Source organism: Leopardus geoffroyi, chromosome D1 (assembly GCF_018350155.1).
Source record: "Leopardus geoffroyi isolate Oge1 chromosome D1, O.geoffroyi_Oge1_pat1.0, whole genome shotgun sequence".
Classification (NCBI taxonomy): domain Eukaryota; kingdom Metazoa; phylum Chordata; class Mammalia; order Carnivora; family Felidae; genus Leopardus; species Leopardus geoffroyi.
Window position 1 is genome coordinate 103,044,874 of NC_059329.1, and position 71,488 is coordinate 103,116,361.

Consider the following 71,488-nt stretch of genomic DNA (forward strand, 5'->3'; position numbering starts at 1 on the left):
AATAGAATTGCGTCAGTCGACAGACTTGTCTCCTTCTTGATCTCAGGAGAAGCACCTTCAATATATTACCATCAAGAACCACGTTGGCTGTAGTCAGTTTGTTTTTGGGGTTGGTAGATATATTTGACCAGATTAAGGAAATGTCTTTTTATTTCCAGCTTGCTAGAATTTAAAATTTAAATGTAGATTTAAAAAGAATCACAAATAGGTATTAAATTATGTCAAGAATATTTTTCTACATTTACTGAGACGATCATACAGTTTTTCTTTCTATATTCGTAAAACGTGGTAACTTACATTGATTAACATTTAAACATTAAATGAGTCTTGTTTGTATGCCCAGAATAAATATGAGAATTAATCCAGGAATACAACTTTGAGATGTATAACCCTTCTGAGATATCACTGGATTTAATATGTCAACATTTTTCTTATGGCTTTTGCGTTTATTATCATGAGGGATTGACTTATACTTTTCTTATGTGTTGCATTATTATGGATTCTGCTTAGCTGGCTTCATAAAAGACTTGGGAAATGATCCCATTCATTATTACCTTAAATGTTTGGAGATTTCACTTGTGAAACCCTCCTGGGCCAGGAATTGTCTTTGTGGGAAGGTTTTTCATAAGAATTCAATTTCTCTCTTTTAAACATTTTTTTAATTTTTAAAGTAATCTCTGGACCCAACATGGGGCTTGAACTCACAACCCCAAGATCAGAAGTCTCATGCTCTACTGACTGAGCCAGACAGGCGCCCCCATATGCATTTAATTTCTTGATGAGATATAGGATTATATATGTTCTTTCTCTTCTTGTGTAAGTTCTTTTTTTTCTTTTTTTTTTTTTTAACGTTTATTTATTTTTGAGACAGAGAGAGACAGAGCATGAACAGGGGAGGGGCAGAGAGAGAGGGAGACACATAATCAGAAGCAGGCTCCAGGCTCTGAGCCATCAGCCCAGAGCCCGACGCGGGGCTCGAACTCACGGACCGCGAGATGGTGACCTGGGCTGAAGTCGGACGTCTAACCGACTGAGCCACCCAGGCGCCCCTTGTGTAAGTTCTTTTAACTTTGGTAGCTATCAGAGACGCTGAAGCAAAGTACACATGGGCTTCATTCCCTACGTGTACAGGTGGAAGGAACCCTAGATGTGGGTGAGGAATCCCAGATGTGACTAATAGACTCAGGTTGTTGTTTTGATGGTGCTTGGCAGGAAGATATAATGGGTGGGTTTTAAAAACACCCCCATTTATCGGCAGTGGCATGAGCTTGTATCAATTTGGCTATACTCAGAAAATGAGATATTCTTTTGGACATTGTCAGGTTTGGGTCTCCATTAGGATTACTTCAGCAAGTACGGCTCCAGTGGAGATTGGGGTAGAAGCCTGCATGGCATAAAATAGAGGAATCTGTGGCCACAGATGAGCCAAAATATTCTGGATATAGAGAGGGCAAAAGAAATCAAGGATGTAGGAAGGATGAAGGATTCAACCCTTTAAGAATTTGTGGGTAACCAGAGGAGACCGGCTCACTACTCAGTCTGGGCAGTTTCCAGGGAGGGGCAGAGGACGTGGTAATGGGACGGGAGGGCAAGGGATGTATGCAAAGAGGGATGGCAGTGACGGACTGGAGAGTCTAAACCGGGTAAGGAGGAAAGTGAGGCCATGGGGAGGTTGAGAGACCTTGTAAGTGTGGTGGGGTCAGTGGGCTTTAGGTCTTAGGGGGTTTCCAGAGCTGGGATACTGGAGTGTAGACTGAAAAGATGGGAAGTGTTGGCTGGAGGGTGGGAGTCTTAAAATTGAGGTTATGGAGGGGTTGTTATTGATGGTGCCAATGTCTATGGCATAATTATAGCAATGACCAGCTGGGAGAGATAGGCGGTAAGGAGGAGGTCAGGAGCTTAAGGGTTGGGGCATTAGGAGGATCAGTAATGACACTGTTCTCAACCTTGGCTACATATTGTAATCACCTAGAGAATTAAAAAAAAATTGATGCCTCAGTTCTCTGTAGACCAAATTAAATAGAATCTCTGTGGGTTAGATTTTAATATAGGTTTTTTTTTTTTTTTGAGCTCCCTAGGTGATTCCAATGTGCAGCAAGGATTGAGAACCTCTGAGTTGTAAGGGGATCAGAATCACCAAAAGAATGACCTTGGGCCAGAAGCTACAACTTTCCTAAAACAAGGGGTAGGACCCACTGGTATAGACGGTTTTCACAGGAGGGCTGGTGGGCAGCATAGGGACAATGTGAGAGTACATTTTCTTTAATTTTTAATTTTTTAATTTATTTTGAGAGAGAGAGAGAAAGAGTCAGCAGAGTAAGGGCAGAGAGAGAGAGAGAGAGAGGGAGAGAGAGTGAATCCCAAGCAGGCTCCAGTGTCAGCACAGAGCTGGATTCGGGGCCCAAACTCACAAACTGTGAGATCATGGCCTGAGCCGAAATCATGGGTCAGACCTTCATCCAACTGAGCCACCCAGGCACCCCAAGAGTACATTTTTTAAAAGTGTGGTGGTGGGGGAGGGAAAATGGGTTGGAGGGGCCAATGGTGGGGGGGGGAAAGGGGTATTCTTTTGCTTAAAACCCACCATGGGTCCCCATCTCATCAGAATGAAAGTATAGGCTCCTCCCATGGTCTGCAGGGACTGACTTGGTCTCTTCTCACCACCTTCTCCCCCTCCCCGCCCCCGCCCCCCCCTCCCCCCCCACCCCGCGCGTTTCCTTGGATCTCCCTCTTGCCCATTCTTCTGTAGCCACCCTGTTTCCTTGTCTGACTTCCATCCCAGGTTTCTGCTCACATGCCCTCTTATTAGAGAGACTTTGCTGGGATTTTATTTAAATACAATGCTTGACCCCCGCCCACCCTTCCCCCTCTTGCTTCATAGCACTTCTTTGGGCTGCAATGGCACATGCTTACTTATTTTCTTTGTCTGCCATCTCTACAAGAATGTAAGCTCCAGGAGGACAGGAACTGTTGTCTGTTTTGTTCACTGATGTGCTCCCAGGGCCTAAAGGGGCACTGGAACAGAATGCATGCTCATTGCATGTGCGAGGAACGAATGAATATATAGAGCAAATGAAAAAAAAGGCAAAGCAAGTTGCATTGCCAGATGTCCAACATGATCCTGTGTGTGTGTGTGTATATGTGTGTGCATAAACTACATATACTGAAAGGTCTGTCAGGGTATGTGCTAGATGTTAACAATCATTCCTGCAGGGCAGGGGAATGGGTGGGACTTCCACTTTATACCTGAATTTGTTCAGCTGTCCTGTATGTCCTCTGCCACCCCCCCACCACTCCCTTCATTTCCAACAACAAATAGAAAGGAAGACAAAAAGACCACCTGACTTCAGTGAGGGGGGAAGCAGGCAGCAACTGAAAACTTGGAGCAAATTTAGGCAAAGTCTGGTCCGGATCCACACGAATCTCTGAAATGAAGGCCGCACCACATCTGAATAGAAACAAAGATGAGGAGATCGGGCTCCGAAGGAAAAGGTAAATCTGTACATTTATTTTGCGAATTTCCCTCAGGTTCAAATCTGTGACGAGAAGGTATAAAATATCTATCATCCCTGGAGAAAGGTATAGATAAGAGATGCCGATTCTGCAGAAAAAAGCAAAGACCTAGAGATGATAGAAATAGCAATTTCTGAATTGGATTCCTTTAAGATCTTACACTGTAAATTTGGGTGCATAATTTTTCCATTTTCTTCATTTTTATTTTTTTTTTAAGTTTATTTATTTTGGGAGAGAGAGAGAGACGCAGAGAGAGGGAGACACAGAATCTGAAGCAGGATCTGTACTGTCAGCGCAGAGCCCGACCCGGGACTCGAACTCACAAACTGTGAGATCATGACCTGAGCCGAGATCAAGAGTTGGATGCTTAACCGACTGAACCACCCAGGTGCCCCACTTTGCCGTTTTCTGATTGAAGGTGAAATTAATCCGAGAAAGAGTATCTACCTGGAGAAGGAGCTCTGTGTAGTGAAATAGTTAATGAGAACTACAGGACCCTGGGATTACAGAGGCAGGTTGTTTTAGACAAACAGGTAGGTTGTTCAGCTGAGAGAATGGGACATAGTGTACAAAGTCTGGAGAAATTTTAAATGGGTATGTGGGTCCACGCTAGTCTTGGCATTCAAGTTTGGTTATTTGTACAGAGGATTAATTTACCTTTGAATGGACGGTTGTCTTCCTTTGGTATCTGTTAGTGGACAGAGAGTTAACTTGTTTCTAAAACAGTACAAGGCTTTTTTGGTTTCATCGAGGAGAGTGAATGGGTCTATTTTCTTTCAAGGTTTCACATTTTTCTGCATTTCGTCTGTGCAGAGATAAGAACTGGAGGGCCAGCAGGGCACAATAGGCTATTCTTGTAATTCAGATGTGACTGGGCACCGTGAGTACCTCTGTTCTTGACCCTACACCCACCGTGAAGTGGGAATGTTCTTATCTTTTCCCAGAAAGCACAGCAGAATGAATAATGACAATTTTACTGAAAGTCTTGGGGAGACCAAAAAGCTCTACGAATCTTGGGGAGATAGTTTCAGTGTATGACAAAACCTAATAAAAATTCCCATTAGTCATAAATGTTTTCCTTCCAAAGGGGAAAGATTTCACATTTCCTTCATATCTCTTCTGTTTTTTTTTTTCTATGTTTATCCATTTATTTTGAGAGCGAGAGATAGAATGTGAATGGGGGAGGGGCAGAGAGAGAGATAGGAAAATTTTGCTGCTGAATTGCAATTCATTCATTCATTCATTCATTCATTCATTCAATGTTTCTTGAGCACCCCCTATGGGCCAGGCAGTGTTCTAGGCCCTGGGGAAATAGAGACAAACAAGATTGAGAAGATTCCTGTTCTCACCGCTCTCACATTATGAGGAAGGGGGCAGACATAAACAAGAACGTATCAGATGTGATAAAGTCTGTGAAGAAAGCTGGCCAAGAATGGCGGACAGGGCTGTGTTGGGGTGACGGATGGAGACGGCCTTTATGATCAGGTGACATTTGTTGATTTAACCCTCTAAGTTCACAAAATACGTTTCAAGTTTACTTTTTATGGCTTCCTCTCAGAGTCTGATTTGGGGGTTGGTGTTCTAACACCACCGGTGTGAGATGGTACAGCTCCCATCGCAGAGGTAAGTGTGGATATAGACCAGGGATTGGCAAGCTTCCCTAAAGGGCCAGAGAGCACATGTTTTTGGCTTTGCAGGCCATTTACAGCTTTACTATTGTGCTTGTAGCACAGAAGCTGCCATAGCAATAGGTAAATGAGTGGAGGGGCTGGGATGTGATAGAACCTTATTGACAAAAGCAGGTGGCAGGCCGTAGCTGGCCCACCCACTGTAGTGGACTGACCTCTGATCTGGACTGTGCTTTGCCTTAGTTTACTGCCCCCCCCCAACCCCCACCCTTGGCGGGGGCAGCAGCTTCAAAGGGGGAAAGCCCCTAGCCTTAATTGTTCTTTGTTAGAAAAAAATACAAATTAAGGTAGACTAAAAGAAACTTAAATACAGAGAACAAACTGAGGGTGGCTAGAGGGCAGGTGGGTGGGGGAATGGGCTAAATGGGTGATGGGCATTAAGAAGGGCACTTGTGGGGCGCCTGGGTGGCGCAGTCGGTTAAGCGTCCAACTTCAGCCAGGTCACGATCTCGCGGTCCGGGAGTTCGAGCCCCGCGTCAGGCTCGGCTGACGAGCCTGGAGCCTGTTTCCGATTCTGTGTCTCCCTCTCTCTGCCCCTCCCCCGTTCATGCTCTGTCTCTCTCTGTCTCAAAAAAAAATAAATGTTGAAAAAAAAAAAATTAAAAAAAAAGAAAAAAAAAAAAGGGCACTTGTGGGGATGAGCACTGGGTGTTACATGTAAGTGATGAATTAATCACTGGGTTCCACTCCTGAAGTCAAGACGACACTGTACGTTAATGAACTTGAATTTAAATAAAAAAAAAAGTGGTAAAAAGAAAGATGCTTTCTCCACAAAAAAAGATAGACTAATTCAGAAAGTTTATACCATATACAAGAAAAATTTAAAAATAAAAAATAAAATAAAAAATAAAAAAAAAAAAGTCTTTTTTTAAGTTCACGTTTTTTAAAAAAAATTTAAAGCCAAGTTAGTTAACATATAGTGTAATAATGATTTCAGGAGTAGAATTTAGTGATTCATCACTTTCAAATAACACCCAGGGCTCATCCCAACAAGTTTCTCCCTTAATGCCCCTTGCCCCTTTAGCCCATCCCCCCACTCAACCCCCCACCAGCAACCCTCAGTTTGTTCTCTGTATTTAAGAGTCTGTTATGGTTTGAGGGGAAAAAAAGAGTCTTACCTTTACCTTCAAAAACACTCTAAAAGTAATCAGTAATCACTTTTTTTTTTTTTTTTAAGAATAACGACTCAATGTATATCTTTCAGATTTTTCTCTATGCGTGTATATACGTAAGTATATACATACAGGCAGCCAAATAGAGGTTTCCTTTTGTTTTTCTTTCCCCCCCTTCCCTTCCCTCTTTTCCCCTCCTTTTCCCCTCCCTTCCCCTCCCCTCTCCTCCCCTGCAACCCTCTCCCTCTCCAGCCCTCCTTTCTCTCTAGCACTTGGGGGATTGATCTGAAATACCGTTCTGCAATTTGTTTCTTCCACCCTGTGTTACATCACGGTATGCCTCTTCGGATTTGAGAGGCAGCGTTCCACAGTTGGTGGAGTGGTGGTGGGGGGGGGGGGGGGGTTTCTACGTCTCCACCCCACCGGGTGGCTGCCGGCTGCACCGGACCCTTGTGATGAGAGCAAGTCTCAGGCCAGATGCCACAGCTGCACGGCCTCTTCTTGGTGAGCAGGGACAGACAGCTTGCCCGGAGTGTAGAAGGGGTCTCTGGCTTGAGAGGCTTTTTCCCAAGCAGGCACCTCTTGCAACAGGATTGGCAGACTCCTCCCCGCGACGCAGAGAGAGGGGCCCCAGGGGCTCTGGCGGCTCCTCTCCCCACGGATGGTTGGGCTTGCTTTTCATTTTTTTCCTAACACCTTATTCGTAGGAAGGTCAGGAGGCCTCCCACATGATCCACACAAATCACAGAAACCCTCCCCCTTCTCACTGAGAAAAATCAAATGATAGTATAAAGAATATGATTACAATGTAATAATAAAGAGAGTAATACAATGAACACCCATATATCCTTCACTCAGACTCACCATCACATTTTCCCACGGTTGCTTTGCCCATTTTTTCTTTCTAAAAAAAAGATATATACGCACTCACACACGCATATATAAATTAGAAACATATATGAATATATACATTTAAAATTCCTGTTTTACTTTGAATTGTGGTTTCGAAATTCACTATAACTCTGATTTCTCCACTCAAAGCTATTTCTTTTCTTTTTAAAAATATTTTGACTCTGTCTGATGCTTTCTTTTTAGCTTTTGATTTTTCTTTTTAAATGTTTATTTTTGAGACAGAGACGGTGCGAGCACGAGCTGGGGAGGGGCAGAGAGAGAGGGAGACGCAGAATCCGAAGTAGGCTCCAGACTCTGAGCTGTCAGCGCAGAGCCGGATGTGGGGCTCAAACTCATGAACCGTGAGATCATGACCTGAGTCAAAGTCGATGCCTAACCGACTGAGCCACCCAGGAGCCCCAAAGCTTTTTGTGATATTCTTTATGCCTTATTCCTTAAGTAGCCCTGAGGGGCTGAATAAAATTTATTTTTCTCAAGTAAGTTCCTATCTTTAGTTGAGCTGCTCAGAAATGTTGAAGCTGAGGCTTATGTGATTCTCTTCCCTTTTCTCCAAGTTGCCAGATGGTCCACTAGAGCGTATGCACCACCAGGGCAGGGGTTTGGGTGTGGTCGCTGTGCTGTCTCCATAGGAAGAGTGCCCGGCACACGGCAAATACTCATTAACTAAACGTTCATTGAGTGGTTTGTTCCGGCTCCGGCTGTCGCTTAAGAAATCCAGGCAGATGCAAAAGAAGGCCTAATCTCTATGTCAAGAGAATAAAACATTTCCAGAAAATCCATAGCCAGTGGCCTGAAATCCATAGCTCAGTCCGCTTGAGCCGCAGTGCCCAGAACTTGGGGCTACCTGTAAAAGAGCCTGGGTGTAAAGTTTTCAGCTTGGCACATGCCTGCCACACAACGGGGGGAGAAAGGGGAATGGGTGCTGAGCCGCGGGAACGTTTCTGCTGGACCCTGGGAGTGTGCGCGTAGACTCGTCCATGCAAGGCCCTGAGCGTGGAGAGTGTGAGGGATCGCTAGATGGTAGATAAAAGCCAAGTGGTCAGGCCACAGGGAAGGCAAACACAGCAACTGCTTCTGAGAAAACTGTTCAGAATCAGCAGAGAAACATCCCGGTGGTGACCTTGTGACAGCCTTCTGTCTGCGTGACTCACATGTCTTATTTGTGTCCAACCAAAGGCATCTGACGGGTCAACACAATTTCTAAAAACCAGAGACCGACTTGGAGGTTTAACAATGGGCCTGAGCTGAGCCCGCCTACCAGTCAATTCTGAACTGTCAAGATAATGAATTGTTTAAATCAGACAATCTTTTTTCCTCGTGAACTTTGTGGCCTCTGCCTTTACACATCCCGCTCTCGTCTTGGGTTGGCAAAACTGTCTTCACAGGGTGTCTGTGCCTCATACATATTCAGGACTGGCCACAAGGGTGGCCATGTGATTTGTGGGGCCCAGGCAAAATGAGAATGTTGGGCCCCTTGCTTAAAAATTATTAAGAATTTCAAGATGGTGCTGTAGAACTTTCAAGCAGGCAGGTGGGGTCTTCTGTGGTTGCACAGGTAACAAGCCTGTGAAGCTGGCTTGCTGTGTACCTGGATGTGATGAAACCCTCAAGGCTTAGGCTAATTGTCTCTGAGTTATTTTTGACAGTTAATCTGAAGATCCCATCCCACAAGGCTGAACCTCTCTGCGTTGGATCAGATTTTCTCTGCTTTGCCTGGCGGTGAACTCAGACTAATGAACACTCTTGACAATTAAGAAATTGTTTTATTTTCTTTTTAATCAGCAGCAATTAGGAGTCGCTGCCACAGAGGAATTACCCTGGTTAAACATGGGGGCTGAGTATATGATTTTATGTGGGTTCCCTTCTACAAATCTACTGAAATGTTAGCAAAAGAAAAATAAAGGGTAGGAACCTGTAAAGACCAAGAGAGCAAGAGAGGAGAGCGGAGTAGTTGAGGAAAACTAAGGAAGACAAGTAATTCTTTTAAAAAAAGTTTTAAAATGTTTATTTACATTTGAGAGAGAGAGAGAGAGAGAATGAGCAGGGGAGAGGCAGAGAGAGAGGGAGACACAGAATCTGAAGCAGGTTCGCAGCAGAGTCTGATGCCGTGAGATCATGACCTGAGCCGAAGTCCAACGCTTACCCGACTGAGCCACCCAGGTGCCCCAAGACAACTCATTCTTAAGCTAACAAGACATTAGCTAAGTCTTGCCGTGGAAGCCCCTAAAGAGTCACGGGCTGGAGATGCAGGGTTATCTCTAGAAGCAGAGGAAGACCGGTGCCAAAAACAAGGAGATATTTGAAAGTGAATTAACGACGATTGTACCCCGGATTCCTTACCTTGCCCCAAGAAAAGGCTGGGGGCAACTTTTTTACTCGGGAGAAGTTGGACTCCAGAGCTTTTGGATCTGGGGATACTGGACCCAGTTGAGGGCAGTCGTTAGGTGCCAGACTGAAAACAGGGATTAATGAAAATCTTGAAGAGGTTTCCCTAGCCGGCTGAACCCCATCTGACTCCCAGAATGCAGGTGGCAAACTCACAGCCGATAAGCAGGGATGCAGAGCAGTCCTTTCTGGGGAGACCACCAACTAGGAAGACAGTGTCACCCATAATCCATATCTCCCATCCCCAAAGGCCAGTGTCTCTTTCTATTTCCATTGCTTGTTTTAATTTTTCTTGTAGTGCTGTCATTCTCTACTGATATTATATAGTTTATCCATTAGTTGCTTACTGTCACTCCCAGTTGGATGTAAGCTCTGTGAGAGCAGGGACTCTGTCTTGTTCGCTTTCTATCACCAGTACTGACGATGGCACGAGGCAAGTGCCTAACAGATATTGCTAATTGAATGGATAAGAAACTGTATCCACAAAGGAACAGGGTATTATAAAAAAAAAAGCAGGAAAGATATCAAAATACTAGTAATGTGATCAGAAATTTTAAAACTTCAATAGACTTGCAAAATAACATTGGGAAAATATCTTCAAGTATAGAATAAAATAATAGAATATAATAAAGAAAATAGAGGAGAGCAAGAAGATCATTCAAAGAGTTTTAAAATCTGATGAGTAGAAATTCCAGAAAGAAAGAACAGAAAAGTTGGAGGGGGAAAGATGATCACAGAAATGAGAAAGGAAAATTTCCAGGACTGAAAGATACGCGTTTTCAGAGTCCAGAAGTTCACTGAGCATCTGGGAAAACAAATGAGGACAGTAATCATGAAATTTCAGATTGTGGGGATAAGAAGAAGATTCTGTAAATCTCCTGGAGAGTAAAAAAGAGCCAACAGACAAGAGGCGAGTAACGAAACGGCATTGGACTCTCAACAGCGGCCCTTGAACCACAGGACAGTGGGGTAACATGTTCAAAAGGCAGAGGAGGTCATCACCAACCCTGAATTCCACTTGGACAAACTATTAAATCAATGTGATGGTGAAATGGAGGTTGGTTCACATCTGCCAAGTCATTAAAAGATACCTCGCATGCATCCTGTCTCAGGAAGTTACACAGAGAGTAGCAAAATTAGGAAACGAACCAAAAGAGAAGAAGACCTAGGATCCAGAAAACAGAGAATTCAAAGAGGAGAGAGGGAGAAGGAGTGCCCATCCTGAGGTGGTCCTAGGATGACAGCCATGCATCAGATCAAGAGAGCGACTGGTCTGAGAAGAGCAGGAGTGTGCTGGGTCCTTGGAGATGTGTCTCTGAGAAATACATTGAATTAACGGATCACTTGGTGTTTTTATTTGGTGTTGGAAATGGGTTTTTGGTTCTGTCTGGGAGTAGTTGGGGGATAGTTTGAACATGTGTCAATTATAGGTGCATCTAGAACTAAGCAGATGGAAAACCAAGGCAATTATTAATCGAAGAAAAACAAAAAGTCATATGAAAAAGGGTATGTCATCGTAACATACCAAATGACTCAGCTATTAATTACATTTTTATAGCCAATAATGTATGCATTCAGTTTCAATTTAACACAAAATCTTGATGCAACTTTATTAAGAGAATAATCTAGAAGGGAGGGATACAGGGATGGGGGTGTGGTGTGTGAATTAGAAGAGCTAAATCCTTGTTTACCATCTTATGAAGTCAAAAGTTAAAATCTTGAACTGAAAAACAAAAGAAATCGTAAGCATGTGACCTAGAAATAGGGCAGTAAACAGGATAAGAAACAAATGAAAGAGTTGAAAGTGATCCCTTTGGGGTGTGGAGACTGGGCGTAGAGAGGAGTGGAGCAGGGAGGCTTTTCCTTGTTATAAGCCCCGTGGTAAGCTGCACAATGAAGTCCTTTGATAAGAAAAAATAATTACATAAAAAGCAGTATGCTAATGAGGGGCATGCTCCTATACGGCCTCATCTGAGGGCTTGGAGACAGCTGCATCACTGGGGTTTAGTCATGCGGGATGTGGTGTTTTCTTTGAAGCCATCACGAGCTTATCATGTTCTTTTACTCTGTTGGGGTCAATGGTCTGGGAACCAAGGGATGGAAAGGGGCATGGATTCTCTCATTATACATTTAAGGATAAATGAGCATGCAAACATTGGTTATCTCTCCTAGCTGAAAAACACCCCAAACCTTCTCTGACCCCACTTTCCCCTGTAGCTATTGCCCTATTTTTTCTGCCTCGGTTTACAGCCACATTTCTCTCAGGAGTTGTCCCCTGTGTTTCATTCTTCTCTCATTTTCCCTTGACCTCATTGCAACAAGCTTTTGCTCCCACTACAATACTAAAAACAGCTCTTCCCAAGATCTTTATTTTTTTAAATTAATTTATTTATTTTGAGAGAGACACAGTGCACAAGCAGGGGATGGGGAGAGAGATAGAGAATCCCAAGCAGGCTCCACACCATCAGCACAGAGCCTGACGTGGGGCTCGGACCCGGGAACCATGGGATCATGACCTGAGCTGAGACAAAGAGTCACTTAACCGACTGAGCCACCCAGGCACTCCATCTTTCCAAGATCTTTAATGGCCTCCATGTTACTAATCCAATGGTGAATTCAGCAGTAGCTCAACTGACTGAGCCACCCAGGCGTCCCTGGCAGTGTTTGGCATGGTTGACGATACTGGATTCCCTGAGCCACGTTCTTTGCTTGGCACCCACATGGCTTACTCTCCAGTTTTCTTCTTATTGTTGGCTGCTCCTTCTCTGTGTCTTTTGTGGGTTCTTCCTCATCTTCCCAGACTCATCGTCTAGACACGCCCAAGGTGCAGTTCTCAGATGGCTTCTCTTCCTACTGCTTCCTACTACTCTTCTTCTAACCTACACTCACTCCCAAGGCACGCTCAGGTGGTCTCATTGCTTTAAATAAGACCCAGCTGAAGACTCCCAATCAACCAAAAATCTCTGTCATATCCAGCACCTGACCACTTCTTGTCACCTCTACCGCTCCTCTTCTCCAAGCTCCCGTGATTTTCCATCTGGGTTGTTGCAATAGCCTTCCAACTAGTTCCTCTGCTTCTGCCTTTTCCCCTTTGCAGGCTATTTTGAAAAATTCAACAGCCAGAGCAATCTTTTTAGAATTCAAGTCATACCGTACCACTTCTCTGCTCGTACGTCTTCAATGGCTTCCACCATGACTCTCCTTCCAGGGAAGCCATCTTTCCTTACACTTGTAACAGATTTTCTTTATAAAATTTTGAAGTTTTAGGCTTAAATTCATCTTCATGGCATATCTTTTGTGGCATGCATCTTTACTCAATAGAAAATTACACTGTAGGGGTGCCTGGGTGGCTCAGTCGGTTAAGTGCCCGACTTCGGCTCAGGTCATGATTTCGCAGTTGATGAGTTCGAGCCCTGTGTCGGGCTCTTTGCTGACAGCTCAGAGACTAGAGCCTGCTTCAGATTCTGTGTCCCCCTCTCTCTCTGCCCCTCCTCTGCTCGTGCGCACGCATGTACGCGATCTCTCCTTCTCTCTCTCTCTCAAAAATAAACATTAAAAAACATTTTTTTTAAAGAAAATGACATTGTAAAATTGGCTGCTTTTTTTTGGTCCTGAGTTTTATCTTATTAAGTTCATATTGCCTTTTTAACATGTTTCCTTTTCAACATTTTTTGTCTTCTGTTACTGTATTAGCCAGGAGAGCCTTAGCTCTGCTGCAATAACATATAGATACCAAATATCTGTCTTAACTCAACATAGTTGCCTCCCCACCCCCACCCCCCCCCCCACCCCCACCTCACGGTAAGTATCCAAAGCCTATTGTCAACAGCTCTCTGGCTAATTGATGTTTCTGGTTCAGTGGTCAGAAGAGGAGAAAAGCTGAAGGGTCACAAAGGAAACTTCTAGTGCTGCAGGCTGGAAGTGACAGACATCTCTTTTTCTCCCATGTTATTGGCCAGAACCAGTCTTCCATGTGCCCAGGAAGGAGGAAAATAAATGGCATTTGTGGACCAAAAAGCATGGTCTTTCCCTTAGTCACTTTTCAGTAGCCTGAGGGTCAAAGGGAGTATATGTACCATCACGGAATCGTACCTGTATTTTGGTTACGACATGTACTTCATTATTAAAGAAACAAAAACCAAAACCATATTTATGTAATTCCCCAAGTCAGCTCTTTTCCTGTCTCCTGCTTCTGGTTTAGGGTGTGTGTGTGTGTGTGTGTGTGTGCGTGCACGCGCGCGCTCCCGCTCGCATCTCCATCAGTGCCTTCAGGCAACTCTGCTGCTGAATTCGGCAGCTCTTCCAATTCTTTGAAACTTTACAACAATCTTGAGACCTAATTCTCTTCATTTTAGGGATTGAGACATGAAGGCCAGCGGGGTTCTGTGTCGTATCCAAGGTCACACCACAAGTGAGTGGCTGCACCAGGATGCCGGTGCCAGGGTCCTGACTGCTGCCTTGGTTTCAATGCTTATCCTGCATTCCTGGGGATAGAACCTACCAGACAGGAAGGCTGCTCTTCCCATCCAGCCCCGCAGCTCTCTGCTGCCCTCTCCTGACCTCCTCAGTTATGACCGGTGAGAAGTTCCCGCAGCGAACCCCTTATGTTCTGGCAGCCTCTAAGGCCTGTGCCCTCTCTTCTTGATACTTCATACCCTCATCCCCTCTGATTCCCAGGTGCTGAGAATATAAATAGGAACTAGTAAATATTCTTGTTGATTAATGTTTAAGAGCAGCAATCCCGATGAGGTGTTAGAGAGTTCTAGTGGGTTTCCACCACATGCTGATGCATAATCCCCAAGGACTCCTCATAGCAATGCCACAGGAAGTGCTATTAAGTCTCTTACAAATAAAACCGAGTGCCAAGAGGATGCGTGAACATGCTCGGGGTCATCCACTTACTAACATTTATTCTACACACTGTTAAAGAACATTGCTTATCTGCTGGACAGTGTGCTGGGTGTTGGGATATAATTAATCAAAATCTTTGCATTTGACTAATAAGTCAGAGATGTATCTGTAGTAATTTTATTTACTCTTGAAGGAAAGAGAGACAGAGCGTGAGTGGGGGAGAGGCAGAGAGAGAGGGAGACACAGAATCCGAAACGGGCTCTGAGCTGTCAATTTATTGTCAAATTGGCTTACATACAACACCCAGTGCTCATCCCAACACACAAAACATTGAATCAGTGATGCTTCCCTCATGTGTGAATTTCTGTGGGGTGGTTGACCTACTAATTCAGACCTCACCATCTCCCTGGCGTAAAGGGATGTCTCTGAATGCCCCTGCTGTGATCCTCCCCATTGCCAGTGTTGGACGCACATTCATTTGGTTTCTTTCCTTTTTTTTTTTTCTTTTCAAAAAATTTTTAAAACCTTCTAGCTAGTGAACATACAGGGCCATATTGGTGTCAGGAGTAGAATTCAGGGATTTGATTCTTTCCCTTTTGGATTCGAGGTACACTACGTCTTGGAGGCTGAGAGAATGAGTATTTCCTCCGCTGATTTGCTACCTTTCTGTATCCACACTATAAATTCATTCTCACACACAGCCGCGTTGGGATCTGCTGCAGCAAACATTTTCTGAGCTTTTCATCTATTCTTTCATTCCACAATTATTAAAATGCTCCCTACGCCCTGGGCAGAAATCTATGAACAACACAGATAAATCCCAGCTCTCATAGAATGTACTAGTGCATTCCAGACGGTCTAGGAATACATTGTCTTCCTAGTAGCTTCTCTGGATTTACAAAACCTGCGGATTTCTGTTAGTAATTCCTTGTTTATTGTGAGCAGGGTGAAGGTTACTGGAAGGGGGGAAGAACTTCATTTCATTGGTGATAATCATCTTTTTCTGTTTTTAATCCTTTCCTTCTGTTGGCTGAAGAGTGGTTTCCTCTTCCCTTTTGTTTCTCTCTTCCTGTTAATCCTCTAAAGACCTCTATACCCAACGATCCATCCCCAGTGGCCCCTTTATAGTGTGTTCTAATACCAGGTGCATCATAATAGACTTAATACATGTTAGATAATGTGGTAAGTCCTCCCTGCCCCATTTACTCCTCCCTACAACGCTGTGAGTTTCTATCACAGGAATACATCTTTCTTTCTTTCTTTCTTTCTTTCTTTCCTTTGAGAGAGAAAGGAGGGCAGAGGAAGAGGGAAAGAGAGAATCCCAAACAGGCTCTACTCCCAGCACAGAGGCGGATGCTGGGCTCGATCTCTTAACCTTGAGATCATGACCTGAGCTGAAATCAAGAGTCAGATGCCCAACCAACTGAGCCACCCTGGTGCCCCGGGAATAGATTTTTTTCTAAAATGAGTTAACTTCAAATCTTTATTTCAATCCTATTGATTTCTACGCTATTACTGTCTGATTTTTGAATATTCAGAATAGCTTCAGTTAATATTTAGATTCAACTGCCTGTTGTATGCCTGGCACTTCAGGAATATGTGACAGATGGAGACAAAATTAGGCCTGGCTAAGGGGACATTCAGTACCACGGATGATGCGGTCTAGCTACTTTGGGCATCCAAATTTTTTTTTTTTTAATTTTTTTTTTCAACGTTTATTTATTTTTGGGACAGAGAGAGACACAGCATGAACGGGGGAGGGGCAGAGAGAGAGGGAGACACAGAATCGGAAACAGGCTCCAGGCTCTGAGCCATCAGCCCAGAGCCTGACGCGGGGCTCGAACTCACGACCGCGAGATCGTGACCTGGCTGAAGTCGGACGCTTAACCGACTGCGCCACCCAGGCACCCCTGGGCATCCAAATTTTGACCACAGTCAGGATTTACCCAATCCAACTCTCTAGCTTGAAGAGTACCTACGGACAACTGATGGAGTTCATGCTGCAAGAACCCTGTCTGCTCCATAAACACAGCAGTACTGGATGAAACAAAAAGAGAAAATGGAAGAAGGCATAGTCAGGCTTAACTACAAGACAAGCAGTTTTGAAGATCCAAGCTGACACAGAAAAGCACAAACAGCGATCAGGGCTGAGAGGGTGGGCGGACTTGTAGGGTTTGGGAAGCAGAAGCAGTCAGCAGTGGAACGGGCGTCCAAAGTGTTCCCTGTGAGATGGGAAAGCGGAGGCATCTCAACTGGCTGAGCGCACGGCTGGGCTCGGCTCGCCTGGGGTGCATTCCTTATCTCCCACCCTCAAGGGAAGAGCCTGGAAATAAGCCTGCTGCCAAATGCTGAAGGGGCAGTGGCTCATATCCAGATCCAGGCTGGGGGAGAAGGATGAGACGGCCTGTGAACAAACGCTGAGTTGAGCTTCTCCTTGACTCAGCCTGGGTTGGCCCATTGGCTCCGCAGGACAGTCCCTCTTGCTGCCCTTACTAGACCTGGATTATGACTGGGCCCCCCCAAAAGCTGCTCAACAGGATAAGTGCATATGGAGGTAAAGGAGAAGGGAGGAGGAGGAGAAGGGAGGCAGAGGAGGATGGCAAGGACGAGGAGGAGAAGGAGGGGAGAGAAGCTAAAACAAACAGACCACCTGCTATCCCAAAGGAGATTGTAAATCAAATAAAAAACTGATGGATAAAAGCTAATACTGAGAAAAGCAGTCGACAAACCAGCAATCAAGACATGGATCCACTTTGGGTGAAACTGATTTTACAGAAAGACCAGACAAGGCTTTCAAGTAAATGTACTGGTTATTTCAAAGAAATAAATGATATCAAAAATTTCATTAAGATAATAAAAGGTTACGGGGAAATAAGAACGGAGAGATATGGAAAAAGGCCAATTAGAATATTTGAACATAAAGGGGTGCGTGGGTGGTTCAGTCGGTTGAGTTTCTGACTCTTGATTTCGGCCCAGATCATGATCTCATGGCACGTGAGTTCAAGCCCCACCTTGGGCTCTGTGCTGACAGCATGGAGCATGCTTGGGATCTTCTCTCTCTATGCCTCCCTCCCTCCTTCCCTCCCTCTCTTTCTCTCTCAAAATAAATAAATAAACTTAAATATTTGAACATAAAACAAATAGTGATTGAAATAAAAAATGTGGGGCTTTGAGTTACAATGGCTGTTTTGCTGTATAGACCTAACTTCACTCCCTTTCTAAAGCACAGTGAGATTACAATAAAGAGATGAACGAGAGAAAAGAGAAACAAACCAACAAGAATGGGGAAAATAGGCGAGGAGACAATGGCAACAGTATTTTGGGATCTGGAAGGGAGATGGGTGAGTGGTAATTGATGGGGGTGAACCCTGGGCAGCCAAACCTTGAAATCATTGTGGTCTCAGAAAGCTGAACAACAACAACAAAATCCTGTTCATGCTGAGAGCCCTCTAAATCTCAGGAACTAACAGTTCCAGAAAGCTCTGGATTGGAGAAAAGTAGAGCTAAACAGAAGGATTGAGTGACAGCCGTGGAGAAGCAGTTCCCTCTTCAGATGTCCTCTCCCACCTGCCACGCTAACATGTGATACACATACATATGGATCACACATGATAGATATAATATGTGATGGATACATATATATTAGAATACATTCATTCAAGAAGGTGGATTAAATAACATTTTTAAATATACAAAGACTGACTGCAGGGGTGTCTGGGCGGTGCAGTTGGTTGAGCATCTGACTCCTGATTTTGGCTCACGGATGTGAGATCGAGCCCCACATTAGGCTCCACGCTGGGCATGAAGCCCACTTAAGTTTCTCTCCTCTCCCTCTGTCCCTCCCTGATGCATGTGTGTGCACGTTCCTCTCTCTCTCTCTCTCTCTCTCTATATATATATATATATATATATATATATATATATATATATAAACCCTGACTACATTACCACACATAGATCCTCACCAAAAGGCTACTAAAATTTGCTTCAGAAACAGGAACGTGAAGACAGAAGGGAAATGTGGAATGCAGAAGCAGGTGTCCTTCAATCAGCTCAACTTCCCACCTGCCCCTAAACCAAACAACTTGTTCTACTGAGCACAGAGATTGAGAAAGTGTGTTGAACATGTCAAGTAATGGAGTCTAAAAGTTACTTTTTTGTTGTATATGACAAGAATTACAAGATGGGGGGGGGCTATTCAAGGTGGGAGGTACTTAAAGCACATTGAGGACTGATTGAAGTCAAGAGGAATGGAATAATTGCAGACTTCGTCAGTCTGTAGTTAAGCATGTACGTTAAAAAAAACTCAGAGCAGCCATTGAAATAAGACTTACAGTTTCCAAGTCAGAAGAGATTAAACATTATCAATCAAAAGAAGACAGAAAGAAGAAAAAGAAGATAAACAGAAAGCACAAAATAAGAAAATATAATTAAGTCTAAATTCCTAAATTATAAAGAATGGAAATGGGTTATATTTGTCTATTAAAAGACAGAAGCAATCAGCTAGATCAAAATAAAATGTAGCTTTATGCTTCTTATAAAACACAGAGTGAACACACACACACACACACACACACACACACACACAGACTGAAAATAAAAGAATGGAAGGACACCTGGGTGGCTCAGTATACTAAGTGTCTAAACTCCTGATTTCGGCACAAGACATGATCTCACAGTTGTGAGATCGAGCCCCATGCTGGGCTCCGTGCTGAGCATGAAGCCTGCTTAAGATTCTCTCTCTCACTCCCTCTTCCTCTCCCCCGCTCGCACACACTCTCTCTTTCTCTCAAAAAAAAAAAAAGAAAGAAAGAAAGGAAGGAAGAAAGAAACGAATGGAAAAAGATGTGTAGCATATATTAACCAAAAAGGTAGAGCAAAATTAACATTAGGACAAAGTAAATCTTAAGGCAAAAAATATTAAAGGGGATAAAGAGAGTAACCACAAAATACTAAACGTAACCACTCAGCAAGGAGATGTTACAATTATGAAATCGCATTCTTCTGATACAATTTCACATATTACAATATAGTAATAAATAGAGGAAATAGAGAAGATCTATAAGAAGAAAGTCAGAAAGCCTAGCAGGGGACTAACACAACTCATAAATCAAGCAGACAAAAATTAGGAAAGATAGAGCGGCTTTGAATAATAAAATTAGCAACTGTGTATATGCATGTTTCTAAAAACTTCACACCCAACAAGTACATATATAGCCTTTTCAACTGTGGATAGATTCTTTGTAAAATTGGACCATGAGGTCAAAAAGGACATGTCAACAACTTTGAATAATTGATATCATACCAACCACAATATCTTACCACATAATTAAATTAGAAATGATTTAAATGATCAATTAACACCCGCACTCTCTCCCTCTTTCCACTAATTGAGAAACTTAAGAACACAACTTCGAATAACTCTGAATAAAGCTGAAATAAATGCCATAACAAAAATATTTATAGCTGAATAATAAATGTGCTAAAGCAATAAATTGTGTGATGTAGCTAACGTGGTATCTAGAGGAAAATATGTGGCTTAATTGCATTTATTATAAACTAGAAAAATGAAAATAAATGAGTACTCTTCAACTATAAAAATAGATAAGAAAGAACAATAAACTAACGTATGAAGGTGGAAGGAAACAATTAATATAGGAGAAGAAATTAATGAAATAGGAAATTAGGACACAAAACCAAAAACCTGTTCTTTGAAAAAAGGAAAAAAGAAGGAAAGTGAGGAAGGAGGTAAATCTCTAGCAGAATTCATCAAGAAATAAAGGGAAACTAGGTAAGTAAGTAATATTAAGGAAAAAAGCTTGGTTGAGAGCCATGAGGTTGGTAAATATTTGGAATATCCTTCTGGATACATGACCGAAGTGACATTATCAGTTAATGGGGAAGGATGTTCTCAATATGGAAGCATTTAGATCTCTGCTTCACAGCTTAAACAAAGATCAAGTCCACATGCATTACACACCTAAGGGTAAAAAGCAAAATCTAAACATTTTTAGAATACATTTTAGGGCGCCTGAGTGGCTCAGTCAGTTAACTGTCCAGTTCTTGGTTTCGGCTCAGGTCATGATCTCAGGGTTTGTGAGTTGGAGCCCCACATAGGGTTCTGCGCTGTCCTGTGTGGAGCCTGCTTGGGATTCTCTGGCTTCCTCTCTGTCTCTCTCTCTCTCTCTCTGCCCCTCCCCTACTCACGCTGTCTCTCAAAATAAATAAATAAACTTTAAAAGAAAGAATACATTTTCGTTAAGGTACAAAAACACAAACCATACAGGGAAAGAAATACATTTCGCTACGTAAAACCTGAAGATGCTTCCTACACAGAGTTAAAAACCGGGAAAACACTGACTATATAACAAAGTAGACACAGTTGGAAAATACACAGAATTCCCAGAAATCATTTAAAATGATGGACTGCTCAATAGAAACATGAAGAAATGCAACGCGCAAGGGGGTAAGTCCGTGTGGTCAATATGCGTTTGACCTGATGCCTAATCCTCAGGGGGTCACAACCGTAAGAGGCCACACTTATCTAGCGCTGGCCTTGTGTGAGGCATGGCTGGTGGGAATATAGTTGGTCAACCTCTTCAGGGAGCAATTTGGTATTATCTGGTGATGTGGGAGATGCTCGTTTAGGTGTATGTCCTAGATAAGTAGTCCTTAAGCCCCGGCTTGTCTCAGAATCACCTGGACGGCTTGTGAACGCACACCTTGCTGGGCTCCGCTTCCAGAGATTTCTAATGCCATGGGTCTGGGGAAGGGACTGAAGATCTGCGTTCTGATGTGTTCCTGGTGATGCTATCGCTGCTGCTGGGCTTTGAGAACTTCTCCCCCTAGAAGCCGTTTGCAGAGGTACACAATGTGACCTGCACAAAAATATTCCTGTTAGGAACACAAAAAGGAGAGACAATTTAAATGCTCTCCAGCAAGACAATGAATAAGTAAACTGTGGGGTTTTTTTTTTTTTATATAACAGAATATGCATAGAAATGAAAATAAATGAACTAGAGATAACAAAAATATAAAAAAAAAAACAATATGCTATGAAAAAAAGCCAATTACAAAGTGATATATGGACCTCGATGCCATCTTTGCACATAACAAACAAAACACAAAACAAACAACATAATGTTTATGGGTAACAAATGGTATAAGTCAAGCATGAGTAGGATAATACCAAATTTAGGATATTTGTTTTTTTGTTTTTTTTTTTTTTTAATTTTTTTTTTTCAACGTTTATTTATTTTTGGGACAGAGAGAGACAGAGCATGAACGGGGGAGGGGCAGAGAGAGAGGGAGACACAGAATCGGAAACAGGCTCCAGGCTCTGAGCCATCAGCCCAGAGCCGGACGCGGGGCTCAAACTCGCGGACCGCGAGATCGTGACCTGGCTGAAGTCGGACGCTTAACGGACTGCGCCACCCAGGCGCCCCACCAAATTTAGGATATTTGTTAATTGTGAGGGGATGGGGGCTGAAGTAGATAGAGGCCCTCAACTGTATCTGCATTGTTTCTATCTATCTATCATCTATCTATCTATCTATCTATCTATCTATCTATTATCTATCTATCTATCTATCTATCTATTATCTATCTATCATCTATCTATCTATCTATCTATCTATCTATCTATCTATTATCTATTATCTATCTATCTATTCTCTATCTATCTATCTGTCATCTATCTTCTATCTATCTATCTATCTATCTATCTATCTATTATCTATCTATCATCTATCTATCTATCTATCTATCTATCTATCTCTCTATTATCTATCTATCATCTATCTATCTATCTATTTATCTATTATCTATCTATTATCTATCTATCTATTCTCTATCTATCTATCTGTCATCTATCTTCTATCTACCTATCTATCTATCTATCATCTGTCTATCATTAATTGTATTTTCTCAAAAAAAGATCTTAAGTAAATATTGCTGTCCTAGTTCAGGCCACTGTAACAGAATACCACGGACAGGGTGGTTTATTAACAACAGAGACTATTTCTCACAGTTCTGGAGGCTGGAATTCTAAGGGCAGGGAGCCAGCATGGTTGGGTTCAGGTGACAACCCTCTTTTGGGGTACCTCCTGCCGAATTCTTGTATCCTCAAATGGTGGAAAGGGGACAAGAGTCCTCTGGAGTCCTTTTTATAAAAAGGCAGTAATCCCATTCAGAAAGTCTTGTCCCTATGACCAAATTCGTTCCCGGAGGTCTGCCTCTTCTCTTAATACCATCACATTGGGCATTACGTTGGGCATTAGGATTTAACCTATGAATTTGGGGTGACACATTCAGTCCATGACAGTTGTCAAAGCTGGGTAGTGGGTATAAAGTTATTATGTTCCTTCTTATGTTTATATTGGAATCATTTCATGATAAAAATGCATTAAAAAGAATGCCTGCAAAAATACCAGGCCAGACTTTGTTTCTGGGTTTTTTAAATGTTTATTTATTTATTTTGAGAGAGAGAGAGAGAGTCTAGAGAGAGAGAGAAAGATGGGGGGAGGAGGAGGGGCAGAGAGGGAGGGAGAGAGAGAATCCCAAGCAGGATCCATGCTGACAGCACAGAACCTGACGTGGGGCTTGATCTCACAACCATGAGATCATGACCTGAGACGAAATCAAGAGTCGGACGCTTAACCAGCTGAGCCACCCAGGCACCCCTGTTTCTAGATGTTTTTAAGGCTGACCGTGATCATTTAGAGAAGATTGAGCCCCTCTTCTGGAACAACAGCCATATACAGCTTTGTCTGCTTCATCACGACGATGCGTAAAAGTACAAGGAATGATTTCTAATCCCTTCGGGGAGGAACACTGAAGACCCTCGGCTTTTCCCTCTGGTCTGGGTCCCTCTTCCTCCGTCTGAGTGTTGGATCTGCTCCTCCACCTCTGTGTCCTGGTTTCTAGGCTGGGATAGCTGACGCTTTGCTCAAGAGGCACAGAAAAGGAATCTGCCCATCCAAAGCCTCTTGTATTACCCTCACTCACAAAGAAGAATTCTGCCTTTAACTGCTCGGTTTTGAACTTCTCGGGGCAAAGCTGGGACAACGCAGTGACAAACTTAAGAAACCTGCAAGGCTGGATTGGCTTACACTTCGAAGTATTGCCTGCGGGAGACAAAATGTTCCCGAGGGGGGAGGGGGCGGGAAGGGAGACGGGAGCCAGCGGGGCCGGGGTCTGACAGCAGAGCTTTGGTGTTTGCCTGTTTTCTTGTCCCTCCAGGTAGTTCTTTCCCTCCTGCTGGTGCGGTGGTCTTCCTGGCTGCTTTGTCTAGCTTCTAGGTCAGCGCCGAAGAGGGGTTCTGCTTTGCATTTTTAGGGAGTGAGAGTCTCTGTCAGACTGGGTCAAACTGGGTCAGGGCTGAAAAATTTCCACGGAGCAGGGACATAGGTATGACACTGGTTCATTGTCTTCTAGCGTAGAGCTGCCCCAAAGTTGAGTGTAGCTACCTTGTGTCCCCTGTTAGGTGAGGGAACACTGCTTTTGTTGCCTTGTTTACCTCTAGCCACATCCTTGTCGGCCGGCATTATTTCCCCACCTTTACCAATGAGAAAGTGGGCTCAGAGGGGCCAACCTGCTCCAGGTAACAGGTCCATCGAGAGGCTTATGTGGATTCTGATCCATGTCTATGATGTGGTTTTTTTTTTTTTTAATTTTTAATGTTTATTTATTTTTGAGAGAGAAAGAGAGAGAGAGAGAGAGAGAGAGGGAATGAGTGGGGGGGGGGGGGGAGGCAGAGAGATAGGGAGACACAAAATCCAAAGCAGGCTCCAGGCTCTGAGCTGTCCTGACACGGGGCTCAAACTTGGGAATGATGAGATCATGACCTAGGTCGAAGTCGGATGCTTAACCAACTGAGGCACCCAGGTGCCCCATGTCTGTGACATTTTATACTGAGCCACACCGCCCTAGGTGCTGGGGGAATGTGGTTAACTGTAAGACATGGCCCTGTCATCAGGGAGCTTTATCATTCATCTGGGGACACATATACCTGCACTTGAAGCATCTAGGCTGACACAGTCGTATGACACGAAGAGAAAGAATCTGGTGTGTTTAGGGTTTTAGGATATGTCACCCTGTCCTCCACAGGGTGCTGTTTGCTTTGGCTCAGCTGCCTCCTGTGATCAGAACAGGATCACCCCCCCCCCCCCCCCGATGTTCCTTTTGCTTTATAGTGAAATGATGTCATATTTCCTCTTTGGAGAAAGAGATTACGCAGCCTGTGGATAATCATAAAACGCTCTGGAGGAAGTTCTTTGCAAGGAAGGCAATTTGGCACAGTTATTTTCTGGATGAAAGAGAGCCTTAGTCACAGGCCTTGTTGGACTGTGGGCTCCTTAAGGACTGAGGCTGGGTATTTCATATCGGTACGGCACACAGCCTGGCCCAGGGTAGTTATGAAGTAGCTAAGGGCGGGATAAAGGGCAGGCAGGTAGGTGGGGGAGGTGAGGGATGTGTGGTCCATTCTAGTAAAGGAAGCCCTCATGGCATCCTTGATAAATGTGGAAGTCTCAAGATTTCATTTCACCCTGAACCTGAGTAGTTTAGATCCAGAGACCTTGGCGACTTGGCGAAGAGTCTAGCTGGCGTGGCGCCCTCCTTGGCTGGCCCCTCACCCTCCAGTCGTGTTTGTCCAGCTTGTCTACAAACTTGGGACTCCCACGGAGCTTCTGCACATCCCCTGGGGCAGAGTTTTCCATGATTTATTATCTCCTTTCCTTTGTTGTCTGAGCGCTTCAAATCTCCGTGGAGACTCGATCCCACGGGAGACCCCTTGGGTGTAAGAGCCACATATGTGGAATGTGAGCCATTTTATAGCCAGTGACAACCCTTGCTTCCTTCTTCTCTTGTTTGGCTCATGGTGAATCTCTGCCCTTCTCCGCAGGTTCAGAGAAGCCGTGATCCTTGAATCTGGGGTCTCCGTGCCACAGTGAGATCCAGTAACCTGCACTGGCCTCCAGCCCCAAGGTTCTGAGCATGTTGGGCCTTTGTCTTCCATCCACCCAGAGAAGAGATGGGGAAGTACCCAGGGGCAGGTGAGTGGCCCTTTGGAGACCCCCAAGCACCTGGAGGGAGGTGGTTTAGTTTCTGGTTTACACGAAAGCTGGAAACCACAAGCTCATACCCAGAAAGCATGCAGACAGTGGCAAGTGGAGGGACGCCCTCTCCCAAAGAGACCCCCAGCCTAGAGTAAGGATTCTTGGCTTCGCATAACCCAATCCTTTCTTCCGAGTAGTCCCAATTTGTTACCTCATTCCTTCTTTCGAAAGTTCTTTTACGGAGTCACTGTGCTTTTAAACATCAACCCATTTTTCAAGTGAGGAAATAGGGACACACAGAATTCCGCTGGTTTGCTTCAGTTCACACAGACTGGGGGGAGCAGGAGACTTTTGGGGGCTTTGGGACCCCTTCCTCTCTGTCTGTCCCTTCAAGTCACCTCAAATTAACCTACAATCTAAACAAGATCGGCTTGCTTGTTATTCAAGCAGCTTCAGGGCCATCTCTGGGCTCCGCTGAGACTCCCATCCCCTAGGCTTTCCCGTTATTGAAATTCTGCAGTAATCATAGTCCATGAGCGATGGAAGCAAGATAATAAGATCTTCCTAGAACACACCGTGAAAGTTTTCAAAGAGCCTGCACATCCATTATATCGCTGATATACATAATATCCCGGGAGACTGGAAGTGTAGGTATTATTCCTATTTAAAGATTAGGAGCTAGAAGCTCAGAAAGTTTGGTTCCTTCTGCTGCACTGGGCTCTCCAGCTCGCCCTAGCACGTTGCTCTCTGTTGCACGTCTGACTGCAGAGACGTCCCGTTTATTTTCTCGTGCCTCCATTTCCGGTTGGCTCCCATTATGGGGAGACCGTATGTGAGTAGCTTTGAGGAACAGGTCATGCCTACTCAGTACTGAAGCTACCGGAATAATGTGAGAAGCCCTCAGTTAATTGATCAGATTTGGTGTTAGGAATGCTAACCCCCCGGGGGAGGAGGCATAGTTGAAAGACGGTGGGCTGTGGGGTCAGACTGGGCTGTATTTTCCTCCAGACTCTGCCACTTACTAGCTGGTTGAAGCCAGGCTCCTGGGAGCCCCGCATGTTAGATCCCTTTCTTTTCCTTCACAGCTACCTGGGGACAGAGGAAATCTAGGGCTTAGTGGAGTAGAGTTTGAAAAGAGATGATAGGGACGCCGAGGTGGCTCAGGCGGTGAAGTGTCCAACTTCGGCTCAGGTCATGATCTCATGGAGTCCTGCGTTGGGCTCTGCGATGACAGCTCGGAGCCTGGAGCCAGCTTCGGATTCTGTGTCTCCCTCTCTCTCTGCTCCTCCCCCGCTCACCCTCTGTCTTTCTCTTTCTCTCTCTCTCTCAAAAATAAACAAACGTTAAAAAGAAAAAAAAGAAAAGAGATGATATAGTACAGGTTTTCAGGAAACTTAAAATTAAGTTCAGGAGCCAAGCGAAGGAAATTATACATGAAATCAGTTCCACTTGTCCCCCCCACCCCCCACCCCCCACGACAAGCAGGTGCGAGTGGGTTAGTCCAGATCCACAGGCCTCAGCCTTGCAGGCCTCTCCAGGCGTGGGGCCGATGGGCAGGAGGTCGCCCACGCTGGATGGTGCTTCCTTCTGGAAGTACTGGTGGGCTTCCTTGCCTTCCTGTTGCCTTGAAACCAGTAGCTGAAGGTGGAAAGGAAGCAGCACTCTGGGTCAGCATGACGCTAGGAGCGTGTCCCCTCTTTCACGACATCACAATTTATTGCATGCAGGTACGTGCATCCTGGTGACTCTTTTTGGCAACACAGTCACGGACAAACAAAGGCACTGTCTTCAATGGGCTGTGCTTGTGCGTGTGTGGGGGGGTGTTAGAGACAAACAAATAAATGTCTAACAGGTGACAGCGAAGCTGTGACAAAAATGTCAAGGCAAGAAGCGAGTCGGAGAGTGATGGGGTTGCGTTTTCAGACGGGAGCTCAGAAGGGGCTAAAGTGGCCTTCCGCAGAGAATTGAAGGAAGTGTAGGAGGAAGCCGCACAGGCAGAGAAACAAAGGCAGTAAGAACAAAGGCCCTGCGCGTCACTTCACGCTGTTTCCTTCCATCTTTAGACCAGCCCTGCAAACGTGCGTATCGTGTCTCCCAGGCGAAGATGTGAAAAGAGAGACTCAGCAAGAAAAAGCGACTTGCCCAAACTAGAGCTGGTCCCCGCTGGCCCCAGAGTCAAACTCCGATCCTCTGATCTCGGAGGCGGTGCTGGGAACCAGGGCCGTGTGCAACGGGCAGTGTGAGATGTTGCCGGAGGAGCAGAGAAGTGGGCACGCGGTGAGCGAGAGGGAAGGGGAGCCAGGAGAGCCAGGACCGGGAGGCCAGGGGGTGGGGGTGCCCCTGGGCATCTAGCCTTTCCCGTCTGCCTCATGCTCAACTAGGCGTGGTGGCTGGTTCCTGACAGTTTTGTTGGCGTGCCAGTGAGTTCCTTTTGCAGTTCCTTCACCGCAGGGGACAAGTGTCCCAGAGGCCAAGTGGACAGAAGGGACACAGGGAGAAATCCGGTCTCTCTGACCAGGCTCATCACGCAGCTGCACAAGCAAACAGCTGCAGGAGTGAAGTGTCAGTTTCCCCGCGTGAGCCCCACACCGTTGTCCCCTATTCGTCAGGGAAAATCTTAGCCAAGGAAGCACCTTCTTTTGAAGACATCAAATTGGGCCAAGTGCCTGGGCGGCCTCTCTCCACATTCAGTCGCATTCATGATCGTCCCCCGTGAGCGTCCCCTTCCCTGTCGGCTGCTTGCTCCCGATGTTGTACTTGGCTGGTTCTCTCCACCTGGGGAGGACGCCCTGGGTTAATAGGGCCGCGGAGCCTCACTGGGTCCCTGAAGGTCCCAGAGCCTGCGGGGCGTTTCTCCAGCGGGCCTCTGAGCACAGAGAAGTTGACCTCACAGGCGGGGCGGGGGCCTGGGTGCAGGGGTGACCTTCAGTGAAAGGCAGTGGCAGAGGGAGGTAGCATGGCCTGAGCAGGGAACACTGGCTCTTGTGCCAGGCCTGCGGGCGTTTGCACTCTGTCACCTCCTGGTTCTCTGATCCGATGCAAGTTACTTGCTGTCTCTGAGCCTGTTTTTTTCCAGTGCGTGAAACCCAGAACAGTCCTACGACTATGAAGCCTGGGTCACGGGATCGCAGCCTTGTTGTGGGTTTGAAAGGAGATAATGACCTAAGCCCAGCAGAATGTGGCCCACGGAAGGGACTTCTAAACATCCTCTTCCTCCTCCTTGGAGGGAGGGTCCTCTCCTACCCACACAGGGCCTGAACGCTCGGAGGAGGCTCAGCAATTCCTGAAACTTGCCCAGAAAGCTTCCCTTGTTTAACCCATCTCTGGAGACTCACACGATTCCGTGAGAAATCCATTCATCTGGGTTGGACCTTGCCCTCCACCTAGGTTTTTCCATGGCATTTCGGTTAGCAGTGGTGGACCTGGGATATGAAGACACCAAGTAGTCTGACCCCTCCCCCTCCTGCCTCTGCGGGGGGGGGGGGGGGGGAGGGTGGTCCACAGCCTCTTCCCAGGGACTCATCTTTCACGCTTCTCCTCCCTGGCCCACCTGACTCTCCTCTGCTGAACCTGGTTTTGTCAGTCAAGGATTATCTTGTCTCTCAGCCTGCACATGGTGATCTGGTTGGGAAATTCTTTCTTGGTTTCACCTATCCCGTCTTCCTTCTGGGCCAGACGAACTGTCCCCGCTGTGTTCTCCCGGATGCATGGAAAGGGGCTCATCTTGTGGTGGTTGTTTCTTTTGGAGAGTTCTCGGACTCCCCTGAAAGACTCTGGGCTCTTCAATGGCAGGGCTCTTGAACCTTTATAGGCTTGGTGCCTAAGTGCAATGCCTGGCACGCAAGAGGCTCCTGGAGGAGTGCTCGACTGGGGAAGCAGCCACAATCTAAGTCTGGGTAAATCGCATCAGTAAATTACAAACGAACGAGTTTCAAATGCTGTTGGTTTCAAAATTTGCCAAGGATTAGATAATTGGGTAGGATTCTTTCTCCCTTTTTAATGAATGAAAGGGAAGGAATATAAGTTAATAAATGAAGTAATGGGTCATCCATTCAAGTATTTTATTCATTTAAACCTTTTTATTTTTCATTTAAACCTTTTGAACGGTTTTCTCAGTATAACGATTCGATCCATTTGACAGCTTGAGTTAGTGTCTTGGGGCTCAAAGTCTGCAACTGGGTCTTGGGCAGTAGAGAAAGAGCTGATCCCAATGATTATGTAGTTTAGATACTAGTCTTCGGCTTGGAAATGAAGACTGGGCCCTGTTTTTGCTTTGTTTTTAATTTTTTGGCCCTTTTTTAATAATGATTTTATTTATTTATTATTTTTTAAAATGTAATTTATTGTCAAATTAGCTTCCCTACAACACCCAGTGCTCATCCCGGCAAGTGCCCTCCTCAATGTCCATCACCCACTTTCCCCTCTACCCCACCCCCCCAACAACCCTCAGATGATATTTTTAATTTTTTAAAGTTGATCTATTTATTTTGAGAGACTCATAGACAGCACAAGTGGGTGAGGGGCAGAGAGAGGGAGAGAGAGAATCCCAAGCAGGCTCTGTACCACCAGCACAGAGCCCAAGGTGAGGCTCGAACCCACAAACCCATGAGCCCAACCATGAGATGATAGCCTGAGCTGTAACTTAATCAACCGAGCCATCCAGGCACCCCATTTCACTGTATTTAAAAACAATTTTTTTTAAGTTTATTTATGTATTTTGAAAGAGAAAGAGAAAAGCAAGGAGGGGTAGAGAGAGAGAGAGAGGGAGAGAGAGAATCCCAAGAAGGCTCTGCACCCTCAGCGCAGAGCCTAGTGCAGGGCTTGAACTCACAAACCATGAGATCATGACCTGAGCCGAATCAAGAGTTGGACACTTAACCGATGGAGCCATCCAGACGCCTCTGCCCCATTTTACTTTATTAATTAGAGGCTAGGATATGGGATGCAATGAAGCCTATTTATAACACAACGAGTCAAGTCAGGCTCTACAGTACGTATGTGTAGTGAGTATCTTCCAGGAAGGGCATCCAGGAAGGGTAAGCACTGCCCTCAAACTGTTACATTATAAACCAGATTGCAAAGGGGAGAAATATTCAGGGATTGTGTGCTGAAATTTCCTGGAGCCAGCAGAAGCATGAAGTCTCTAGGGCTGCAATGCAGTTATATTTGGCCAGGAAGCCCATGTTTATAGACCACTCGCCGTGGGGATGTTAAAGAATGGACTTAGGAATGCAGGAATCTGAAGACTTTGACCTTTTTCTGACCATCTCTGTGTACTTCTGTTGCCAAGAAATCATGGGTTGTTGAAGCCAGGAGGAACCTGCTTAATTCTTTTTTTAGGGGAAGGAACAAGGAAGGTTTTAGACCTTGTCACCCTAAATTCAGATCCCAGTTTAGACATTTATTTTTTTTATTTCCCACGACCCCAGGATCACGATCTGACCTGAAATCAAGAGTTGGACGCTCAACCCACTGAGCCACCCAGGTGCCCCAAGGCATTTGTGAGCGTAGGCAAAACATGACACCTGTTCCTACAGAGGGTCCAAGTTATTGAATAATTCACCCAAGCTTCTGGAACCAGGGCACCATTGTTTCAGTTATATAGTGCTGCACATCAAGCCACTCCCAAACTTAGTGGCATAAAGTAGAAATAATTTCCTATTTAGCTCAGAAATCTGCAATGTGGGGAGGTCCCAGCAGGGAAGGCTGGTGTCTGCTGGGCCAGCTCAGCTGGGGGTTGAAGACCTATTTCTCGGACGGCTCAGTCACCCGGCTGGCACGTTGGGGCAGTGAGAGTTTGGCTGAGGGAGGGAGAACTTAGTCCCTTCCCATGTGGGCCTTTCTGCAGGCCGCTTGGGCTTCCTCACCCTGTGGTGACCGGGTTCCAAGAAGCAGGGAGAGGAATCGATTTCTTAAGACCCGAGCCTGGAAATTGGCATAGCATCACTTCTGTCTTGTTCTGTCGTCAAGCAATCAGCAAGACCAGGTTTAAGGGAAGTGGCCATAGATCCCACTTGTTAATGAGAAGAGCGTCAACGAATTTGGGGCCGTGATTTAAAAGGGCCGTATGATGGAGACATTATATTCTTTCACTGAATCTAAAACAAGGTAGGGATTCATCTTAGTAGTCTTATTCTTATTCACCTCTTTTTTATTAAAAATAATATTATTAGAAATTTTAATTTCGGTGTAGTTAGCATGAGGTGTTATATTCATTTCAGGTGATTTCAAGTGATTCAACACTTCCATACAATACCCGGTGCTCATCATAACAAGTGCACTCCTGAATCCCCATTACCTATTTAACCCATCCCCTACCCTTCCCCACCCCTGTAGCTCTCAGTTTGTTCTGTATAGTGAAGAGTCTGTTTGTCTCTTTTTCTCCCCTTTGCTCATTTGTCTTGTTTCTTAAGTTCCACATATGTATGAAATCATATGGGATTTGTCTCTCTGTGACTGATTTATTTCGCTCGGCATTATGCCCCCTAGATCCATCCACGTTGTTGCAAATGGCAAGATTTCATTCTTTTTTTTATGGTTGAATAATATTCCCTTGTCTAGGGGCACCTGGGTGGCGCAGTCGGTTAAGCGTCCGACTTCAGCCAGGTCACGATCTCGCGGTCCGTGAGTTCGAGCCCCGCGTCGGGCTCTGGGCTGATGGCTCAGAGCCTGGAGCCTGTTTCCGATTCTGTGTCTCCCTCTCTCTGCCCCTCCCCCGTTCATGCTCTGTCTCTCTCTGTCCCAAAAATAAATAAACGTTGAAAAAAAAAAAATTAGAATGGAAAATACTTGTCATTAAAAAAAAAAAATATATTCCCTTGTCTATATCTAGACCACATCTTCTTTATCCATTCGTCTATCGATGGACACTTGAGCTGCTTCCATAGTTCGGCGATTGTAGAGTAGATGATGCTGCGGTAAACACAGAGGTGCGTGTATCCCTTCGAAGTAGTGTTTTCATATTCTTTGGGTGAATACCCAGTAGTGGAATTATTGGATCATAGGCTAGTCCTGTTTTTAATTTTTTGAGGAATCTGCATACTGTTTTCCAGAGTGACTGCACCAGTTTGCATTCCCAACACCTGTGTTTTTTATTATCGGCTTTTGAAAAGGGAATTTCGAGTGATTTTTCCCAGGCTCAAATATCTCACGTTGATGGTGGAACTTGGATTCAAACTCAGTCCTATTGATTCTGTCTCTTATTAGCTCTGTTCGCTCCCCACGCCTCGAGCCCGCGGCCATCATCACCCCATGTTACACCTGCAAAACCTCCCCACCTGGCCTTTCTGCTGTGTTCCTCTACAAACCTGCCTCGGCACAGCACACTTGGTCCTTATGAAGGGCAGGAAGCTTACCTTGCTCCTCTCCTTAAGTTCCTCAACACTGTCTGTTGCCCCCAGACTGAAGCTCAGCTCTGTCTTTTCTCTTAACTCGGCTTCTCACTCTCCGTGATGCCCTTGCCTGCTCCCGGGCTCAACGAGTGACGTCTTCCTCCCATACTCTACTCCAGAAGTCTCCATTTAAATTTTGCTCTGTTATGTATTGACCCAGCCGTGGTGCGAAATGCTTTAGAAGGACTATCTATTTTAAAATTCCACTAGTTTGTTAAATTCTTTTGTATTGAACTTTTAAATTTTTGTAATTATTAGTATTATTATTTTAAATGTATTTATATTGAGAGAGAGGGAGAGAGAAAATCCCAAGCGGGCTCCTAGATACCAGCACAGAGCCTGATGTGGGGCTCGATCCCATGAATCATGAGATCATGGCCTGAGCCAAAACCAAGAGTTGGATACTCGACCGACTGAGCCACCCAGGCCCCTCTATGATTATTTTTTTAAAAGATTCCCTAAATCTTTTGTATTTAAAGCCAGGTATGCTTGATCAGGAAGCCAAGCTCTTTCTTTTTTCAATGTTTATTTATTAAAAATTTTTGAATGTTTTGTTTATTCTTGAGAGAGGGGTGGGGAGGGGCAGAGAGAGAGGGAGACACAGAATCTGAAACAGGCTCCAGGCTCTGCACATAGCCTGATGCAGCGCTCGAACCCATGAACCGTGAGATCCTGATCTGAGCCAAAGTTGAATGCTTAACCGACTGAGCCACCCAGATGCCCCCCTCCCCCCACTTTTTAATGTTTATTTATTTTTGAGAGAGAGACAGCGAGTGCGGGTCAAGGGCAGAAAGAGAGAAGGAGACAGAGGATCTGAAGCAGGCTCTGTGTTGACAGCAGAAAGCCCGATGTGGGGCTCGAACTCAAGAACTGTGAGATCATGATCTGAGCCAAAGTCGGATGTGTAACCGACTGAGCTAGCCAGGCGCCCCCAAAACTAAGCTCTTAACTTCTATGGTAACCTGTACCTACTTGAGGTTTCCCAAATGCACGGATTTCTCTCCGGTATCTGGGGTTTAATACTTGCTGTGCTCTCTTTACTTCTCTAACTTTTTTCTCACTCACTTATCCTTCTCTTCCAGGTTCCAGCTGAAACAACACTTCCTCTAGGAAGCATTCGCTGATTCCTCCAGACTTGGGGGAGCTTCCCTGCTATTTCCTCCCATAACGTCTGCATCCTTATCCAGCACTTTAAATTTTGTACTGAAATTGTCTGTTTTCTGGAGCTCCTCACAGGCTATACATTCTTCGGGGGCAGGGCCAGTGTCTTGACTTTGCTTTCCTCTTCTGAAATGAAAGATGTCTCAGTGTGCCATCCTCACTGGTTCTCCTTGAGCTGTCGTTGTCCATGAGGTTATGAGCGTCCTGACTCTCACTTCCAACTATGCAGCCATATGCCCCAAACTGGACCCACGTAACAGAGTTTGTCATGGTGGGCTTTGCTGGGGTGCATGAAGCACGCCCCCTCTTCTTTACACTCTTCCTCACCATGTACCTATTCACCCTGGTGGAGAACTTGGCCATCATCGTGGTGGTGGCTTTAGACTACCGGCTACGTAGACCCATGTATTTCTTCCTGACGCACTTGTCCTGCCTTGAAATCTGGTACACTTCGGTGACAGTGCCCAAGATGCTGGCTGGTTTTATTGGGGTAGGTGGGGGCAAGAACATCTCCTATGCTGGCTGCCTGTCCCAGCTCTTCATCTTTACCTTCCTGGGGGCAACGGAGTGTTTCCTACTGGCTGCCATGGCCTATGACCGCTATGTGGCCATTTGTATGCCTCTCCGATATGCGGCCTTGGTGTCGTGGGGCGCCTGCGTCCGTCTGGCCGCTGCTTGTTGGCTGGCGGGCCTCCTCACACCTGTTTTGCCTATCTACCTCATGTCCCAGCTGACGTTTTGTGGCCCCAACGTCATCGACCACTTCTTCTGTGATGCCTCACCGCTGCTAGCCTTGTCCTGCTCAGATGTCTCCCTGAAGGAGACCACAGACTTCCTCGTTTCTCTGGCGGTGCTCCTGGTCTCCTCTACGGTTATTTCTGTGTCTTATGGCAACATCGTCTGGACATTGCTGCACATCCATTCAGCTGCTGAGCGCAGGAAGGCCTTCTCCACTTGTGCAGCTCACCTGACAGTGGTGAGCCTCTTCTATGGCACTCTTTTTTTCATGTATGTCCGCACCAAAGTGGCCTCCTCCGTCAACTTCAACAAGGTGGTGTCTGTCTTCTACTCCATTGTCACGCCAATGCTCAACCCCCTCATCTATAGTCTTCGGAACAGGGAGGTGAAGGGAGCTCTGGGCCGAGCCTTGTCCCTCAGGTCTTGGAAAGGTCAGCAAAGAGGAAGGTGAAGACCTAATTTTCTTGCCTTGGCTCTTCAGAAGGAGGGTGGTGAGGACGAGGGGACAGAGCAGTGACCTGGGTGGTCAGGAGTTATGGATTATATATCAGTTAAAGTAAACTGTTAATCTGGTGTAACGAGAGACACCTAGCTATAAAGGGGCTTAAAGAAGGAAAGAGATTTGTTCTTTCCTGCAAGAGTCCAAGGTGAGTGCTTCAGGTTGGCTCTGCTCAACAGGCAATGATGGAAGTTCCCTCATTCCATAGTGTCAACATCCCTTAGGATGTTGGCAAACTAAGTGCTGTGGGCCAAATTCAGCTTGACACTTGTTTTTAATGAGCTGTAAGCTAAGAATGGTTTTTAGACTTTTAAGTGGTTGTAAAAAAATCAAAAGTAAAATAATATTTCATGACACATAGTCATTTTATTTTTTCCTTTAATTTTTAATTTGAGAGAGAGAGAGTGAGGGAGAAGCAGAGGGAGAGACAGAGACAGAGACGGAGAGAGACAATCCTAGGCTCAGCACGGAGCCTGATGCATGGCTCCACTTTACAACCATGAGATGATGACCCGAGCTGACATCAAGAGTCAGATTCTCAACTGACTCAGCTACCCAGGTGCCCCGACACATAATCACCTAATAAAATTAAAAGTTCAGTGTCCATAAATCGAGTTTTACTAGGATACGATCACACCATATGTGTTATCTATGGGTCCATTCGTGCTACAATGACAGAGTTGAGTAGCTGAGATAGACACCATATGCCAACCCTCAGTCTAGGGCTTTCTTATTATCTACATGGTCAGCATGAGGTTCCAGGGAGCAAGAAGGGTGAGGATAGATCAAGGAGGAAACAAACTTCATGTCTTAAGGTTTCTCCACTAGATGTAGAAACCATCATTTCCACTCACCTCTGTTGGTGAGAAATTAGCCATAGCTCCCAGCTCTTTGCCAGGGTACTGAAAAGAGTCTGTGGCTAGGCAACCAGGTACCCAGCCCCAATTTGATTATTGTGGAGAAAAAGGAGAACAAATTTTGCTAGCCGACTAGCTGTTTCCACCCACAAAGTCCCCAGAATCATAGCTGATTTTCCATGTGACCCATGTACTTAATTTCTTTGTAGCTACATTGTCTTATTTGAAGTATAGGCCCATCTGACTTCTATACCAACCCACTTCTTTGAAATATAAGAAGATGTCAGCTCGCTTGAAGTGAGGCTTAAAAGACCATTATAATTCAAGTAGTTCCCTACATGTAGATCATTGTATCTTAAAGACATTTATAATCATCATTTGAATGTGGATTCCAGAAACTATAGTATATGGAAGGAGAAAATGCTGAGCTTGACTGGATCAGGGGAAGGACAGATTTTTTTGTGATGGTGTTTCTCAACTGGCCAAGAGCAAGCAGGTTACATGATGGTGCCCGTAGCAACACAGTCTACATCCCCCACTCAACCCAGTATCTTAGCTGCTGCACTTTTTATGGTTGGCAGAAAGGGCACAAGTCATAAGTTTTGAAAAACATTTCATTTAATGAATGTTATATCAGTAATGAGCTTTATGTTCTTTTGGATGATGGCAGGATGCAAAATCAGTGCAAAGATGAGAAACTTTCAGGATCAAAAATAAGAATTCATATGAAAGAAATAGGATAGAACTTTCAGATACCTGACCTGAGTAGATGTGAACACAATTTGAATTTGACTTTTAGGTTTCTGGCTGATGGAAACAAACAAAACATACTGGGTATATAAGAGTTCTCCAGAGAAACAACCAATAAGATCTATCATCTATCTATCATCTCTCTCTCTCTCTCTCTCTATCATCTACCTACCTACCTACTATAACGATATAACTACACACCCATTTAGATTGATTGAAAGATGGATATAAGAAGAGATTTATTATAGGTATTGGCTCACACAATATGGAGGCTGGGAGGTCCTATGATCTGTCATTTGATAGCGGGAGAAGCTAGAAAATCAGTGGTGTAATTCAGTCTGAGCCTGAAGGTTTGAAAACTGGAGGAGCCTATGGTGTAGGTCCTGGTCTGACACCAAAGGTCCAAGAATCAGGGGCACTAATGTCCAAGGGCAGGAGAAGATTGATGTCCCAGTGCAAGCCAAGAGACCAAGTTCTCCCTTCTTCCCCCTTTTTGTTCATTCAGGCCCTGAATGGACTGGATGATGCCCACCTGTATTGGTGACAGCAATCTTCTTCTTCTTTTTTTTTTAATTATTTATTTAAATTCAAGTTAGTGAACATACAGTGTAGTATTGGTTTCTGGAGTAGAACCCAGTGATTCATCACTTACATATGATACCCAGTGAGAGCAATCTTCTTTATTCAGTCTGTTTATTTAAATGCTAATCTCTTCAGAAAAAAACCCTCACAGACACACCCAAAATAACATTTTAAAGACTGAACATTCCTTATCCCAGTGAAGTTGACACACAGAATTAACCATCATACTAGGTCATGACATTCTCATTTATGGTTCCAGAAAGAACTCAAATTCAAACCCAGGGAATGCTTTCTGGATTTTGACTCTAAGAACAACTCTATGGGAAGTGTCAGTAAAGGCTTACAATTCTGAGCTTGTGGAAGAAAGAATCTAAATTTTTGAGATAAATTACTTAAAATGGTAAGAACTCAGAGGCATACTTTTAGAAAGGATCCTACATATGTAAAAGTGCATCCTGGTTTAATAAAACCTGATACAAGAAAATAAACTGATAATATGGTATTATGCATTCACTATACTTCAATAAAAGAAAAAACTGAAAAAAAGGCCTTTGTGAGTATGATTATTTACATTGTAAAGCAATCACTCCCTTAAAAAAAAAGACCTACCTGCCAGAATCTGGAGTGCTCATGAAGTACATGATATGTGTAGGAATTGACAGCTGAAGTTTTTATTCTTAATTAATTAATTAATTGGCTTCTGACTTTGTTTTCACATTATAATGGACACAATATTATATTAGTTTTAGGTGTCCAAAATGGTGATTCAGTATTTTTGTACATTATGAAATGACCACCTTGATAAGTCTAGTTACTATCAGTCAGTCACTAGACAAAGTTAGTACAATATTAATAACTATATTCTTTGCAAGCTGGTGAAGCCACTCTGGAAAACAGTATGCAGGTTCCTCAAAAAACTAAAAATAGAACTACCCTATGACCCAGCAATTGCACTACTAGGCATTTATCCACGGGATACAGGTGTGCTGTTTCGAAGGGGCACATGCACCCCCATGTTTATAGCAGCACTATCAACAATAGCCAAAGTATGGAAAGAGCCCAAATGTCCATTGGTGGATGAATGGATAAAGAAGATGTGGTATATATGTATATAAAATGGAGTATTACTCAGCAATCAAAAAGAATGAAATCTTGCCATTTGCAACTATGTGGATGGAACTGGAGGGTATTATGCTAAGTGAAATTAGTCAGAGAAAGACAAAAATCATATGACTTCACTCATATGAGGACTTTAAGAGACAAAACATGAATAAAAGGGAAGGGAAACAAAAAGAATGTAAAAACAGGGAGGGGGACAAAACAGAAGAGACTCATAAATATGGAGAACAAACTGAGGGTTGCTGGAGGGGTTGTGGGAGGGGGGATGGGCTAAATGGGTAAGGGGCACTAAGGAACCTACTCCTGAAATCATTGTTGCACTACATGCTAACTAATTTGGATGTCAATTTGAAACAATGAAAAAAAAAAAAAAAGAAAACCCCCCACAATAAAGTAACTACGATCAAAAAAAAAAAAAAATAAGTATATTCCTTATGCTGTCTCTACTTTACATTCAGTGACTTATTTTAAACTGGAAGTGTGTGACAGCTAGAGTTTTTAGTTTTTATTTTTGTTTACTTATTTATTTTGAGAGAGACAGAGACAACACGAGTGGGGGAGGGGCAGAGAGGCAGACAGAGAATCCCAAGCAGGCTCCAAATTGTCAGCGCAGAGCCTGATGTGGGGCTGGAACCCATGAAACCGTGAGATCATGACCTGAGTTGAAATCAAGAGTTGGATGCTTAAGCAACTGAGTCACCCAGGTGCCTCCATTTTTTTTAATTTTTTGATTAATTTATTATTTTTTTTCATGTTTATTTATTTTGAGAGAGACAGAGAGTTCATGGGCATGCGGGTGGAGGAGGGGCAGAGAAGAGAGGGAGAGAGAGGATCCCAAGCAGGCTCCTTGCTGTCAGTACCGAGCCCAATGGAAAGCCCAGTGTAGAGCCCGGAGCTGGACTCCATTTGCAGAGCCCAACATGGGGCTCAATCTCGTGAACCGTGAGCTTATGACTTGAACTGAAATCAATAGTTGGTCGCTTAGCTGACTGAGCCATCCAGGCTTCCGACAGCTGAAGTTTTTAAGGCCACTACCAATGGTAGACAATTCCGCAGTGAAGATAAATTATGAAACCATGACAGGAAACATACGTACCCTTGTAAATGGGGAATTTCTGAGAACATAATTTCCTCTTTGGGGGTATACTTGTTCGTTGAGTGAAACATAGGCAGGTGAAGTGCTAACAGTATATAGACATTACTTCACCAGAATCCAGAGAATGTCACAATGAATAATTAGCAATAAGGGGCGCCTGGGTGGCGCAGTCGGTTATGCGTCCGACTTCAGCCAGGTCACGATCTCGCGGTCCGTGAGTTCGAGCCCCGCGTCGGGCTCTGGGCTGATGGCTCGGAGCCTGGAGCCTGTTTCCGATTCTGTGTCTCCCTCTCTCTCTGCCCCTCCCCCGTTCATGCTCTGTCTCTCTCTGTCCCAAAAATAAATAAACATTGAAAAAAAAAATTAAAAAAAAATAATTAGCAATAAGACTTACTAACACAGAATTCTGTAAGGAGCACTGCTCATCTTGTTTTGTCCATTCTGGGTACCAGGATATTGACTGAATTGTTAGTTAGGGACTATTTGGGAGCCATCCAGGAGAAGGTCCTTTGACTTAGGACTTGGTGTGAATGACTGGATCTACATACTGAAATCAGAACTCTACAGTTGGTTGTGTACCATTATGTAACCATTGTCGTAGGCTTTGATGTGGGTCTAGGTACCTAAGGCCGTTCTGGACCCCCTTCTATGATTCCATATTCTTTTTATCCTTTGCACCTATGCTGGGATTCCAATACCTTTTTCAGGGGTCTTAGTCTTTGGTTGGTCTCTCACTTTTCAATTTTCACATGTGAAGTCCTTAGCAACTGATTTCTTTTTTTTCTTAAAGTTTATTTACTTTGAGAGAGAGAGAAAGCAGGGGAGGGGCAGAGAGAGAGAGAGAGTGAGTGAATCCCAAGCAAGTTCTGGGCTGACACCACAGAGTCCATCACGGGGCTCATACTCATGAACCATGTGATCATGACCTAAGCCAAAGCCAAAAGGTGGACGCTTAACGGACTGAGCTACCCAGGTGTTCCCTCAGCAATTGCTCTCGAAGCTTTGTTTGTCAAAAGCTGTGGAATGCTACGGCTTTCTGTTTCTCTAAATTGAGTCTTCTCTATCTATATCGTTGTTTTCATTGGTGGCTTCACTGTCACTGGCCTAAATATTATTCTCGGCCAGCCATGGCAAGATAGAAGCATTTTATTTTATTTATTTTAATTTTTTAAATTATTATTATATTTGAGGAGGCTCCACACCTAAAGTGGGGCTTGAACTCACAACCCTGGGATCAAGAGTCAGATGCTTTACGACTAAGTCAGCCAGCCACCCCGAGACAGGAGCATTTAAAACCCCTTTTTGCAGGAACTTAAAATGGATCTCATCGCCAAGAAAACGCGGATGCATCCAGACCTTGAGACAGTATGGGCAGCACCATTCAGCTCTGTCCCTTCCCATAGAGCATTCCAGGAGCACTAAAAGTTAGTTAACTGATGCCCAATACTTTGTCAGCTTTGTTAACGTCCTCAGACTCTCTTGCAAGTGGAAGAGCTTTATTTAGAGGAGACTTTCCTCTGGTGGTTGCTCAGCTGGGTCTGTGACAGTCACCTGTCTCCACCTACCCAAAGATAAGCGAGCTGACCAGAGGAGGTGCGAGTTGTTTAATTCTTGTAGAACAGTTTCACAATAGATACATTTAGTTTACTCTGATCAGGCTAGGTTGGAAATGTTATACCATAAGCTTTGCAAGGGCTGTATTTTAGCCTTCCTGGAGGTCCCCCTCAGGACCTAGCTTGGAGCAAGGGTCTCGTAAAAGCTTTAGTTATTTAGCAAAGAGTCAAGACATCCAGGCGTGTCACTACGTATAATTTTATTGAGCTATCTAACAGATACTTGTTTAGTTCTTACTATGTGCCAGGTACTGTTCTAAATGCTTTATAAATAGTAATTCATTTACTCCTCGCTGATAACCCCACAGAATTGGTGCTGTTATCTTCCTTTGCATATAAGGAAACTGAGGTACCGAGAAGTAATGTAACTTGACCAAAGTCACACAGCTGAGTAAATGGAGAACCAGGACTTTAAACTTACTCATCTAACATCTGCACAACGATGCCCTGGGTACCTGGGTCTCTTCTTGTGAAAGGACAGGGTGGATGGATGACTTTGAATACCTACCTTTGAGTGTTAAATATGTGCTGGGCATTCCTATACATTTTCTCACTTCATCATATCAGCCCAGAGAGGGAGGCTTAGTCTCATTTTACATCAGTGGAATCGGAGTCTCGGAGAGGTTAAGCCACATCCCAAGGTTCACACAGGTACAACATGGAGAAGCTAGGAGGATTTGAGCCAGGGTTCTTTGACTCTATTGAGCCACTCTCCTCTGCAAGATCTCTACCAATGCTAGCTTTGCATGCATTGACTTATTCATTCACCAAACAGCTATGTCTCCTCTCCATACCACACATCGGCTGGTTGCTGAGTGGCCACAGGATGAATTACACTAGATGCTTCCATCCAGGACAACGTTACTGCAAACACGTCTCATGTTCCTCTGACAGAATGAAATACAATATAGAAGCCACTAAGCGACAAGGAGGGGTCTGGACCAGGGTGACAGGGAGTGTTTTCCTGGTGGCCAGTCCAAAGAGGGCATCCCTGGGAACACAGCACTCCCCATGGTCCACTTTTTGACCTTCCTATCTGAGATGACACCTGCCAAGCATTTTCTCTTTTGGGTTCTTCTCAGGATGGAGAAGGATGATGTAGCGTTTGGGAAAGAAGAGGCATGACACGAGACCTGCTGCTGATGCTAAGATGGCAAAGACCTCCACGGCCACCGTGTCTTTGCCTTGGGTGCTCATGTGGGCAGGGATGAAGGACGCCCAGACACAGGAGCACACGCACATGCTGAGAGTGAAACGCTTTGCTTCGTTGAAGGGGTCAGGTAGCCGGCAGGCGCGGAAGGTCACCAGCAAGCTGAGCAATCCTAGCAAACCCAAGTAACCCAGCATGGCATAGAACAGTTCCAAGGAGCCCTCACCACACTTTACCATCATCATGGTCCCAGGCTCCGTAGAGCTCACAGGCCGTGGGGGCCATCGGATCACCCAGAGTGCACACAAGTTTGTCTGGACCAGGGAACAGACAATGGGGATGGTGCTAGGGAGAAGTGGCCACGCCACCCTCCCAATCTGGGTATCTGGCCAGGTGGTGTGGAAGACTGCCAGGACCACGACGGGCTTGGCCAGTACAGTGGACACACAGGTTGTGAAGGTGACCCCAAAAGCTGCCTGGCACACAGCACACGTGAAGGGCCCTCGGTGCCCAATGAACAGGAAGGGGCCGAGGAAACAGCAGACCAAGGAGGACAACAAAAGATAGCTGAGCTGGTGGTTACTGGCTTGGATGATGGGGGTGCGGTGGTGCCGGATGAAGATGCCTAAGATGGCCAGGGCAAGGAGGAAGAGCAGGGCTGTGCAGACAGCCAACACTGCGCTGAGGGGCTCATGGTAGGAGACGAAGTCAAGCATTTTGGGCATACACCGACTCTTCTCCATATCAGGCCACTCGTCCTCAGGGCGCCTCTCACATGCAGCACCATCTGAAGGGAGAAAGAGAAACTGGGTCAGAGAACATAATGGGGAAGCTTCTGGAAACTTTCCCGTGGTCAAACAATTATATGGCCACTGATGGCTTTTCCGGTAGGTCCTGTGTATTTCAGTCTTGTTACGGTGGACCTTCCAGGCTGCTGATGTCCTCAGATTGAAGGCCGAAGACACAGATGGTAGAAATCCTGATAGCAGCTGTTCATCATGCATCAAACTATAGTGAAATAACATTGACACAATAACCTATGGAAGCTCTAACTCCTCTCTGGGCTTCATCCCTTTGAATCGAACCGCCGTTGTGCTTGTGTCATAATTACTAGTGATGGCTAAACTTATTCATGTACTTATTCATTCAGTAGCCCATTTAATTTAAGGAATTTCAATGGGTTACTTACTATGTACACAGACTCTTTCTATCTCTTCCTCTTTTTTAATGGAGGCACCTATGTCTAAATCACTCCTTTGATAGAAATGATCAGAACTTTGCTTTCCATAGTGATTTTAAGGATAGGTTTTGTGACTGGAGCGCTGGAGCGGTCAAAGGATCTCATTTAACCCCTTTCTTTGACTGGGTAACGTCTTCATGTTCCAGATGCTTGATTCTATGCTCTAATCTGCAAGTTCAAGGCTGACTTCTTATTCACCATTTCTGTCATCCTCTCTTTAGCATCTGGTGTCTCTTTCTCAGCTTCATTCAGCAGTGCCTTTCTCTTTAAATGGGCAAAAAGTATCCTCAAAGTCCCTGCCTTTCCCACGCTAAAAATTTCTGGTGTGACAGAAGGCCTTCCCCATCCTGTGGCTTCAACGATTTCCTGGATTCTGAGCCTGTTCCTCCTGAATTCTCTCTCAGTATTTGGGTTGCTTATCGATCTCCCCAAACACACTGAAATGCACTGCTTCTCCACTTAAGTAATTCTGTGTCTCCCAGTTCTTACAGAGTAGGGTCCACGATCCTGAGTCTGGCAGAGAAGGGCCTCTGTTATCCAGCCCCCTGCATCCTGCGTCTCTCATCAGGGACTATGCTCAAGTCACTCTCTGCTCCTTATTGCTCTCCTGTCTTGAACCTTTGCTGATGTGTTCCTTGGCCTGGACTATCCTTGTCATGTTTCGTTGCCTCAGCAATCCCACTTGTTGCTCAAGTGAAAAGTCCTCCTACAGACCCTTTGTTAGAATTAATTGTTCCTCTGCAGTCTCATGGTTTGATGTTTGAACTTTTATTAAGTCAATGGATTTCACTTTATAGTCTAGTTCCTTTACCGTGTCAGGTCTGGGGACACAAGGATCACCTCCTTGAAGAGATCATAAGCTCTGTGGGTCTAGGGGCTGTGCTTCATTTGTTGTTATCACCCTTGCACCCAGAACAGTGGCTGCATACAGTAGGTGCCAGTTAATATCTGCTGAATGAACGGCACCTTAGCAAAATGCAGATTAGGTCAATAGAGGGATTTTTTTCCCCAATATTTACAGAATGGCTACGATGTGTCAGACGTGAAACTAGGCACAGAATTTGGACAAACTCATCGTTGTTGAAAGAACTAATAGCCTTAGATGCCTTTAATGTAGCAAGTGGGAAGGGCATCTTGGCAAAATCTTTTTGATTTCCTCTTGCCTGGGTTTTTCTTTCCCAGTAAAGGAGTCTTCCCATCATGTGACTATCAGGTCTTGTCTGAAGTCTACCCTGGCTGCAGGCTGGACCCTCTGTATAAGGGCAACCTCTTTCTTACCTGGTGTCATGGTCATCTCTCCTTTGGGGCAGGCAATGCAACTGTAGCAGCAGTTTGACTTCTCAGATGTGATTGACTTCCTGGTTCCCACAGGACATTTTTCATTGCAGATTGAGGTAGGGACCTATTCACGAGAGGAGGGACAGTGCTGGGGAGACTTCATGGGGGACTGAGCAGCATCTGTGAATTCAGGTCTTGGAAGAATTACCAGCAACATTCTACCTTACTAGGTCCCTTCCTCTCTTCTTTGCTCCTCCCTCTCTTTCCTTTACCTCCTTCTCCTTTCCTTTCCTCTTCACCTTCTCTCCCTTTCCTGCTCAGGTAGTTACCAATATGTTCCATGTATCAGGTACTGTGCAGGATATTAGGGAAATAATAGGTAACAATGAACTCTTAGAAGAGAAGAAGAAAGGAACAGAGATGAACTACAAGTACAGCCTGGATCAGTTAACAAAATAGCAATAACCACATACCTATCAATAATTACTTTAAATGTAAATGCACCAAATTCTCCTATCAAAGGATAGAGACTTGAAACTATAAGACTGAAGGAAAAAATAGTGAGTGGTCTGGTAAACATTGGCCTAAGCAATGCTTTCCTAGATATTTTTCCTCAGGTACAGGACATAAAAGCAAAAATGAAGGATTGGAACCACACCAAAATAAAATGCTTTTGCTCAGGAAGCCATCAACAAAACAAAAAGGCAACCTATCCAATTAGAGAAAATGTTTGTAAATGATACATCTGATAAAGGGTTAATATCTAAAATAGAGAAAAAAAACTTACACAAGCCAATGCTGAAAAACAAACAATTCAGTTGCAAAATGGGCAGAGGACCTGCACAAACATTTTTCCAAAGAAGAGATACAGATAGCCAATAGACACAAGAGAAGATGTGTCTTCTCTTCTTAGGCAACATTGCCAGTCATCAGGGAAATGCAGATCAAATTGAATTAAATTGGAAGTTATATATACTCTATTTTCCCATTTTCTCATTAATTGCCTTTGCCTTTAGCAAGCTCCTTTGCTTGGGGAGCCATGGGGTGGTTGGGGAAGGTTTTGTTTGCTGAACAGTCTCTGAGTTGTGTAAGTCAATGGTCCACCCTCCCCTCCCATTGACAAGTGATTTAAGTCGGTTCAACACAACAAATACTGCCAGGCGCTTGGAGCTGTGAGGTGCTGTGTGGGCGTGGTCCTTAAGTGGGTCTTAGCTCTTATCTTTAGGAGTCCTTCTGCCCACATAATGGCTCTGTCATTTATCTGCAGCTCTTTTCCAGGAAGTGCTCTGAAGGCAAAATGTCCAACAATGGCTGTCTGTCCTCTCTGGTCTGGGAGGAAAGAGATGTTTTTAATGCCAAACATTGTCAGCATCTCCCCATCTTTGGTGAAGAAAACCTCTTCGTGGGTTCTGGGGGTGAAGCCAATCTTTCCGGCTTAATGGAGCACCTGAGGCAGGGACAGAAAGTGCAAGGAAAGAAACTGGTTAGGCACAGAACAGGCCTCATCACTGGACTGTTCTCCCACAGCCGTGCTCACCAGCGCATGGAGGAAGGCACCTCATCTTTGCACATTACGGAAAAAGAGCTCTGCTTTCTTATCCTTGAAGTCTGCCTTCATCTGCAGTGAGTAGGGGAATGGAAGTCAAGTTAATGGACATCTGGAAGTCTCAGGTGTTGCCTAAGACACTTCACACACAGGCTGGTCTTATGAATGTGGGTTCCTCCACGTATTCATAACATCGCCTCCTTCATACATGTTACTTAGCATCCTTCCTTGTGCCAGATACGGTTGGTGATCAGGAAACAGAGACAGTCAGAAGGCAAGCACACATTTTGCACATTTCTGTATCCCATGTTGCTCCAAGGTGCATGAACGTGCTTGGTAGATACTCGTGTCACACACACACACACACACACACACACACACACACACTTGTTGAATTAGGCCACTAGAACCCAGTAAGACCATAGGAGGGAGTTTTAGCAACTATCTTGGCTAGGTGCAACGCTGGGGCTTGGATATTGAGAGATTCCAGGAACTCTACCGCTTACTGAGGCTGCAGGGAGCATGGCCCAGTGCCCAGCCTCTGGAGCCAGGTTGCCTGGTGTGCCCCTGGATGTTATTCCGCCTCTCCATTTTCTCGTCATGCCAAGGGGGCCTACCTCATAGAGTCGTCCTGAAGGTGAGAACGCATTAATACATATAAAGCGCTTGCCACATTACTTGGCACAGAAAACCCTTGAAAAGTGTTAAATATTATTACTCTTCTGGCCTTTAAAAACCTCACACTATACAGTCCCGATGGAATCACCTAAAACCCATCTTAAAGAAGCTGTGTCTTGTTTGAAAGCATTCTTTTAGCGTTAGGAGGATTTTCCTTCCGCTCTGACTTTTGTTTCTATCATTTTGCTTTCATATGGGTACTGGCGTGCTGCTGAGTATACGACAGCTGGCTTTCTGGGGGGAAAAGCCAGGGCTTTTTGGGGTTTGCTGCTTTCCACGGTGAGCGAGCGCTCGTGCGATTCCTGAAAGTTTTGCAAACAAGGGATTCTTATTGCTGTGGGAGCCAATCCTCTCTTCTAGCTGTAGACCCCTGACATCTTTAATAATAAGGGATCTGAGGGGCGCCTGGGTGGCGCAGTCGGTTAAGCGTCCGACTTCAGCCAGGTCACGATCTCGCGGTCTGTGAGTTCGAGCCCCGCGTCGGGCTCTGGGCTGATGGCTCAGAGCCTGGAGCCTGTTTCCGATTCTGTGTCTCCCTCTCTCTCTGCCCCTCCCCCGTTCATGCTCTGTCTCTCTCTGTCTCAAAAATAAATAAACGTTAAAAAAAAAAAAAAATTAAAAAAAAAAAAATAATAAGGGATCTGAGCCCAGAGACTCTGGCTCTAAATGCAGTGCTCCTTTTGTTAGACCTTGCTTCCTCTGTGCTAGCCTGCGCCTCAGGGTCAGCTGGGAAGGACAGGGGTTGGATTAGGGCGTCTGGGCTGCTCACCTGCCAAGGCCAGCCACTGCCAGCGTCAGCACAGGCGCCTCCTGGGAAAGGCCCCTCTCCTGGGGAGCAGGTGGTCGGGTTCTGACAGGCGGCCAGCAGGGCTCTGGCTGCCAGGTAGGCTTGGTGAGTGGCCATCAGGTCATGCGGTCTGAAGGCAGACAGGTGGACAGCTGTCAGGTTCTCACGCCCTGTGCAATCCGGAGCCTGATGAGCCCCTTCCTTGGCGCCGGCGGTGGCAGCCCCTGACCCGTATCACCTGCATCCCTGCAGCTCCCAGAGCTTCCCCACCAGGCCGTTGCCCGCGTGCACGCCTGGGCGCAGCGCCAGCAGGAAGTCCTCAAAGCCAGGCACGAATCCCGAGTGGATGGCCAGGCTCAAGCTGCCGCTCAGCCAGGTGTGCGCTCGGGGGTGCAGCACCGACGGGTTGGAGGAGAGAGAGATGGACAAGACCCACGTCCTCCCCGTCACATTCTTCTCCCAAAGGGCCCCCGCCAGCAGGCTGAAGTGGAAGTGGTAACAGGCACAGACGAAGCGGGGCTGGAGGCGACCGCGCTGGGGGTGCTGTGGATGCCGCGGTCCTGGCCGCGCATCCCCTGGGAGAAGGCCCCGCAGCCGCCCGTGCGCCTCGGCTCCTCCCGCAGCCGCAGGTCCCGCCGCTCGCAGTGGCCACTGTCATTGCCCACCAGGCCCACCCAGGTCCAGTTAAAGTGACTCGAGCGCTTGGCGGGGACCCAGGGCTGCTGGGCGCTGCTGGGCGCTGCTGGGCGCTGTGCAGAGGAAGGATGGGAACCCTGACCGGGCGGAGAAGGGGGGGGGATGCTGAGATCCACGGCTCATCTGGAGGATGAAGCGGGGCCGCAGTCCCGGATGGGAACACCTCACCACCCCCTGCTTGGGGTCCACCTGCCCCCAGGTGCTCTCACCTGCCGCCCTGGACCCGCCCTCACTGCTCCCCTCTCTGCCTTGGATTATTACAAACAGTTGTGGTTTTTTTTTGTTTGTTTGTTTGTTTGTTTTTAATTTATTTAACTTGCAAAATCTGTGCATGATTACCATTTACAACCTGATGAGTTTGGAGCTAAGTACACATGTCTGAAACCATCAGCACCACCTATACCATAAACCTATTCACCAGTCCAAAGTTCCTCCCGCCCTCTTCCTTATTATATTGGTCTGGTTTTGTGTGATAAGGACACTTAGCGCGCTCTTTATCCTCTTGGCTGGTTTTTAAGGATACAGTACAGTGTTGTGAACTCCAGGCACTCCGTGCTACAGGACATCTCTAGAACTTAGCTTGTAAAACTGACACTTTGTGTCCTTTGACTACTGTCTCCCCGTTTTCTCTCTTCCCAGGCCTGAACCACTACTCTGTTATCTGCTTCTGGAAATTTGACTACACATATAACGGGGGTGGGGGGGAGGTGAACTCACCACCCAGAGATGAAGACCTGAGTTGAGATCAAGAGTCGGAGGCTTAACTTACTGAGCTACCCAGGTGTCCCTTGACTGGTTTCATTCATCACATAAGTAGTAGGAAGTCCCATTAATCCTTCTGTGTCTGTCTTTTGTTTTTATTTATTTTTATTTTTTAAAAAAATTAAAAATTTTTAAGTTTATTTATTTTGAGGGTGGGGTGCAGAGAGAGAGGGAGAGAGAGAATCCCAAGCAGGCTCTGCATTGCCAGTGAGAAGCCCAATGCAGGGCTTGAACCCACAAACTGTGAGACCATGACCTGAGCCGGAACCAAGAGTCGAACGCTTAACCGACTGAACCACCCAGGAGCCCCTGCCTTTTATTTTTAGGTATTATCTCAGCATGTCTCATCATGCTGCATCTAGGTCTCTCCAAAGCCTATATGCTCAGGCCTGGGAAGCCAGTTCACCATAAGAAAGACAGCACTGGAAGGGGAGGGCCGCCTGGGTGGCTCAATTGGTTGAGCGCCTGACTTCGGCTCAGGTCATGATCTTGCGGTTCCTGAGTCGGAGCCCCACATGGGGCTCTCTGCTTCTCGGCTGTCAGCCTGTCAGTGTGGAGCCCATTTAGGATCCTGTGTCCCCCCTCTCTGTCCCTCCCCTGCTTGCGCTGTCCCCAAAATAAGTAAATATTAAAAAAAAGGGCAGCAATGGACTAAAGAACATATTGTAGGAAGCCAGTGGGAGAAGCAGAGGAATAAGGTGTTTTCATGCACTGTATAATTCTTGACATTGCTTGAGAAATAAAGGTTCAAGTGAGTTAAAAAGTTGAACAATCACGAGAAAAATAGAAAGAAGCTACACAACTTCCAAAGCACTAGAAAAAGAAAAGTTCAAAAAAATTAGGAAATTTCAAGAAAGGACAAGACAAAAAAGCATAATGAATAGAAAACTGTCATAACAGAAGTGAATGAGAGCATAGAAATGCCTTCTAGCTAACTAAAAAGATTTTCTGTCATTTCTAGTATTATGTCTTTAACCTTTTTTATGGAAAGTTATGACAAAGCCAAGGAAACAGAAAATCACATAAGAGGGCAGAATAACATCACACACACCGGCCATCAGAGCAAATGTAAAAGGTTCAGTGACTCCAGTTTAGAAGAGTGTAGTGTGTTTTTCATTTGGCATCTAGACAAACTCTATAGCCTCCTACATCCTTGCTACAAAAGCAATTTATTTTTATGCCTTTGTAAGAATTTTCACATAAATAAAAAAACTAGAAAAAGCAATCCTCAAGCAGCTAAGTGTCCTGATTGCTGACTGAGAGGCCAAGGTCACCCTCACCGAACGTTTCCATCTGGAACCTAGAGGCTACATTGTTCTGCCCCGACTCCTCCTGCAGCCGACCCGACCCTCCGAGAGCCAGTTGGTGCTCTCGTGTTACAGCTCTCTGGGCTCATGCTTGTCTTCTTGTCCGCAGGGTGAGTGCGTCCAAGGTCAGAGCCATGGCCTCATATGTGCCTCATGGTAAGTGCAGTTATGGCACAGAGCTGTATGCCATGAGTAGTGTGCTCAGTAAAAATTTGGAAATAAGGACCAGTCCTACAATAGGCAGCGTTTGTGCTTAGGTGAGGTTCTCTCCTCCTTGCTTCTGTATCTGTTTTTACTCCTGGAGTCTGGTTGCCTGGCTTTGAACCCCGAACTACTACTTACTAGCTGTGAGAATTGGGGCAAGTGACATTTCCTCCTTGAGTCTCAATTTCATAATCTGTAAAATGGAAATAACAATACCTACCTTCCAAAGTTGTGAGGATTAAATGAGATAATGAAAATAATGATAATAATACTAATAATAGGAAATACTGATATATAACTTACTATAAGTCAGGCATTTTCCTGAGTGTTTTACCTGTATTGACTCATTTAATTCTCCTAAATATTTGATACATGTAAAGTATCTAAAAAGCAGTTTCCACTAAGGAATTATTCAAGAAAGGATAGATACAGTTATTATTAAGTCATATATGATTATTAGGTCATCATTAGCCAATGATGCATGCAGAAGAAAGCATGTGACAAACTCATTTATACTAGGGTGTGAATGGTTGACAATAGCCATCCATCACTGAAGAACAGCTCCTGAGGGTTAAGTGTCTGCATCTCACTGGATGATTTTTCAGTTGGGGCATTTGAGGTCTCAGGGAAATCCAGGAGAGAAGATATTTAATATTTCTTGGGGTGTCTTTTGAAGCTCACAAGTAATAGTCATGTAACTTATTTCCAGGCCTGGTGAGGAAAAATAAGGATTTTGCAACTGGAAAACGATTTGATAAACATTGCTTCCTTGCCTAACAGATTTGATACACACAAAAGATCAAATAAAAGTCAGGTCCAGGCAGATGCTTCGTAGAAACATCATGAAATCCTGCAGTATGGTCGGTCACATGTCCAACTTTCCAGCTTTCTGAGAAGGGCAGGGAGGAGGAATGAGGTCATCGTGGCCTGGGCTGTAAATCTTGAGTGCGATCATCAGCCCTCGGATCATGGGCTGTTAGAGCACCTGTGTCCCAGGTTATTTAACTAACCAACCAAAAATTACAGGGGTTTGGCCCAAGGTTGGCAAAGTTTTATTCTGTCACAAAAGTTTGTTGGAGAAAGTAAAACCTACAATAGCCAACACGTGGAAACAACCTAGATGTCCGTCGATGGATGAATGACTAAAGGAGCTGTGGTGTGTATATATAATGGAATATTATTCGGCCATAAAAAAGGAGGAGATCCTGCCATTGAGACCACATGCATGGGCCTTGAGGACATTATGCAAAGTGAAATAAGCCAGACACAAAGACACGTACTGTATGATCTCACTTCTCTGTGGAATCGAAAACAAATAAAAGACAAACCCTGACGAACTCACGGAAAAGAGATCAGATTTGAGGTTGGAGGGGAGGGGGAATTGTAGGGGGGGTGTCAAAAGGTAGAAGCTTCCAGTTCCAAGGCAGGCAAGTACTGGGGATGCATATACAGCGTGATGACCGTGGCTGACACCGCTCTAAGGCACGTGGGAAACTTGTCAAGACACTGAATCCTGAGAATTCTAAGTACGAGGAAAAAAGTGTTTTTTGCTTCTTTTGCTTTCTCTTTTCATCGTACTTATAGGAGTCGCTGGGTGCTAACTGAACTTCTTGTCGTCGTTTCGCAGTGTGTGTAAGTCACACTATCATCCTGTACACCTTGAACTTACACGGTGATGTATGCCAATTATATGTCCGTAAGACTGAAAAAAGGGAAAAGGCAACCACTGATTGAAGAGGGCTGGCAACCTCACGCTGACACGTAGTGACCGTACCTTTTCTTTGTCGTGTTGTTGCGAACCAGAGAAAGCATCGCGACGGATCAGCACCCGTTTGCGGACAAGCCCTAGGGACCCACCCACCCAGTCCACTGCCAGAAACTCCATTTTGTGGAAGAGGAATCCAGGCCCAGGCTCACAGCCTGCGATGTCTCTACCCAGTTGCAGCTTTGTTCTGGGGCACCCAGCCAGAGCTTGCTATTGGTTTCCTCTCTAGATGCATCCGCACCTGAGGGGCTCTGCGGGACAGCAGCTCAGCCGTGGGCTCCGACTCTGGGCAGGTCACATCGCCTACCACCCCCAGGAGCAGCGGCTGGGGGCCACGGCGCAAGTTGGGCGTGGGGCGGGGCTGGTTGGAAAGCAGGGCCAGGGTGCTCCCCAGTGCCAGAGACCCCGAGATATGGGAATCATGGATCTGCAGTCCCATGGTGATGTTGGGCAGGAAGCCTGGGTCCCCTTTCGCCTCGGACACAGCAAAGAGGAGGCCCAGGACATTCAGGAAAAAGCGGATACTGAACCTTTGAGAGAGTAAAGTGTGGGGCGGGGGGTAGTTAGCATTGGTCAGGGGTGTTGTGCTGAGCCACACAAAACAGCCACGGAGACTGTCTGTTCGGAAGGAGCGAGGGCAAGATGGGAAGTGGGATTGAATTTCCACGCTTGCTGGAAGGAGGAAGCCTTGGGGGGATTGGGGATCTTAGGCAAGACAGACATACACAAGTAGACAGACAGGCAGAAATGCAGACAGGCACTCAGGTGTGGGAAAGACAGGGAGACAGAGGTGCAGGGGCTGGCGGCCGTGTACACGGGCACACAGATGGACAAACACCTGCAGAAACAAACGGCCACAGACACAGCAGAGAGCCCTGAGTGAGCGCGTGAACAGCTACCCCGCCTCTGACAGAGACCTAGGCAGGGAGAAGACAGACAGATGTGGGGTGGGGTGACATTGTTCTGGCTGCATACTTCCTGGGCATCTTTCTGGGGCGACCCCGCAGATTGCAGACTGAAATGTGGCGAGAAACCAGGGTGGCCTTGGGAACAGTTCAGACGTCTGTGGAAGCCAGGCTGGCGGAGCCCCCCGCGGACAGGCATGGGCCTGGGGCTGCCTTCCCTCTGGCCCCACGAACGGCCCCTCCGTGCCTCTTCCCAGGGCTCTGGTGCCGTGACTCTGAAGCCATTCCCAGGCCGCCTGCTGTGGAGCTCTTCTCTCCCTCAGACCCAAGGAATACTAGCGTGGTGCAGAGACAGAAGGGGACTTGCCTTGGGTGGTTCGGTGACTCAGGGAGGGCTGGGAGTAGAACCCAGTCTGACACCCAGGTGCTTAGAGCCAAGGGCTGTCCCTGCCAGGGGCCTGGGAGGGTGGATGACAGATCTAGGGCTCCCCAGCTGCCTCCAGTGATCAGAAGGCACCCCTTTCCCCCTCTCTCCCTCCCCAGGTGGCCATCCTGTCTAGGGATAAGGCCTGGACCCACCGTTGGCACAGCGGCTGCTCCGGAGGCTTCTGGAACCTTACGCGTGGCTGATCCAGCACTGCGTGTAAGAGTGTCACGGCCCCGATGAGCATGTCTCCTTTGGTGGAGAAGACGTCTGAGGTCCCTGGACATTGGCAGGTAGCCAGGGGCCCGGACAGTGTGGCCCCCGGGCCCTGCCAAGAGCAGGGCCACCAGGACGACTGCACAGGCCATGTTGGCTGTCCTTTCCTGTGGGCGTGTGGCTGGGGGGCCCCTGGTGTCAGAACCCCTGGGCCTGGCTTCCTCGGGGAGACTCTAGGCACATCAGCTGAGTCTTCAGGGGACCCTGGAAGGAAGGTGAGTGAGTGTGGCTGAGCTCCTGGCCTTTGTCCTACATGCCTGTTCTTCCAGAGTTGGGCAGCGTTCTGTGACCCCTTGCCTCACTTGTCCTCACAGCTACTAACCCTCCTTACTTGCTGGCTGAGGTCCTGCAGAGACAGCCCTGCCGTCTGGGGGGCAGGCAGCGTGCCCTGCCCACCTGCACCTTCTCCCTTCTGGGGACCCTTTTAAGGGGGCTTGTTTCATGAAGTCGTCGACCTCCCTGCCCCGGGGCCCCTGGGCCTGCCCACACCCCGTAATTTTCAAGCCAGAATCACTGCCGTGATGCACAGGGGAGGCCGAGGCCTCCAGGGAGCCAGGCTGCAAAACACACCATTGAAGCAGCCTGTCATCCGCGGCCACAGGCCTGAGGGTCCCTGGGCTGGGTACAGTCGACGTCATGCTCACGGAGGGACACAGCCAGGGAGGGCCGGCCTTAGGGTTCAGCTTCCCTCGGTTTGTGGCCTGAATACTACCCCAGCTCTGCTGTCAACGCTCTGAGAGGTCTCGGGCAATTCACTTCCTGTCTCTGGGACCTCAGTTTTCTCCTCCGTGACAGGGAAACATTGGCGTCAGCAGGTGGTCCTCAGGCTGTTTCAACAGCAAAGTCTGTAACACACCAGGAAGAAGCTCAGTGGATGACGTCGGGGGCAGGGATGGGTGGAGATGCCCTCTGGGCTGCAAGGTCAGTGGCCTCCAGTTTTGCCTGCTGGGCCCCTGCACCTCCCCCTGCTTTCTTGGCGCCCGGAGGCCACCTGCAAGGACCACAGTTTGAGGCCTTGGGGAAGAATTGTCTCTGAGGCTCCTTACCGGTCTGAGTCTACTTTCCAAGTGGGCATCGTGGGGCGAGCATGGGGACAGTCACAACGCTCGGCCTGGGAGGCACTGGGGCTGAGGAGAGGCGGGGGGAGTCCAGCCTCAGGCTCAAAGCGGGGCTTTGGGACCATGCCCTCTGCACCGGGGACTAGCAACACCGAATGACAGGAACCATTCATAAACCGACAAGTGGCTCCGCGAGCCCAGCTGGCAGGCATTCGATGTCCGCGGGCCTCGCTTTCCTCCCCTTAAGGTGGGAGCCATGGTGTGCCTTCCTGGCTCACTCGGCCGCCGAGAAGCTCAAGTGTGATCCTTAGGCGTCTGAAAGAGGCCTGGAAATTGTCAATGCTTTGAGAAGGAAGGCACGGCTCTGCCAGGATGGGAAAGAGCGACGGCAGCGTGGACGACGTGTCCCTGGCAGGTCTCAGGGGTGCTGGTGGGGGTCCGGCTGGGGCGAGCCGGTTGGCCTGAAGGGGGCGCCAGGGAGTAGGAAGCCTTCTGGGCTTGAGATCAGGGTCCAAGAATATAAACCAGGCAGGCCCCCTGCTTCTTAAAGTTTTATTGAAACACACCTGCCATCTTTCGTGTCAGTATTGCCTAGGGCTGCTTCCTCACTAGGACGCAGCTTTTGAGCAGCTGCCACAGAGACCGGTCAGCCCACGATGTCTAGAATATTTACTATCTGGTCTTTAAGGAAAAGTTTGTTGGATGCTGCTTTCAAGCTAGCTTTTACTTTATTTTATTTTATCAAAAAAATTTTTTAAATCTTTATTTATTCTAGAGAGAGAGAGAGAGAGAGAGAGCACGCGTGCACGTGCATGAGTGGGGGAGGGCCAGAGCGAGAGAAGGGACACAGAATCTGAAGCAGGCTCCAGGCTCTGAGCTGTCAACACGGAGACCAACAAGGGGCTCGAACTCACAAGCCATGGGATCATGACCTGAGCTGAGGTCGATGCTTAACCGACTGAGCCACCCAGGCGCCCCTACTTTATTTTATTTTTTAAAAAATGTTTTTAATTTTTAGAGAAAGAGAGAGTACACGAACAGGGACGGGCGGGGGGGGGGGGGGGGAGGGGACAGAGGATCTGAAGCAGGCTCTGCGCTGACAGCAAAGCCCCTAATGTGGGGCTTGAACTCATGAACCGTGAGATCTTGACCTGAGCTGAAGTCGGATGCTTAACCAACTGAGCCACCCAGGAGCCCCACACTAGCTTTTCCTTTATGAGAAATATAAGAAATGAGTGACATTTGTGAGTTTCCTACTGGTGAGTAACAAATTACGCAAAACTAGCATCTTAAAATGACACACATTTAGCATCTCGTAATTTCCAAGAGGCAGGAGGCAGACAGTGTGTTATCTGCCTCCTCTGGGCGGGGGCGTCTCCCGTGACTGGAATCAAGGCACCGGGTGGGGCCTCCATTTCATGAGGGTGGCATCTTGAGGGCAAAGTCCTCTTCCGGGCCCCATCTGGCTGTGGGTGGGATTCATTGTGTGCAAGTTTTGGCCGCGGGCCCATTTTTCCTTGTTAGCTGTTGGCCAGGGCTGGTCTTGAGCCAACTCTCAGGCCTCCACTGTGTGGCCTTGCCTCTCAAAACATGCCAGCTTCCTTCATCAAGGTCAGCAGGAGAACATCTCTGTTGCTTTACATGGGGCCCAACTAGGGGCCTGAACTCGTGACCCTGAGATCAAGACCTGAGCTGAGATCAAGAGTCAGACTCGTACTTGACCGAGCCACCCAGGCGCCCGAAAAATACAGCTTCTATTTGATGGCAAAACCATTGTAACTTGTTTGGATGTGTAATAGATTATATGTATTATGACTGATTCCAAACATATTTCTTGTTCCAGAAGTTCCATAATTCAGTAAGAGTATTGCTTTTATTGTGATGCTGTGCTACACTAAAATTTGTATTTTCATTATATCCCCAAACAGAACTGTTTCTGCCAGTTTGATATTTTCTGCTGAATTTACAACAGTGTTCACAACAATGTTAGATATTTCATCTCTGACGGAATGAACTTTCAACAGCTTTATTCTGATAGGTTGGATGGGAAAATTTATTAGAAATAACAGATGATCTCCCGTCTGACGCATTTAATGCCACCGATATGAAACTGTCATCATTTTACTGTGGGTAAAATTGTTCTTTTCTTTTGACGCCAATACGTTACCAAGTGTTGCTTTGATTTTTTGGGTGTACGTGTGTGCACGCACACAAAAAATGGGAATGAGATAAATGAGCGAAGTGACCTTTGATGGGAACGGAAAGTCTTGCTTCCGAGAGTGCAGTGTAAACACACCCATGATTTTCAGTCATTTCCGTCTGGCACAGTCTCTGAAAACACGTGTTGATGTGTCTTCAGCAGATTTGCGTCTTCCACTTTTCAAGTCCTTGGAGGCATCACCATGACTCCCACAGTGGGGGATAAATGCTGACAAACATCTCGTGCAAAATACATGCTCATCATCAACTTTCTTGAGCAACACATGCTTCTGTTTTTGTTTTTTTTTGTTTTTTTTTTTTTTTTTCCCTTTATTGCTATGGCAAGTGCTTATTGCAAAATATAAAAGTGATACCAAACAATAAAATATATTGCTGTGGTCTTCTACCCTGCAAACACGGACCAAACCACAGAAATGAAAGCTTTCAGATTTGTATATGCTCCACTGCATGGTCTCTTAGTCCCCGTTTTTGCACGCTGTGCATTTATGCTTAAGTGCCTACCCATGGAAAACCTGTTGGCTTCACGTGCTCTGGCGTGGGCCACGTACAGCTGGCTGGCACACCAGTGGGTGCCAGGGGGGGTGCAGTTTTCAAGGTCTCCCTCACCACCACCCTAAACCAGAGAAATGACCCAACCTAGATCCTTGTGCCTGAGTGATTTTTTTTTTTTTTTCTAAAGCACTGGGCACCTTGTGTGATGTCGGTGGACAAGAGATTTCAGTCTAGAGAGAATCAGGGAAAGACAGATGAGAAATGGCTGATTTTTCTTTCAGATTTAAACATGCGTCAAAGCGACAACTCCGTTCACTGTATGCGTGTTCCACACACTACTAGGTCCTAGCATGGCAGACGCAAGAAGTATAGGTTGGAAGTCTACTGAGCTATTATCCAAAAATGTGTGAATTCTGAGACAAATGCTACATTGACTAGGATGCCAGGACAGCAGATGCAATAAAGGCTCCCCTGGGAGAAATTTGAAGTTGTGAAAGTGCTTTTCCTTCCTTCCTTCCTTCCTCCCTTCCTTCCTTCCTTCCTTCCTTCCTTCCTTCCTTCCTTCCTTCCTTCTTCCCTCCCTCCCTCCCCCCTCCCTCCCTCCTTCCTTCCTTTCTTCCTTCCTTCCTTCCTGCCTTCCTGCCTTCCTGCCTTCCTTCCTTCCTTTCTTCCTTCCTTCCTTCTTCCCTCCCTCCCTCCCTCCCTCTTTCCTTTCTTCCTGCCTTCCTTCCTTCCTTCCTTCCTTTCTTCCTTCATTCTGTCCTTCTTCCCTCCCTCCCTCCCTCCCTCCTTCTTTCCTTCCTTCCTTCCTCCCTTCCTTCCTTCCTTCCTTCCTTCCTTCCTTCTTCCCTCCCTCCCTCCCTCCCCCCTCCCTCCCTCCTTCCTTCCTTCCTTTCTTCCTTCCTTCCTTCCTTCCTTCCTTCCTTCCTTCCTTCCTGCCTTCCTGCCTTCCTTCCTTCCTTTCTTCCTTCCTTCCTTCTTCCCTCCCTCCCTCCCTCCCTCCTTCCTTTCTTCCTGCCTTCCTTCCTTCCTTCCTTTCTTCCTTCATTCTGTCCTTCTTCCCTCCCTCCCTCCCTCCCTCCCTCCCTCCCTCCTTCTTTCCTTCCTTCCTTCCTTCCTTCCTTCCTTCCCTTTCTGGGGCTCTCTCTCCTGTTTTGTAAAGTTTATTTATTTTGAGAGAGCACATGCGCTCACATGAGCAGGGGAGAGGCAGAGAGAGGGAAAGAGAGAGGGAATCCCAAGCAGGCTCCATGCTGGCAGGCCAGAGCCTGATGTGGGACTTGAACTCACAAGCCATGAGATCATGACCTGAGCCAAAACCAAGAGTCGGACGCGTAGCCGACTGAGCCTGTAGGTGCCCCTTAATTTATTATAATCTAGTTTAAGTTAATTTTATACTGTTTCGCTTTCAATGTAAAAAGCTTATAATAGTGTAATTCCGTTTATTCCCTTCCTTTGATCTTTGTGTTATTGCTTTCATCTATTTTGTTTTCGTCTGTGTTATGAACTGTAACATACGTTGTTATTTTAAGCAGTCAATAGTTTCCTGAAATTTTTGAAAAAGCGGTCCTTTATGTTCACATATATTCACCCTTTGTGGTGTTCTTTTTTTCCTTCCTATGGACTCACCCATTCATTTGGCACTGTTTCTTTCACATTTTTATCTCAATATTCCGATTTGTTGTTTCTTTATGTTCATATTTATATTTTACATCATGTGTATGCAGCTCGGGCCTGCTGCTAACGCTTCTTATCAGCTTTATTAATTTATCTGAAAATGTCTATTTCATTGAATAGTTGTTTGCTGTTGAATGCTATTTTCACTAGGTATAGAATTCTGGGTTATTATTTATTTTATTGTATTTTTTTAGCCTTTGAAAGGTGTCATCCATTCAAACATTTCTCTTGTCACTTTTCTCTGTGCCTTTTTGTGTTACTCCAATTACATGTATGCTGGACCATTTGCTATTTTCCAAGATGTCTCATTCGGCTTTTGTGTTTTAAATATTCTTTCCTCTCTCTGCTTCAGTTTGGACCACTTCTGTTGACTTGTATTGGTGTTTATTGATTCTTTATTTTGCTGTATCCAATCTGCTCCATTTCGGATACTGTGTTATTTAGTTCTAGAACTTGTATTCTGTTAGATTTCTTTTTTGTTCCTCTGCCTTAATTCCCCATATGTTCATGCTTAAATCTGTTTCTTCTAAATTCTTTAGCATATTTACGGCAGTTATTATAAAGGCCTTTAATTCCAACATCTGGATCATTATGCATCTGTGTGAATTTTTCTTTCAGCTTCGAGCCACAGTCACTGCCTCTTTCATATCTAGTACCTTTTTTTATTGTGTGTTGGGCTTTGCAGATGGCCTGTTGTAGATATTCTGTAAGGCAAATGACAAAAAGAACCATAATTATGTGCTGCTCTTTTCTGCTGGTTCCAAAAAGGTCTTGCTATGAGGGCCCTTACTAATGAACTTAGCTCAATTTACAGCTAAGTTCTTGATTCTTTCATTTAGAAACTTAACGTATTTGCTGTTATAACTTTATAGAGCCTTTTAAATGATTTCATGTGTAAGAATTCTCTTGGTTTCAACTTGCAGTTGACCTATCTTGGCATATTTGTATCTAACCTTAAGAAAACTCTGCTAATAGATCTGGAGAGAATGAGGGTTGGTAGCACTGGGGCAGGAAGAGAATCAGCTTTGCCTTGCAGGGTAGCAGGTAGCAGTAAGGCTGTGACTAGGTCTTCATGCAAGGCAGGAAGCTCCCTTAAACAGAGAAGGAGATGATGCCTGAGCCAGCAAGGGAGGCTCAGTGGGGGTGAGGCTGGAGGGACTCAGAGTCACCCAGAGTTTCCCTTGCACTGCCATTCCAGTGGGCTGCTAGGTTTTTCCAGTATCTCTCTTTCTCATTCTTTTTCAATAAGCGCCACAGCTTTAAGCCTAGGTGGATACAAAACTCGGTTCTGGACAAGGGGCAGTAATTTAACTGGCAGAATAATTTGGCCTCCCACAGCTTAAATATTAGGCTACTTTTCCCATTAGCAGCCCTAATGCTGAAAGTGTAAAATATTTTTTAAAAAATAATAATTTATAGTCCTTAATTTTTATTCTGTGTTTTGATCAAGACTTTAGGAAATGTCATGCCATTCAATTTCCTTAAAGTATCCAGTGCCTTTAGAAGCAACCACCCACCACAGAGTCTTGAATTACTCCTGCCTTACCTATCACACATTATGTGACAGAGACCTCATAGTTCTCAAAGCTTTGCCTTTACTAGACATTACATTACAGGATCAAAATCTGCTATTGTTTCACTGTTCTGAGCTATGGGAGAAGGGAATATTAGTCTGCACCCTGTATCATAATACTGGATAGATTCTCTCTGTTTCAGTCTGACTCAGGCAAGATAGCCAATTCTGTGATGATTAGTTTTATGTGTCGTCTTGACTGGGCCATGGGGTACCCAGATGATTTAGTTAAATGCTATTCTGGGTGTGTCTGTGAGAGTGTTTTTGGATGAGATAACATTTGAATTGGCAGATGAATAAGGCAGATTTTCCTCCTCAATATGGGTAGGTCTCATCCAATTTGTTGAAGACCTGAATAGAACAAAAGGCTCAACAAGGAAGAATTCCCTTTCCCTGCCTGACCATCATTGAGTTGAGGCGTAGGTTTCTTCCTGTCTTTGAACTTGGACTCAGACTGGAATTTATACCATCAGCTTTCCTGGGTCTCCAGCTTGCTGACTGCAGATGGTGAGACTTTTCAGCCTCCATAATTACCTGACCCAATTCCATATATATATATATACACACATATATCTATATCTATATCTATATCTATCTATATCTATATCTATATCTATCTATGGTATAGTTTTTTGGCCATAGACTCAATGTAGCTAGGAATATGACTTGATTCCTCCAATTTTTCCAATGGTTTCTTGCCTCTAACAATCTTGCTGCTGATTTCTGTATCAATAAGATTTCTTAGTGGTAAGCAACAGACATAGACTGATTTAATTAGAAAAGGAATTTATTTAAATGGTAATAGGTAGCTCAGAGAATTAGCAGGAAGGCTGGAGAAGTAAAGTCATTTCAAACCAAGAAGAGATGCCTACACACTGTAATACCACAAAGGTGTTGCCCCAACCACAGCACCAGCACAGGATGTTGGATACTTACTCTGGCACACTGGTCTCTGAGGCCCGCCTAAACCAGATGGGGTTCTTTTTGGGTTAGAACTGTTAGAATTTGCTGATGGGTTGGATGTGAGAGAATGAGAGGAATAAGAAAATGAGGATGATGATTATAATTATTTTGTCTGGACAACTGGGTTCTCCAGGTGGTACCAGAGAAGATTTGGGAGGATTAAGTGTTGAGGGTGGGGGATCAAGACTCCTATTTTGGGTACGTTGTGCTTGAAAAATGTATGGGTCAAGTGGGATTAGGGCTCTCTTTCCCTCTCTCATCTTTCCTCTTTCTCTGTCCTCTACCCCTCTAGTTCATGTGGCTGGAGTCATGGCCTTCTACAATACACAAGTTACATATCTTTTTGTTATATATATATATATTTATATATATATATAAATATATTTATTATTATATATTATTATAATATTATATATATTATATGTACATATAATATATATATATATTGGCTTCAGTTAGTAGTGTTAATATTTTATATTTTTATATATAAAAGGAGTATTTTAGACTCCTTCTCATTTCACCAATAATATTCTCAAAGCACTCTGATGAATTGAGCTTGGGTGAAAAGCCCATGGGGATCCTAATGGCACTTGGCCAGGTGGCAAGTGAAAGAGTGGGCCTGTTTCCCTAAATATGGGAGAGGTGGTTTGTAGAAAATGATCTGAACAATCAAGAAATAATCTGATTACTTATGATTTTGTGGAATGCTGATAATCGCAGCCACAGGGGAGGCAGAGTCAATATTGCTTCGCACATATTCCATTTGTACTTTTACCTTTAACGGCTCCCTTCTAGCGAGGCGGGACTGTGCGACTCCTAACCAGTGGGCTGTGGGAGAAAAGGTCCATTATGATTCTGTAGTAGTCTTTTATCCCCTGCATAGTTTGCATTTTTGACAGTATAGCTATAAAATGGAGGGGCCTCTTTAAGCCAGAATCTCTGAGTGACTACGTACAGCAGAACGCCCCAATTTGCATGGGGAAAGTATTATGAACAGTTTCAGATTTGATTGTTGCCACAGCAAACTCAGCCTCTTCTGACTAAACCAAACCTCCACATTGATTTTCATCCTCTTCTTTAAACATTCTTTCAATAATTCTTTCAAACAGGAAGTATTTATCTTTTTTTTTTTTTTTGATTAGAGGAAACTGATGTTCCAAGAGGGTAAGGCATTACCTGACAAGGTAATTCCATTTAAGACCGTTTGCTGTAGGTCTACCATTCCTGACTTTGCAGCCTCTGGGAGTGAGTTTTTTGAGAGCAGAGACTGTCATGAGTCAGGTGCTGTGTTTAGGAGGAGGAGAAACAAAAGAATTGGAGATCCAGAATATAGACATTTGCCACTTGAAAGGCAGAGAGTAGAGTCCTGGAGATACTGGGCACCATTCGGGAAGACATAAGTGGGGGAGTAGTCAAAGGAAGCACCCTTCCTTTTACTCTTGTAATCTGTACCAATGGGAAATTCCACTGGGTTCACGGTACTTTTCATTAATTTCCTCATAATGAGTTGGTCGGTTACCCATACCATAAAAGAAGAGAAAAATTCCTGACTCTCCTCCTGTTAGTATGATTCCCAGCTATAATCTTCCACAGAGAGTAAACGTCAGTATCAGGGAGCACAGAGATGGCGGGATGAAGAGGGGGCAACTGGGGAACTTCAGTGTGGTTGAGTTGAAGATGGCAGCTTGGATGTGGTAGTCAGTTCACTTATGACTGTGTTAGCTTTTTGCTCGGTGATATCAGAGAGTATCTCTAGAACCCTGATAATTTGAGAGTGGGCTAAAGACGGAGAAGGCAAAAAAAGAAAGGTAGAGAGAGTCATCAAAGTAAATTTCACCAACCTTGTGGTTTTCCCCAAACTAAATTAAAAAAAAAAAAAGGTGGTAGTTCTTGCCTACTTCCTGAGTGCTACTGAAAGCTGCCATTCTTGAGGGCAGGCACTCATGGTGTTGATACTTATCAGAGCATGAAGATCTGGGGAGAAAATGGGTCAGGATGAACGACTCTCGCCTGAAGCTGCGTTCTTTGGGAACTGGATTTTACCAATGAGTTTTCTAAATGTGCAGCTTTACATCTTTGTTCCTCAGACTGTAGATCAAGGGGTTCAGCATGAGGATGACCACGGTATAAAAGACAGACACGATCTTGTCCTCCTCTGGGGATGAGTCTGAGTGATTTCTCTGGTACACGAAGGCAAGTGTCCTGAAGAAGAGGACAACCGTGGTGAGGCGGGATGTGTAGGTGGAGAAGGTCTTGGCTCGTCCACCAACAGATTTCACCCTTAAAATGGCTCTGATTATGAGCCTATGGGAGACCGGGATGATCAGGACATTGGCCAGGAACATGAGCTTGGCAAAAAAAGAGGATGACAGTGGCACTTTGTGTCATGCTTGGCAGGCAAGCTTCAGCAGGGGTGGGAGGTCACAGAAGAAGAAGTCTGTCACAGACAGAGACGGTCACAGAAAGAGAAGGTGAGGGTGCATGTGGTACGCAGGATGGCCCCTGAGACCCCACAGACATAGGCTGCAGCCAACAATCCCCAGCAGGTGCCTGGAGTCATAGCGAGGTTATAGCACAATGGGTTGCTAATGGCAACAAAGTGGCCATAGGCCATCAAACACCCTGTGCCTGCACAGAGGGTGAAGAAAAAGAAGTGGGTAGCACATTGGTCATAGGAGATGACCGTCTTGCCTGTGGCCAGTGTGGCCAGGATCTGAGGGGTGATGACCGAGGCGTCGCAGGCATCCAGTAGGGCGAGGATGCTCAAGAAGAAGTACATGGGCGTGTGGAGTTGGACACCCTCTTGGGTCAGGATGATCATCCCCACATTCCCCAGAAGGGTGACGATATAGAAAATGAGAAACATCAGGAAGAGGGGCACCGCCAGTTCAGGGTGATCTGTGAAGGCCACAAGAATGAACTCTGTCACAGCAGTGAGATTTTAGGGGGCCATAGCCTCGATGTAAGTAGGTGGCCTGAAGAGGAGAATGGAATCAGAGATTCCAGAACTGAAGGACTTTGCTTTCTTCAGTGTCAGATGTTAGGTGAATATCCCAGACATTCTCTGCTCAGAGAGAGAAGACAATGTTTACCCCCTTAAGAATCCACATCTAGGGGCGCCTGGGTGGCGCAGTCGGTTAAGCGTCCGACTTCAGCCAGGTCACGATCTCACGGTCCGTGAGTTCGAGCCCCGTGTCGGGCTCTGGGCTGATGGCTCAGAACCTGGAGCCTGTTTCCGATTCTGTGTCTCCCTCTCTCTCTGCCCCTCCCCCGTTCATGCTCTGTCTCTCTCTGTCCCAAAAATAAATAAATGTTGAAAAAAAAAAAAATCCACATCTAGCAGTTACCAGGTAACCAGTTACCTAGTTACTATGAAAGACTTTTACCTATCTCTGCACCCCTCCTGAAATCGAACCTTGGGTCAGTATTTCTTGCTTGTTATCTTTAAGACTAGAGAACCTTAGACTATCAAGACTGGGAGGGACCATTGTAGAGTCTCTCTATTCTAGAACATTCCCAACAAATTGTCATGTATCCCTGGTATGCACCGGTCCTCAGATGGTCTTTCAGGTTGTGCCCTCCTGAGTTGTCAGATGCAGAGCCTTCTGCTAACCCTTTCTGTGGTGGGGACTTCTGGGGGCACCCTATCTTTGGAAAAGTCTCCCTGTTGGGAAAGCCACATGGTTTTTTCTATATCTTCTACATGTTGATATATTCTACACATTGATATTATGTGGAGCGAATTCCCTTTCTCCCAAGACAGACAGTGTTAATGACCACTTTCATCTGATCTCATCTCCAAGTCAAATATTTCCAGTTAATTCCTTGTGAGTGCTTTCATAATCTACCTCTGCTCTCCTGTGAACCAGGTCATCATCTGTCTTGGGTTTCTTTTTCAAGGGTCCGAGAAAGAAAGTGATTCTGTGGAGACCATTAGACTTATGGAGCCCTTGTTCTGTGTGGAACATTTCCTTTCCATATTAACTTAGTGAGTCCTCTCAATAATCCCGGAATAACCATTATGGGTTTCACTCTTGAAATGTGTTGGCCAAGGCTCAGAAAGTTAAAGTGGCTTGTCAAAGAACAAATTGCAAGTGGAAAAGCCAGGATTTAAACCATGGTGTCGTAACTCCAGGGGACTTCTCGTTTTAGTGCCCTACACTGGCCCTTCTTAACTGTCTACTTTAATTTGTAGCCTCTGTAGTCCAGAGTTATGGAGTTTCTTGTGTTTGATAGAACCAGTTTTCTACAGAAATCAAGCTGATTCTTCACTTCCTGTCAGCGGGATGAATTCTTTCGTCAGCCACTGATTGCTCTGGGCTCTACTCTCAGGGATGATGCCTCTTGGGGATAGGAATGGAGGCTATGCCATCAGGGATTCCAAGACTCACTGGGAGGCTGATTGGAGTCAGGGTTAAAGAAGACTTGTTTGTGAGCTCTGTGGTTCTCATTAGCTATAGAACTTCTGCAGAACATTTTGGGGTGGTCTGTCAATTTTGATCCCGGGAATTCCGTGGATTCATAAGGCAAAAACTTGGTCCCCGTGTTTCAGACACAAAGTACCAGGGACACCAAGTTTCTAATAACATCTTCAATAAGATGTGGCAATCGGTGCATATCAAATCTATTGCTTGGCAGTAGCCTGAGCATGAATTGCCCTAGTTCCTTCTATTGCTTCCACCCTTTTTGACCTGTGCTCTAACCTGGGTGCAGTGGACCCTGAAGATGGAAATCTTAGATTACTGAGCTGAAGGGAATTCTCGGGACCTTAAAAACTGGAGCCTAAGCATCTTTCCTCCAGAACACTGTTATTATTGGGATGTTTTCCTCCCTGTGCTCCAACTATCTGCTTCCTTCCGTCCCTTTCTCAAATGGGTTTCCCATCATTTTTATCTTCCCTGCTTCCTTTGACTCTGACTTGTACATCACCGTGGCTTATCATTCCTTACAGGTCTGTTACCATCAGCACCATGGAGAAACTGAAAAGTTATTTCAGGATTTCCTGGTTCAAATATTTTTAAAAAAGAGAGTTTTATTATGAATAGACATTTTTCCAAAGAAGACATCCAGATGGCTAACAGACACCTGAAAAGATGCTCAACATCACTCATCATCAGGGAAATACAAATCAAAGCCATAATGAGATACCATCTCGCGCCTGTCAGAATGGCTAAAATTAACAACTCAGGCCACAACAGATGTTGGCAAGGATGTGGAGAAAACGGAACCCTTTTGTACTGTTCATGGGAATGCAAACTGGTGCTGCCACTATGGAGAACAGTACGGAGGTTCCTCAAAAAGTTAAAAATAGAACTACCTTACCACCCAGCAATGGCACTACTAGGAATTTATCTAAAGCATACAAAATGCTGATTCAAAGGAGCATATGCGGGGCGCCTGGGTGGCGCAGTCGGTTAAGCATCCGACTTCAGCCAGGTCACGATCTCGCGGTCCGTGAGTTCGAGCCCCGCCTCGGGCTCTGGGCTGATGGCTCAGAGCCTGGAGCCTGTTTCCGATTCTGTGTCTCCCTCTCCCTCTGCCCCTCCCCCGTTCATGCTCTGTCTGTCTCTGTCCCAAAAATAAATAAACGTTGGAAAAAAAAGGAGCATATGCACCCTGATGTTTATAGCAGTGCTAACAACAATAGCCAAATTATGGTGTGGTAGGGTCCCTTCCCTAAGGAATGGAAAAAAACAAAACAAAACAAAACACAACCCCAAGGCAACCTGGCTATACGTGTACATGATGTTCCTCATGACCTTGTAACATGAGACCACTTAATCAGACTGCATGTTTGTGTGTTACTATATATGGGAGACAAAGAAGTAGAAAATGTATAAAAAACTATGCCACGTGGTGTTCGGGGCTCAGTTTTATGGGTATGAACCCAACTGAGCCATGTCGGCATGCATACAGCTGCTTCCTGGAAAGAAAAGCCTCGGTGTCATGACTCTCTGTGCGAGAATCCTGCTACATTGGAAAGAGCCTGAACGTCCTTTGACTGATGAGTGGATAAAGAAGATGATATATATGGAATACTACTCAGTGATGTAAAAGAATGAAATCTTGCCATTTGCAGCAACGTGGATAGAACTACAGGGTATTATGCTGAGCGAAATAAGTCAGCCAGAGAAAGACAAATATGTGATTTCACTCATACGTGGAGTTTAAGAAACACAACAGGTGAACACGGAGGAAGGGAAGGAAAACTAAGATAAAAACAGAGCCCTAAGAGACTCTTTTTTAAAAAAAAATTTTTCTTTAATGTTTTTATTTATTTTTGAGACAGAGAGACAGAGTATGAGCAGGGGAGGAGCAGAGAGAGAGAGGGAGACACAGAATCCACAGCAGGATCTAGGCGCTGAGCTGTCAGCACAGAGCCTGATGCAGGGCTCGAACCCACGGACTGTGAGATCAAGACCTGAGCTGAAGTCGGACGCTTAACTGACTGAGCCACCCAGGCGCCCCCTAAGAAACTATTAAATACAGAGAACAAAACTGAGGGTTGCTGGAGGAGAGGTGGGTGGGGGATGGGCTAAACGGGTGATGGGCGTTAAGGAGAGCACTTTCTGGGATGAGCACTGGGTGTCATAAGAGATGGGTCACTGGGTTCTACTCCTGCAGCCAAGACCACACTGTGTGATAACTAACTTGAATTTAAATTTAAAAAATAGAATAAAATGATATATCCATGAAATAACTAAAAAGAGAGTTTTATTTATCCAGTTGCCTTGTTTCCCCCCAGGGGGGACAGTCCATAAGTTACAAAGTTGAAAGTATGTAGCCAGCCCACACGTTAACTGCAGGATCCAAAGGGACAAAACAGCTTTCCCCGCTTTCAGCGGGGCTGTGAATGGAGCTGGTATTGCCTTTAAAAAAAAAGCCTCAGTTAACCAATTATTTTATTATTATTATTAATTATTTAATTATTAGTAATTATCTTTCCAAAAAATTAATTATTTAAAATGTTTTAAATTTAAATTCTATTTAGTTAACGGAGAGTACAGTATTGGTTTTGGGAGTAGCATTTAGTGATTCATCACTTTCATACAACACCCAGTGGAATGGAGCTGGTGTGGTGACATTTCTCTGAGACCTGCCCAGTTTTCAACATTCAGTTTGGACTGAGTTTAGTGTAGACATCCTGAATTGGCACCCAAATCTATTATTTTGTTTTATGACTCAGTGACACCTTCTTTCATGGCAGCATTTTCCATCCTTAGTTAGCCATAAAGTTTTTCTCTGTCCTTCTTTTCACAGACATGGAGATTTAGAGATAAGGAGCCTGTGTTTTAAGTATGACATGCTTAACTAGAACGTTCTCCGAGGACTCTTCCTTTGCTATGCCTGTCTCAGAATCATAAGATAACAAGGCTGTTAACATACTATTCTCAAAAAGGGCGCCTGGGTGGCCCAGTTGGTTAAGCACCCAACATCGGTTCAGGTCATGATCTCACGGTTTGTGAGTTCGAGCCCTGCGTCGAGCTCTGTGCTGACAGCTCAGAGCCCGAAGCCTCCGATTCTGTGTCTCCCTCACTCTCTGGCCCTCCCCCGCTTGCACTCTCTCTCTTGAAAATAAATAAGCATTAAAATTTTTTTTAAAAATATATTACTCCCAAAGTTTCAATAATTTGAACTAAATAACCAGTGAATTCAGATTTCTAAACAATCATATGCTTTATAGACTTATGGCAATATCCCACTGCTTAACAGGATTTGTGCTGTCATGGTTGGCCAATCACAACACTGTTTTTTCCAGAATGGTCATAACCTTTCTGTCCAGCCCTTGGAGATGCCCCACAACACTTAATACAACAGTTCACACAACCTGGGATATAGACACCATCGTGTCCTAATTGACCTTTTTCTTTTTTTTTAACCTCAAGGGACACGTTCATTTGGCCGCTCTCTCCTGGACAGTGGTAGCTCCCACCTGCATCTATTCAAGACATTGTCTCAATGGGAAAACCTCACAATGAGAACATTCCTTGAAATGTTGAGCTATTAGCTGTTGTCTCCTGGTTTCTGCATCCATGTTTGTCCAATGCCTGCCATTTGAATGTGGCATTATGTCAGGTGAGTATCTGGGTGATGGTTTTCTCTTTCTTTCCAGTGTTTGGGGGTCAATGTGCACACGACCCTCAGGACAGGCTCTGTGAGCCTGAGACACTGAAAATGGCGGCTCACATGCTCCCCTCCACACTTGTTGAAAGCACCAGAGACCTTGGACCTCACAGACACACAGAACCCGGAGTTGGAAAGGACCTTGCTGTTGTGGTTCTGTGATTTTCCAGCTCTGTTCCTCAGAGGCCCCAGCCTTCCCAGAGCTGCCAACTCAGCCCCAGCTTCAAACAAAGCAGCAATTCCTTGAACTCTTATAAACAACCAGGTGCTTCTTTTATTTTGTTTGGAAAGGGAGTTCCAATGTTAAAAAGAGATTTGAATGCACCGGGTCTACTGTGTTTTCCTCATCGGGCAGAGGGGAAAATCGAAGTCTCGAGAAGAAGTAACTTTTCCTCAGTGTGTCAGAAAGCATTCCCTCCCCAATTTATCCCGGCGGGGGCCTCAACACTGGTGTCCTGTTTGGAGCCTCAGGAAAGGCCACGGAGTCATTAAAGAACAAACCAGAACTGGCAGGCCCAGGACGAGGCCATAGGGATGGGAGGATGGCTGGGACTCCCAAAGGCCGGGTAGAGGGGCCTTGCTCGCTCAACTTCCTTCCCGTGGCACTCATTTCCACATCATCTTTTCAAAAGCTGCTTATTACGAGTGTCTTCCTTTCTGACCTCGGCAGCTGACACAGCCTCCCCAGTGGGGTCCAGACCCATCCTTGGTTCATGCTCTGAAGACTTGTTACTCAGCGGTGTGGGTGTCAGGGGAGTAATAATATCTGAATGCCAACTCTTGTTGCCTGAACTTGACATATTTGTTACCAATCAGTGCAACCATCAGCAAGGTATGTATCCCTAGGCCTGATTTAGAGAAGACAGAGTTGACACTTTGGGAAGGTGACTTGTCCAAAAGGTCACCCAGAGAAAATTTAAGTTATGTTCAAAAATGTGGAAAGCCCATTTCATGGTCGGGAATCTATGTGATCTCCCAACGTAGTTATAAGACGTACATTACCGCATAGGAAGACCAAAGACGTATGACCTTTGGTTGC

At 45.5% G+C, this 71,488-nt stretch overlaps 2 protein-coding genes, 1 long non-coding RNA gene and 1 pseudogene across 3 annotated transcripts in view; 2 read left to right on the plus strand and 2 right to left on the minus strand.

Moving 5' to 3' along the window:
- The first annotated feature begins 27,076 nt into the window (after window positions 1-27,076).
- Window positions 27,077-35,663, plus strand: LOC123601718 (olfactory receptor 6Q1). Its single transcript, XM_045485316.1, has 2 exons — window positions 27,077-27,795; window positions 33,992-35,663. The coding sequence occupies exon 2, from the start codon at window positions 34,294-34,296 to the stop codon at window positions 35,257-35,259; it is 966 nt and encodes a 321-aa protein (XP_045341272.1). The 5' UTR covers window positions 27,077-27,795; window positions 33,992-34,293; the 3' UTR covers window positions 35,260-35,663.
- A 5,725-nt stretch (window positions 35,664-41,388) lies between these two features.
- On the minus strand, window positions 41,389-45,586 carry LOC123602710 (vomeronasal type-2 receptor 26-like). The gene is made up of 2 exons (XM_045487178.1): window positions 44,993-45,586; window positions 41,389-43,261 (listed from the first exon to the last, which is right to left on the minus strand). Exons 1-2 carry the CDS (start codon window positions 45,006-45,008, stop codon window positions 42,357-42,359), a joined length of 921 nt encoding a protein of 306 aa, XP_045343134.1. The 5' UTR covers window positions 45,009-45,586; the 3' UTR covers window positions 41,389-42,356.
- Window positions 45,587-63,463: 17,877 nt separating this feature from the next.
- On the minus strand, window positions 63,464-65,278 carry LOC123602711 (annotated as a pseudogene).
- A 4,966-nt stretch (window positions 65,279-70,244) lies between these two features.
- The window catches only part of LOC123602712, a 1,548-nt gene continuing 304 nt past the window's right edge, over window positions 70,245-71,488 (plus strand). Inside the window, exon 1 of the long non-coding RNA XR_006714528.1 lies at window positions 70,245-70,401. This is a non-coding gene — a long non-coding RNA (uncharacterized LOC123602712). The remainder of the gene's footprint in view (window positions 70,402-71,488) is intronic.

Excerpts from the sequence above, each read along its gene's own strand:
- LOC123601718 (XM_045485316.1), top strand. The coding sequence starts at position 34,294 with ATGCAGCCATATGCCCCAAACTGGACCCACGTAACAGAGTTTGTCATG.